The sequence below is a fragment of the Pseudonaja textilis genome, chromosome 4, assembly GCF_049901715.1.
Source record: "Pseudonaja textilis isolate UNSWEBS1 chromosome 4, rPseTex1.2, whole genome shotgun sequence".
NCBI lineage: Eukaryota > Metazoa > Chordata > Lepidosauria > Squamata > Elapidae > Pseudonaja > Pseudonaja textilis.
The window spans coordinates 37,324,808-37,396,896 of record NC_141993.1 but is presented as its reverse complement, the minus strand read 5'-3'; the positions used below and the strand labels follow the sequence as shown (position 1 = coordinate 37,396,896).

Genomic DNA, 72,089 nt, shown 5'->3' with positions numbered 1-72,089 from the left:
AAGTTGTGATTGGCCAATATATTATAGTAAATCTCATAGTAGCTCCCTCTGAAATAATCTATCTAGCTGATGAATCATTGATTGATTGATTGATTGATTGATTCATTCATTCATTCATTCACTATAGCCACCCATCTCAGCCAAGTGATTGTCTGATTGTTTATAATTAGATAATCCAAAAGAAGTAGATATTTCTTTTTTTAAAAAAAATCTGCACATCTTAAATCTATCAAAATTGAGAAACAGTTCTCTAAAATTTTAGATAACTTTCCATGTAGGATAACTTTTAGCTATTTTTAGCTATCTGCTCTATTTTGAATTAGCCAGGAAAACTGTAGCCCATGATTTGTACAAACATGAACTCCCAGAATTTCTACATATTATGGAGAAAAGCCCAAGCATGCATACTAATTTAATGTGTATAAATTCTTTTAAAGATGAAACACAGACCTGGTTATTTTGTAACAAAAAAAAACCCCTCTTTGTATACAAAGAACTGCCTTCTGAGTTGGTTTTGGATGCCTTTTAAACTGTTGGGAAGATTTCAAACAGGAAGGTTTCAACAGTCACCATCTATTCTACTCACATCCCAGTTTGTTACACTTGGTAGTTGCGCGAGGGACAACATAGCATGCTGAGTTGAGGTGATAAAATTCTACTTTTTAAGTTGGGCTTTATTGAGTAACATCAAGAGCGGATTGTATACACCAAAAGGGGGTATACGTTCATGTTTAGAATGCAATTAGGATGTGTTTATCATTTCATGTGACTAGCAGTGTGGCTGGTATTAATTATGCAGCCCTTCTTGCATTTCCATAGGCAAACCTCAACAATCATAGAAAAAAGGCATTGTCTACTTGTTAGTGAAATAATTAGAACAGAATTTGGCACGCCCAGTTCCCCAGGGATGGGATAGGGAGGGGAGAAAACTCATGGCTCACGCTCTGTCATAACTCCATGCCAACCAAATGCCAAAACACAGACAAATATACAAAATGTTCCATAGGGGGGAATTTGAAACCCTTTGTTGGAATGCTGCACATTAGCTGATTAACAGCAAAGTTCTGTGAAAACAGCATCTTTGTCCAAGCTGCAGGCTGTCTCTTTTTTTTTCTTTTTCTTTTTTGCTTTCTTTGAAAATGTTCAGGATCTTGTAAAATGAGCCACAACCGACCATTATGAGCAAGTGAAATTGACAGACATCTGGATCTCCCATAAGAAGGAATCCAGGCCCGCATTCTCAAGGTTATCCTATTTGGGAAGAAAATGCTTTGTTTTGACTGAGTTAGATTTACCCAAGTTGGATAACTTCTAGAATCGACAGGCAGGAACAGAAGATTTGCAGTTCAACACATTGGGAATGGAACACCAGATTGTGGAGAGAGGCTGATTGACGTTAGTCCTTGAGATTGAAATGGCACCTGCTGTTAAAAGTAGAATTAGAGAGCCTAAAATTTAAGTAGTCACAGTCCATATCAGAATCTTTTCTTCTCATAATTTTTTCCCGCCAAGTGGCTACCACTGATGACATCATCAATATTAAATTTCTAGGTGGTCATGTGATCAGGTGGTCATGTGATCCAGTGGGCATGACTAGGTGGTCATGTGACTGGATGGGTGTGGCCAACTCAACGTCACTTCTTTACCCTAATCGTTAGGGATACACCCTAGCAGGATCTGCAGGGCAGTCAGGCAGGCAGGCAAAATATGTGAGATAAACGTTTTTGTAGTTTACACTCAGTAAAACAGATACACAGTGCTAATTAAATAGTTTATTCCAGTAAGATTTATAGCATAGTCAAAACAGTCCATATATCATTCACTAGTTCAGTCCATCCAGGGATTATTCAGTTGCAAATTCCAGTGATGAAAAAGAGAGGTCAGTAAACTTACAAATGTCAGTCCGGTGATATATCTCCTCGCAGTAGAGAGATATGAAGAACTCAAAAACTTCCTCTCTTCCTTCAGCAACTCAGCAGTAGAGGGAAACACACAGCTAACAAACCATCAAGCCATTAATTGTCAGCGAATCGTCAGCAATCAATCAGGTTCTCTTGCTCCCTCTTATGGTGGTTTCACACCACACCCAAAATTACATGCTTTGCAGTTTTAAAGTGACACACACTTAAACATACAATCATAGTTTATATATATTATTTTACCCAAACTAAGTTAGGTAACCTATGTTATTCCTAACACTAATTACCCCAAAAAGATATATACCAAAAAGTTGTCTACCAAAAAGTTGTCTATTATTTTGTGCATTTAAGATTTCCATGAAAGACTGGGTGAAACCAGGCTTAATAGCAGTGACTGTGAGAGGGATCTTGGGGATTTAGTGGAGCTTCTGATGAGTTACATGATTCTTATTATTTGGGAATTAATCCACTCGGAGGCTATTGTCTATGTTATCTGATTTTCTCAATGGCTCTCCCTCGCAAGGGTTGAATGGATTGTTTATCTAGCTTGCAATATTTTTACAAGGTGTGAAATGCTCTTGGATGAATGCCTATTAAGCCTGTTAAGAGCTTTCCCTTGCTGCTTGTCTTCCTGTGGTTATAAGGATCTCTCTGAGTCCTGCAGAGTCTTAGCTAGGGGCTCTCCCAAGCCCTGTAAGCCCCCAGCAGTCCACCCCTGGCTGGATATAAAATTAATAAATAAATATCCCTATTGTCTCCTATTGTCAATTTTCTATGGACCTGTTAAGATGTTGGACTCCTGAAAATTCAGGAAGGGAAAATTCTTCAGCCCAAACCATTTCTCTTTTACATAGAAAAAGTAGGCAAATATTAATTTTGTGCATTGTGTCATTGTCAGTTATATAGCTAGAATTCCTATATGATTCCAGAAGCAAAGGAAGTGCTAAAGGTTGATTCCTTGCCCCCTCAGAGGAACTCAAACAATAATTTATCTCCAAATGCATATTAATCTCCCACTAATTGGGCAGAGAAGGTGCAGTACAATGGTTTGCTTTATGTCTGAATACAACTATCTCTGGATTAACCACTCCTCAAGCTAGAACAGAGGCATGCTTGTTCCAATGAGTATATGCACAACTGGGCATTTATTTTTAGTCATCTATTTCTCTGGAATATCCAGTTTTGACATTTCACATTGTACAGTATACACAAAAAAACTACAACAACAAGATAACAAGCTGTAAGGGAAATAACTATGTTTATGCAGCAATCAAACTTAGCTGGTTGGAGTCTGTGGTGGCAGGACAGGGAGAACGGAGGTGAAGAAGTCTGGTGCAGGCTTCGAACACATTTTCTGGCGTCAGGAGCGATCCCCCAGGGATACACGAACCCCGGAGAGGTCCGTGTCAACGTGGAGATCCTCGAGCTGCAGAGGGGGGAAGGCAACCCCCCGACAGTGAAGAGGGAAGCTCCCGAGCCCGGCGCAAAAGAGTAAGCTGTCATTCTATGGCGGCTTCCAATCCGGTCTGCCACTTGAGTGAATAAGCAAAGTAGTGACAGCCTGCGAGATCGAGTAACAGGAACAGAGAAACGGTTTATAACTTGGATTCTTTGAAGACTGAAGGGAGCAGAATGACAGAAGAATGATAGCACAAATTCTTCTCTCCTGGTTGTGATTAGCACCTCTCGGAAGTCGGGCGGAGAGCGGCCAGAAAAGCAGTTGGGAAAATGGAAAGATTATAATGGAGAGCGGAAAAGCCTAAGCACAAAAGGAAAACACAGTTTTACCCTGTGAAGGGGAAGCTCTGGGAAAAGAGGGAGATTGCTAAAAGCCGGAGATCGGAGGTCCGGAATTGGTGAGGGGCTTTATTTGACTTTTGGACCTTTCTTTCTGACTTTATTTGAGAAGAGGGAGGCGACGGAGGTGAAAGAATATTGACATTGATTGAGTCTTTTGAATCCTCAGATCTGAGCACAACATGACTATTACATCTACTTAATATTGTGGAAAAGACAAATTGAGCATTATATTGGACTTTGGAAGATTTGTATGTTGATTTAAAAGTTGGAAAGCAAAGAAAGAAGAAGCAGCAAGAGGAAGAAGGCAGAGGCGAACAGAAGGCTGGGAAAGATGGTTTTGGGACTGCAGATTAGTCAGCACATTACACCATCTGCTGATTGGAAGGCTGAAAAGAATCCTCTAGCTGGAAGATGGACCTTTAGTTCACCCAACTTGCTTTTTTTTATTACGTGGTACTACTTAAGTTTACTAAGTTGGCACTATTTTCTCTTTAAGATGACTTCCTTGCTGTTTGTTTGTTGATTTTCTGAAGCTGTGGTAATCTCTCTTCTACCTTTTCTCTTATTGTCTTGCCCCCTGCCTCCCTATTGTATCTTCTAAATACCTTACATAATTCTACTTACTTGGGGGGGAAGGAGGATATACTATTATTATAGAGTTAAGAGATTACTGTTGTAAGTATTAATAGCAAAAAGGGATAAACTTTGTTGATATAATCTATTTATAAATTATTTAGACTACTTAAGACATTTAAGATTAATGCCTTAAAGTGTTAATTGATGTACTATTGCTGACCAATTCTCTTATTACATAGACTAGAATATTGCTGCAGATATCTATTTATGATATAGGGGAAAAGACTGTGGAGTGAGATATTAAATTGAAATACGTGAATAGAATTTCAAATACAGGACCCAAATACTGAATGGTGATTTGGGATAATATATCTAAAATTGTGCATCAACAAAAACAAATACTTAGAGAGATGACATCCACAACAACTATGGCCTTAAAAACAGGAAGGAAGGCTATCCCGACCCTATCGACTACGTTGACATCCACCCCACCAACAACTCAAAAAACTATCGAGGAGTCTTTAACAGGGGAAAAGCAGCCTAATGTCCCCAACATTAATATACAAACTTCCATATTATCCTTGCAGGAAGCTATATCTAAAATGCAAGAAATGATGATTAAAAATCACAAGGAAACTAGAGCAGATATAAGCGAATTGAAAGATGAGATGGGGAAACTGAAGGCTGAAATGAAAGCGGATTTATCGAAGGTGGAGGGTAAGATAGGGTCTCTACAGCAGGCCATGGAGAGAAACGAAGTGAAAATAAAAGATATAGAGAGTAGAACAACACGCATGGAGGCTAACTTTGAAAGGATGGATGAGGAATTTAAAAATGTACTTAGAGAAACGGAAGACTCTCTGGTCCACCTCGAGATGGACAAAGCAATGGCGTATTTAAGGTTCCAGAATGTGGCGGAAGCAAAAAATGAAGAATTGGAACATTTGATGGCAGAAATATTGGCTGAATGGTTAGGAAAGGAAAAAGATGATCTAATTAAAGAGTTTGATGAGGTATATAGGGTTAGCACAAGCTACGCCAGGCGTAACAACTGTCCAAGAGAAATTCATATCCGCTTCTCTAGGAGGTGTCTGAGGGATTTAATTTTGAAAATGTCTAGGGAGGAAACAATATCATATAAAGGCAGAGAAATTAGGATTTTAAAACAAATTCCAAAGAAAGTGACGATGATAAGACAAGATTATAATTTTTTAGCTAATGATTTAAATAAAAAAGGAATCCAATTTAAATGGTTAATCCCAGAAGGGATGTTAATTACGTGGAAAGAGAGGAAAATCAAAATAGAATCGATAGAACAGGCCCAAGATTTTCATCAACAGCTCACAGATACGAATGGTCAATCCACTAAAGAAGAACCTAAAAGGAGACCACAGGAGGACCGATATCATCACAGAACCCAAAAGGAACGACTTTCTCTAATTTCAGGAAGTGATAACCCACAACCTGGAAGAGAAGAGCAAATCCCACAACAACAACAAAAGAACCGAATCATTACTAGGCAAAAATCTAAGCAGGCGTAGATAAATGGTGGAGGGGAAGAAGTTGCTCTCCATCAATATAAACGGATTAAATTCATTATCAAAAAGAAAAAGGATATTTTCAAAACTTATTCAACATAACGCAGATATAATATGTCTTCAAGAAACACATATTTCAAAAATGACGAAAGACATCTAATTTGTCCAAAATTAGGAAACTTTTTTACGGCACCGGCCGACAAACACAAGAAAAAGGAATTGCAATTTACGTAAAACAAGATGTAAAGGCAGAATTAATCTGGTCGGATCGAAGGAAGAACTCTGGTTATACAAGTTTGGATAAACCACATCACATTTTTACTTGTAGCAATCTATGCCCCAAATGATGACCAGGGAAATTTTTTAAACACCTTCACCAAAAAATAGTAGGCTTTGAAAAAAGAAACATTTGCTTGATTGGCGATTTTAACTCCATTGCAGATTACCAGAAAGACCATAGTAATATGGGAAAAAACAAGAAGGGGAAAAGGGAACTTTCCGCGGCATGTAAGGAAATGTTGAAAGAGTTAAATTTAAAAGATTTATGGAGGGAACGGAATCTTGAAGGAAAACAATTTACATACTATTCTAATCCACATAAGACTTGGACTAGAATAGATATGGCTTGGATGGATTTGGATTTGGCTAATGAAATAAAAGAAATTAAAATCCTACCGAATGAATGGGCTGACCATAACCCAATACAGCTAATTTGGAGAGATAGGAGACGAATAAAAAAAAGATGGACACTAAACAACCAAATTGTAAATGAAGAAGAGTATATTAATAAGCTGAAAGAGGAGCTAAACTATTTTCTAAAAGATAATAATAATGAAACAACTTCAAAACAGAACATTTGGGATACTATGAAAGCAATTATAAGAGGCACAACAATTTCCTATAATGCTATGAGAAACAAGAGAATATATGCCCGACAAAACGTATTACAACAACAAATCCAAGACTTAGAAATACAATTACAAAAAACCCCTAAGATCCAAGGACTACAAAACCAGTTAATATTAGGCAAACATAAGCTGAATTTAATTGAACAAGATAAAATAGAAGTTAGCTTGAGAAGGTCCAAACAAAATTACTTTGAACACGCCAATAAACCAGGAAGATGGCTATCTTATAAACTTAAAAAAGAAAAAGAAAAGAGACTGATACACCAATTAATAGATGAGAAAGGCATCCCACAACATGAGATTGAGAAGAAAAAAGATATTATATTAAACTATTTTCAAAGATTATATAAAAAAGAAGAAATCAATGAAGACAAAATAAGAACTTATTTGGAGAATACGAATGATAAAACAATAGGGGAAGGAGACAAAGAATTACTAAATAAGGATATTACATGGTCTGAGTTAAAATCCGCAATGGAAAATCAAAGTAATAATAAATCCCCAGGTCCAGATGGGATTCCAGTAGAATTGTATAAAGCCACAATAGATTTAGTAGGGCCTCTGATGCTGGAAGTGTTTAACGAAGTACTTTTGGCTGCCAAAATGCCAGACTCATGGAGGGGGGCATTGATTGCGTTAATTCCAAAGGAGGATGTAGATGTCAGATATATCAACAATTATAGACCAATCTCACTTTTAAACGCCGATTATAAATTATTTACCTCAATTATAGCGAATAGAGTAAAACAAGTTTTAAATTTATACATTCATGAAGACCAAAATGGTTTCCTTCCATTCCACCAAATTAAAAACAATTTAAGTACCATTATTGACGTCTTAGAATATTATGAAGCTCATCCAGAGAAACAATTTGCACTCATGTTTTTAGATGCGGAGAAAGCATTCGATAACTTACATTGGCACTTTTTAATACAAAAAATCTATAACATGAGTCTGGGCACTAAATTCGAGAACATTATCACAACAATTTACAATACCCAACAAGCTAATATACTAATTAATGGCGAACAAACAGGCCCATTAAGCATTGAAAAGGGCGTTAGACAGGGTTGCCCTCTCTCACCCCTCTTATTTATATTTGCTTTAGAATCACTGTTAACGCGGATAAGACAAAACTTTGAAATCCAAGGAGTTAGGGTCAAAGCAGAGGAATATAAACTACAGGCGTTTGCAGACGATATGGTTTTTTTCCTAGAGGAACCCATGGAAAAAGGACATAACCTAATAAAAGAACTAGAACAATATGGCTCAGTAGCAGGATTAAAGATTAACAGAAATAAGATGAAATTACTGACTAAAACTCTAACAGAGAACCAGAGGAAAGAATTAGAAAAAACCATGGGGATACAGGCAACAAAAAAGGTCAAATATTTAGGCATATGGTTAACACCACATAGTAAATCGCTCAAAGAGAATAATTATGATAAACTGTTACAGCAAATTAAGAAAGATCTAGAATCTTGGAATAAGTTGCAGCTTTCTCTACTGGGCAGGATTGCCACGATCAAAATGAACATCTTACCAAAACTCCTTTACTTATTCCAGACAATCCCAATTAAAGTACCAAAAAATTTTTTTGAAGATATAAATAAGGTAACTCTTAAATTTATTTGGCAAGGGAAAAAAGCTAGAATCAGTATTAAGGCCTTACAAGATGCAAAAAGTAGAGGTGGGCTAGCGCTCCCAAACTGGGAATTATATTATTGGGCAGCCAACTTATTATGGTTAAAAGACTGGGTCAATTTACGGAATAAAAGAATTTTAGTCTTGGAAGGGCACGACCTTCAGAGAGGATGGCACGCATTTCTATGGGATGTGGGGAAAACTAAACAGTCGTATTTTCATAGACATCTTATTAGAGATTCACTATTAACTAATTGGAAAAAAATATGCAAAAAACATTATTTAAAAATTCCGATTTGGCTCTCAACAATGGAGGCAATGGTTCATCCCAACAATTTGGATATAACAAAAATGACTAAATATAAAGATTTATTAGACCCTTTAGGAAAATTAAGAACTCGACAGGACTTACAGGAACAGGGATTTAAAATCGACCAGTGGTTATATATACAAATCCATAGCAGATACAAACAAGATATCAAAGAGTTTGGAATCTATAGCAAATTACAATATTTAGATAAAATTTTATTAGGATCAAATAAAAAGAATATCTCCAAATTTTATAAATATTTATTGGAGGTAGAATTAGAGCAAGAGATAGTGAAAGGGAACATGATAATGTGGAGTAGGAATATTGGAAGAAGCGTTACATTAACAGAATGGGAAAAGATCTGGAATAGAAACATTAAGATTACGAAATCCGCGGCGTACAAAGAAAATATGTATAAAATGTTATATAGATGGCGCTTACCCCCTTCGAGGTTAGCGAAAATGAACCCAAACTCTAGTCCAAAATGTTGGAAATGTATAAACATAGAAGGAACCTACTTTCATATGTGGTGGTCCTGTAAGGAAGCCCAGAAATAGTGGCAAAAAATTAGAAAATGGTTGGAGGAAATAACCAAAGAACAAATCAAATACAAACCAGAGTTCTTCCTGCTAGGGATCTCTGATAAACATTTATCTAAAAAGATGAAATATATAACAATTCAAATTTTAACTGCGGCCAGATTAGCATTTGCCCAGTGCTGGAAATCATCCTATATACCTACAGATCAAATGGTCATCCAGAAAATATGTGACTGTGCAGAAATGGACAATTTAACCATAGCACTTAAAAATAAAGAGTCTTCAGCATTTTATGATAATTGGAATGCGTGGTATAATTGGTTATCTCAGAGATAAACTGTTCAATGAACAATGGGTAATTTAAGCATAAATAGTGATAAGATGTGTATAATTAAAGTAAGGTAGGAGAATTGGATCTTGCAGACTGTCAAAAAGGATATCTGTCTGTTTTTAATGTATTTTCTTTTTTCTTCTGTTTCTTTGTTTTCTTCTTTCTTCTATACCTCTTTTTCTCCTTTTTCGGTTCGCAAGACCGAGCATGTTTTTTTTCCCCCTTTTTTCTCTTTCCTTTTTCTCCCCCTGTTGTAGATGTAATGTTGTTATGTTTTTAATTGTAAATTCAATAAAATTTATTCAAAAAAAAAAACTTAGCTAGTTCAAGCAATTCTATAATTCTGGGAAAGATGGCAGGATAGGATAAAAGGCAATTAGAGCAAAGTAATTCAATTACAGTTACAGCAGGGATGGGTGCTGTAATTATTTGGTTTTTCTGTTTTATTTATTACATTTTTATCCCACCTTTATTACTTAATCAACCAATGGAACAGCTTGCCCTTGGAAGTTGTGGGAGCGCCATCACTTGAGACTTTCAAGAAGAGATTGGACTGCCATTTGTCAGAAATGGTGTAGCATCTCCTGCTTGGATGGGGGGTTGGACTAGATGACCTACAAGGTCCCTTCCAACTCTGATTATCTGTTATCTGTTATAACCAGCTTTAGACAGCTCCCAATCAAAAGTTAAAGCATCTTGCAGAACTATATTAAAACTATAAAGCTAAACACATTAAACATTAAAAACAGATAATTAAACAGACACATATTTAATTTATTTATTAAATGTATGTTGGCTGCCCATTCTAGAAAACTCTAGATATTTTCCAATGTCCAAAAAATACTACTACTACTACTACAATCTAGCAAAATTCTGGGCTCATCGCTTTGGTGGCATTATCAGCTCATTGACCAAAAGTCTATGGCTCTTTGATTATTAAACAAAATAATAAAAAAAATTGCAAAAAGGGCTTCAAAAAGTCATGTTTGATGCCAAATGAACTATATAACACGTGTCAAATACAAGGCCTGTGGGAAATGGAAAATGTAAGGGGCCAGCCACGTCACTTTGTGTTATGGCCCTGTCAGAATCTGATTTGGAGGTGGAGGCCGAGCAGCTGTCAGGGAGTGGGAGTGTGGCTTCATTGGCTGTGGAAGAAACTGGGGAAGGGCAAAGTCTGGCTGGGCAGAGTAGGGAAGAGGTAGAGAAAGGGAGAGGCAGTTCGGAGGAGGACCCAGGCCCATCCCCCTCTTCATCCTAGGGCACGCAGAGAGGAATGGAGAAGGGACCAATGTGAGTTGTGTGGCTTATGGGGGAGGAAAGGACCCTGATTTCCTTCATTAGCTGCAGCTGGGAACACAGTGTTTAAAAAGGGAAGCAGCGCACAGCCAGTTGTTGGAAGCAAATCATGAATTATCTGGTTTCATCGAGGCTTATCTGTGTTCCTGGCATCTTCCCAACTGTGTGTTTGGCTGTGCTTTCAAGTCCAGAATTCCTTTTCCTGCCCTGTCAATTACTGCAGTATGGTTTGTTTGGGTTTTTAGTTACAGTTTGTATGTACTTTGTTTTCAAACTGAATTTCCTCCACTTAAAGCTCCTGGGAGAGTTTTTCTCCAGCCAAAGGTAACCTGTACATTGGGGCAAAGTTGGAGATAATAAAGGAACTTTTCTTGCTTATTTGACTGTGTTGCCTTTGTGCCATGCATCACATTTTGGCCCAGTCTACCCAATGCAAAGAGGAAACTTGCCAGCGGGAGAGTGGCATAAAGCTGGCCACACCCACCCAGTTGGACACATCCACCCAGTCAGCCATGCCTGTCCAGCCCCACAAGGTCAACCATAGTCCTGATGTGGCCCTCAATGAAATTGAGTTTGACACCCCTGAACTATAAGAACAATGCATATTCCCTCTCTTTTCCTGCCACTCAAAGCTAATTACTAACATACCACAGTTATGAAAGAAACAATCTAATCTACAAAACCAACTGTAACCATTGCAACCCATTCTACATGGGACAAACATCACATCAATTAAAAACCAGAAGCCACGAACACCGGTTGACAGTAAAAACACCACAATCCCAAATCCTTAATCTCTATCCACACTGACACCAAACATCACTAGTTTGACTGAAAGCAACACAAAAATAATCTTCCACGCAACCATCCACCAGACTCCCACATTCATCAAAGCCTGGCATTCCACAAGCAATTCCATCAATAACACATTGATCTACAACCAGCCTACAAACCCCTTAGAATCCAAATCAATCACACAGTCAACCAGAGAAGCACCGACTCTCAACCAACCCACGCAACCCCCTTCCCACCAGCAGTTCACCTCCCAATGATCCTGACCTGATGTAACCTCCCTATCATAAGTCCCATCCTAAGACTTTTTGATGACTCACACCTGATCCATCACAAGACCATTACTTGACATACCCATACCTGAAGCCCTTATAAACAGAAGAACACTGACATCCCCTAAACTCTACTGAAGATGTTACCTAGCCTGGTAACAAAATGTTTGGAAACCAACCCATAAGCTTGGAGAATGAACCTTCATTTTCAGTAATGGTATAAGTTAATCTTATGGTGATCATATTATTCTATATTATCTGGTTATACATCAGTGCTGGTATAATGCAACAACATGTATGCGGGATTTCAAATCACATTTGCCACATATTAGAAAGCAAATCCCACTCCCTTTTAGCCCTGATTATGTTATTTAGTTGGGTAATGAAGTGTTTACAAGAAAAAAAGAATCAAGCTCAGAGAGCAGCAAGAACACTGCAATTCAACCCTGAATCTTTTATTGACAATACATACTGTTTGATGGTGCAACATTTTTTAAATAACTGATAGAAAAAGAGGAAATTATCAAGTTCTGGAGAACAAATTGGAGCAATAAAAAAGTCAGCAGAAGTATTTGTCTTTGTAACAATCATCCCACAATACAATTTTCCTTATAAGGATTTTTACAGGCCATGACCCATTTAAATTTAACATTTTGTATATTTTAGCTGACAAGAAACTAGAGCAAGGTATAAAATAACAAAACTACATTTTGTCTATAATAAATGGTGCTTTTATTGGAAAGAAAGTACCGTTTCTTCTGCTAGCATTTATATATTTAGTATGAATGTATGTATAATTTTTGCATTAAACTTATGACTAGCCTTTAATTATTTCCCATCACTTTACTCAGTAAATCAGGTGACATTAGGTCAAAATGTTAAAAGTCTCTTCTATTATTCTTTCTGATATTTATATTTTTCAGAAGCTTCCATATTTCCGTGTAGAGTATGTTAATGTAAACCCATAGGACTGAATCCAAAGTTGAGCACATGGAAAATATCACCATTTAATTTTGGTTGATTCTATATTTCCACATCTAATTACCATTTGATCTGGACTGTGTATACAGCATGAAAGAGTGGTGAAGTTTTTCAGATGGTGAAGAGCCCACAGGAACTGGACGTAGAGAAGAAAAAAATATATATCCATGGTCTCTTGGCAAAACTTTGGATGCAATCTGTAATAATGAATATTGTGGGGTTTTTTTCAATGTGCAGATTGTCTAGTATAGCTTATGCTGACAGATTTTTGATATGATGCTGTGGATGTGATTCTAGATTTTACTACAGCTTTACAGAAGTTGTAGTAGAAAAATTCCAGTATGTCCAGACATGAAATATCAATGTTTTCTTATGTCAGGAAATATCTAGAATCTAGAAATCTAGAAATAAACCCACAGAAGATGAAATACAACTTTTACTTAGAGTGGCTATAATATAATCTTGACCAACTGATTTTTTTTTTTTTTGCTTTTCGATCCTTTTTATAACCATGTGAATGAGGGATGTCTCTGTCTGAAACATTTATGTCCTAGACTTAATCTATGTTTTCCTTCTTATTTTATTATTTATTTATTTTATTTATTTGATTTCTCAATCACTTACAAGGTAATAGATATAAGTATAAACATGAGTAAGAATACAGGAAGTAGGTAAGAATAAATGGGGACAATAGTACAGGAACAGTAGGCATGATGGTGCACTTATGCATGCTTCTTAGGAATGGGGTGAGGTCAAGAGTGGTTAGTTTGAGGTTAAAGGAGTGAGAGTTAGAGGATGTAACAACAGAGTCAGGTAGTGCATTCCAGGCATTGACCACTCTGTTGCTGAAGTCATACTTTCTGCAATCAAGTTTGAAGCGGTTTACATTGAGTTTGTATCTGTTGTGTGCTCTTGTATTGTTGTGATTGAAGCTGAAGTAGTCATTGACTGGTAGGACTTTGTAGCAGATAATTTTGTGTACTACGCTTAAGTCTAACCATAGGCAGCGTAGTTCAAAGTTGTCCAAGCCCAAAATCTCAAGCCTGGTGGTATAGGGTATTCTGTTGCGAGCAGAGGAGTATAGTACTCTTCTCGTGAAATACTTCTGGACTCGCTCAATTGTATTAATGTTTGATATGCAGTGCGGATTCCAGACTGATGAGCTGTATTCTTATCAGCCTCCACCCCCCCTCCTTTTTTTATATAAATAAATATTTTTTATACTTTGCAATTTTAAGATAAGTGGACTTCAACTGTCAAAACACTGGTCTATAAAGTCTCTCTGATACAAGGTAATAATCCAATGACAGAAATCTTCCAGTTTTTTAATCCACAGTAATGCTCCTTATCCACTTACCATCATTCCAGTTGCTAAATTGCAGTTGGTATCGAGGGAAAACACAATCCCAGGACAATAAATGGAAGGACCTCTAGATTCATTATATGCTGCCTTGATGGCCAGGTGATTTCGGATTATTCTTTTTTACAGCAAGATCTCCAAGTAAATTATAAAAGTTTCGGAGGTTATGAACTAGAGGAACTGAAAAGTCATTTCCCTCATTTCCTTATGATTGACTCATTTACTCCAATTGTTTTTACAATGGCTGTTTTTAAAATTTTGAGCCTTTAAAAAACTCATAAGATACAATTATTTCCTAAATTCGCAAATTATAGAAATGGCATTATGGCCCTGAAACTGATAATAGTCATGGTAAGAAAAATCAATTGGAAATTTTATTTTCCCTATGTATGATGAATAACAGTGTCACTTCTTTAAGTATTAATAAAAAGATGCCAAGTTCTTATAACTGAACTTCTAACTATCACCTTCAATGTCTATTAATCACATATGACCAATAGCCTGAACACTCAGTAAACCAAACATATTATATTTATGAAGCATGCAGGCTAAAAGTTTAACTCAACTACAACCAGATTATTTTTATGAACTATCAACCAATGACCATTAGACTTCCTAGTTTAAGTTCTATTGGAAACAGTGTGTGGTTGTTTACTATTTACCTTTTTCAGAATCCAGACTACAAGATTCAATATGTCTAACACAATGTCTTTTGTTAAATGGAATGTTATATAAACCAACCATTATAATGTGATCATTCAAAAGAATTGTATCTAGCCTAGTAGATCCATACTAATATGTAATGAAGAGAAGAGTTATGCAATTCCACTTCATCAATTCAATTAGCATAGAGTTTAATTAGAAGTTTGTTAAGAGGCTTATAAATCTGGTCCAGTCCGAGTGGGTGATTGAGGACATATTTAATTGTATAATATCTGCATAATCATACGTGGATTCAAACTTTCCCTACACGCAGTGCTTTTTTTTTCTTTCATTCCCATCCTCAGTTAGTCTCACTATTGATATTATAATCAAATCAAGGAAAAATGACATCAAGAGATAATTTGCATTCTCATCAAATGCAAACTTAAACTTCTTTTGCTATTCAAATAGGATTCTGTTACATTATGAGCATGATGGGAGCAGACCCATATTTAAATGAATAGATTCCTATTCTTTATTATGTATTAATGAAACTAAATTTCTTTGAATAAGTTAGTTGGTGTAATTTTTGAGGTTTATAGAATGATACAAATGGTTAAAGAGATTAGAAAAGATCATATCAAAAAGTCTCATTACTTGAAGATATTGGACTGCCATTTGACAGAAATGGTGTAGGGTCTCCCTCTTGGTGGGCAGGTTGGACGAGATGACCTACAAGATCCCTTCCAACTCTGATTATCTGTTATCTGTTAGAAATATTTATGCAGAACTGAAGGCCTGTTTTGCTTTAACTTTATGCATGTGATATAAGTTAAAACTGCAGGGTTTAGAATATGATATGTTTTTACTTCAATGCAAATAGACCTCAATTTGAGGATTTTATCAGAAAATATTAACTTTTGTCCAATGCTACTATATCCACATGTGGATAGACTACGTGCCTTTCTGTGCAAAAATGTCTTTCCTTAGATCAGCCTTCGCTAAGATCGATATACGATGGTGTGGGGGGAGAGTAAACCTTCATTCTACACTTTGCGATCATCAAATAAACCAAAAGTCATCAAAGTTGAAAAAGACTGAAAATTGAGGTAGAAAACTTTTTCCAGATTCAAGAAAACTTTGGAAATTGGAAGTCATCTGGCACCACAGCATTTATATCAACATCAGTGGTGTTCTGTTGGCAGATTCTAATCCATTTTGTCAATCCTATAATAAGAGATGCTATATAAATGGAGAAGCCATGATGAAAATTCCATGCACAAGAGATTCCCTTAAAGAGTATACACCAGTACATTAAGGTAACCTTTCTTTACTTCACTGTAAGTGAAGAGGGAAAGAAATACTGACATTTGTCCTAAATGCCTGCTTTTCTAGATTTGATTATGCAATTATGGTTAGAATTCTGCTTCATAACACATTAAGCAAATTTACATTTTTTGGAAACCATGGAGCTTAGAAGTGGTTTAGAAGAGAGTAAACAGACTAGGTTTTCACAAGGAATGGGAATTTCTAAGTAACAGGAGAGGAACCACATTCTGATGGAAACTCACTCCTCCAACATTTTTTATTATGAAGCCACATCAAATTAGGGCCAAAACACTAACAAATTTACAAACTGCTCTTCATTGAGAAACTTGAAACTCTTCGTTGTTATGTAGTGTGCTGTTTCAAAGAAAGAAACAGACATGACAAAAAGCCTCTTCTAAGCTGTTTGTCTCAATTTCTATACCACCTTTTGATGATTAATCACACATAAACTAGCTGATATGGTATCTGTATGTTCCAATAAATGTACAGGAAACAACAATAAAATGAACAGTGTGTGTGTTTCTATATGTGTTGTATATATGTATGGATGTCTTCATTTGTATGTATCAGTCATACAATCACAAATGAAGACATCCATAAACAGATACACATACACTACATAGAAAATAAAACATACTGGGTCTGAATTAAAAAATGAACTTGAGAAGAAAATATTCTTAAAAGTCCATTTGAACTTCTTTAGGAACTATTCCCTGCATTAGGAGCACCGCGGTTATTATTTTTCTTTCTCTTTTTCTCATTTTCTCACCCACTTCTGTGATTCTTTGCTAGTCTTTGGCTAATTTGAATACAGTGTGTGGTATGTTTTAGTGGACGTGCATAAGCGCACAAACGTGCCTACCGTCCCTGTCCTATTGTTTCTCTTTTTTTCTTATTTTTATCCATTTCATGTATTTATAATCATGTTTATATTTATACCTGTTATCTAATAATCATTTGACAAAATAAATAAATAAATGAAATGTTTTAGCTATTCTTCGCAGTAAGTCTCTTGATATGTCCTGATGTTCTTTGTAATAAGTCTTTTCATGTATCCTGAACTTAGAAGCAAACTACATGTTACACTCACTATGCACTATTACATGATATCTAAAATCTTGGACTTGAACCAGGGAAGGCCAAATTTAAATCTGTTCTCAGCTACAAAAACTCACTGGGGTGATTTTGGATCAGTCATGCTTATAGTGCTTACAAATTTGTGGCATATCCATATGTATGTCACCTTAACTTCTCCCCTCAAAAAAGCTTATTAAAACTTTCTTATTTATGATCAAAGATCAACATCGCTGTATGGTAAAAATAAATACAACATTAAATACTATAGGATAAAAATAGAGTAGTTAATAATATCATAATTAATACAATAGTTTTAGCCTTGGTTGGCTACACTTCTGTTGTTTCGTCCTGATTAGTAAGTCCTGAAAAAGCAGCTATAAAACATTGTCATCCTGGAGTACCTAGGTCTTCTTTGTAGCTGTGGAATGGCCTTTCACCTAAAGTCCATATAGTGTAAAAAAAAATCTGGCTCTTAGATCCATGTGGAGATGATCTGCTCCCTGATAGTATAATTTGATCTTTGATTATGATGAACGAGTTTCCTCCTCATGATGCACTGCATTTACATATTATTGCTATTTGGTGCTTGTTCTGTCTTTTTTATTCTTATGCTGTTATTTAAACTTGATGCATAACTTGCTTAGAGTTACTTCAAGGAATAAATGATTAAAAAATAAAGTTCAGAAAACTGGAACTAACAATTTTGGCATTACAGCCAGCTTCTCCTTGCAACAGTTATCAGTGGGCAGTACTCATCAGCCTTCTTGGGTATTCCAGGAAAGCATGACATTAGCAGGAAATAAATATTATCCTCACAGGCTGATCCAGTTGGACAGATAATGGCGGCTGTATTATACCAGAAGAGCCAATGGAAGAATGCAACATATGGAACTGAGAGTGTTGGTCATTTCAAACTAGAAAAGAGTTGGTCTTATAGAGAGATATTCTATGTTCCTACAGAACTCTAGATGTATCTAGGCTAGGGCTGTCAAACTCCTGGCTCGCAGGCTGGATGTGTAACGTGTTGGCCATGCCCACACCTGGTTTAGCAAAGGGGAAAACATACTGATACATCACATGATGCCACCATGATGATGTGAGTCTGACACCCCTGATGTAGACCATGAAATCTTATTAAAATCTGACCTTCTTGACAAATGTTTTAATTAGAAAAAAAATTCTGAAGAAAGACTTCTCTGAAGCACATAGGTCATTTAAAAATGTCTTTATTTTATTTATTATATTGTTATATTTTGGCTTTTCTTCCACACACATAACATTTCTTTTCTTGAAAATGAAATTTGGTGCATTAATATCCTAATCCAATGTCAAATCTATCCATGCAATTATTTCAGATATGGATACTCAGTTGTTGACAGTAAGGATACTCATTGAATGAAATAATTGGAAGGTACCTTGCAGATCATGTAGTTTAACTCCCTGCCCAGCATTCCCAAAATATGAACACCCCCCACCCCCAGATACTTGCAGTTGTAGAGTAAGGAAAATGTCTGATCTGTTAGTGATAAGGGAGAAAACATGCCTAAAACCCATAACAAGAATAAGACATGTGCTAAATGTTCAGGCAAAAACATCCATAATTCACATCAGTATAAAGGGGTGGGGAGGAGGTAAAGCATTGTCAGAGTCACTTACTATAGCCAATATTAATAAAAATAGTTTCAGCCTTTATGTGGAGCTGATTTCTTGATTTGGTGTATATCATAGATGTCAAACTCGCCACGTCACGTTGCTGTCACGTGACACATTGCATTGTTTTTTCCCTTTGTGGAGCTGGAGTGAGCGTGGCCTGCATATCAAACATTTAGTCTATGAGCTGCAGGTCTGATACCCCTGGTGTATATAATACCACTGACAGATGAGAACGAGCCCCCCACATTAGCTAACAAAATGGCCTGTTCAATTATTAAAAATTATGTTTAAAACTGTTAAGATTCTCCCTTGAAAATACACAAACACATAAAAGTATATCATGATATTTTTCTAAGGGCTTACTAATTGTTCTGTGATTATTTTTGTTCTAAATCTGTCTGCCATCATCCCATTATTTCTCTTTTTATTAGGGTTTTTAGTATTTTTAATTTGGTAAATAATATTCCCTTTTTTCTTGTACACCCTGACTCCTGTGCGAATTGGTCCTCTAGTGCCTGCCTTTTCCTTAACCTTTTAGGGATTGTTCTTCTTCATTTGGCCCCAGGCCTTTCCTTTGCTTTCCTAGATGTGTGCATACATGGGTGCCTTTCACCTCCTCCCCTTTGATATTGGCATAGCCCCCACATTTTTCTTTGTCTCTCTCTCATAGTACGCGATGATGCTGCAATAATCAGAGAACAGGTTGTTCTTTGATAGTTCAGCTTCACAAAAATACCAAACAGTAACATTCCTACATTTTAACTTAGCAATGTCAAAAATGATAGTAAGGGAAGAGAAGCTTCTGTACTGTAGATTTGGTGGTAGAAGATCAAAGGGACCATGTCTTATCCTGCCTATGCAGAAGCTAAAGGAGTGCCAGGGTCAAGACTGAATGAAGCAAAAGCCTCTATGGTTAAGTTTTTTTCATTTATTTAAAGGTTCATGTTGGATCACCTGAAAGATTATTAAACGAAAGAGCAGTAACTGCCAATTAGCAGTGAACAAAGTAGTTCAGCGGGAAATGGCTGGTAGTTCAGCAGGAAACAGCTGTACAGCTTAATGGGCAGCCACAGGAAGGAGCAGACCATTGTAGGTACTGCAGTCAATCAGAGTTCAAAGAAGAACAAGGTGCCCAAGATCATCTATTCTGAAGACCTTCAGATGGGTCAAGTCAGAAAACAGCCATTTAATTTGAAAGCTGAAAAAGATGGGTTTGGAGTACTTTTCATTGAGCTCAGAGTAGGAAGACAATGTATAGTTCCTCCTACACTCAGGAACTGATGAGCATCTTGTTCTAAATCTATCCCACTTTTGGCTGGGATTGAAATGTCATTGTCTATAAATTCACACAACTTCACAGATGTCACAGATAAATTTATGTTGATCACAAAATTCCTGGGTGTTCCATGGAAAGCAACTTACAAATTACCAAGAATATCTTAAATGAAACCAACAGTCTATGCTTTTTGAAGTGAAATAGTACAATTTTAGACTTTGTGTTACTCTGTACTCTCATTCAGTTGAAAACAAACACAGAAAAAGACAATGATATATGATTATTTTGTAACTAAGGTTAATGGTACTTTTTCAGCACTTTCACTACAAAGAAAGTTAATTAAAAATACAAAGCACTTTTTCTGCCTTCTTTTTCTCTCCAATACAATCAGACTTTCCCCCAAAAAATAATTAATAGATTCTGCCTACTTTTGTGCACACATTTGTGCCGCTTTAACACACTCATCCACCACTTCCATGGCCCAGTTCCAAATGGGCTGAAGACAGGCACTGGGCCGCAGAACAGGGGCTGGGGACCTCTGTTTTAACATTACTTTTACTGTCATCAATGAAAAGAATTCATTGATGTGATGATTTCAAAATTGCTCCATGTGCAATTAACTGTCTCAGTCTTTTTAAAAGGCCCAATCACTGCTTAAGCACAGTAGCTAGCCTATATAAGTGCTTTGATTTATTGTTCAAACTGGTAAAAATCTTTATTCAACACATTATCAACTCTACACTTGACCTATCAAATGGTACCTAATCTTCTACACTGTTAAGCAATAGTATGGAAATCCTGTTCATATTTCACATTGTTTTAAAAGGATCTAGATTGAAGCATCCAATCTTATGTACATCTGAAGATAAATGTTGTGGCAGTGTCCCAAACATCAGAGAAACAAAAAATGAAACCTTTTAGAAGAAATATTGATATGATTTTAGGGTATTGTTCAACTGTTTGGAATCTCCACCATATATCTGACATCAGTACAATTGTGCGGGTTCAGAAGTACTTCGCATAAAAAGTCTTGTACTCTTCTGTACACATTAGAATTCCTTATGCTACTAGACTCAAAATTCTTGCTTTCGATAACTTAGAACTGTGTCACTTGTGGTCAGACCTAAGTATTGCATTCAAAATTATACATAGTAATATTTTGCCTGTAAATGACTTTTTCTGTTTTAATTGCAATAATATGCACATGAACAATTGCTTTAAATTCAATTTAATTTGTTCTAAACTTGACTGTAAAAATATGATTTCTGTAATAGAGTTGTCAATTTGGTTTCAGAAAAAACTATCCTGCAATCTGCAACTCTTACACTGCAAAAACATATGGACTATACAACTCGATCAGGGCAAAGCAATAGACGCAATCTATATAGACTTCTGTAAAGCCTTTGATTCAGTGGTACACAACAAACTACTCATAAAACTAAAATCTTATGGTATCTCTGGACACCTGCATAACTGGATAGAAGCATTCCTGTCAAACAGACAACAAATGGACAAAATTGGGAGCATCCTATCAAATTCTGTAGCTGTCAACAGTGGTGTCTCCCAAGGCAGTGTTCTAAGCCCAACTCTCTTCATACTCTACATAAATGACCTCTGTGATCATATTAAGAGTATCGTCCTCTTCACTGATGATGTAAAGCTATTCAACACCACAGACAATACTGCTACCCTTCAAAAAGACCTTGACTATGTATCAGAATGGTCAAACAACTGGCAGTTTCAAATCTCAACAAACAAATGCTCTGTCTTACATATTGGCAAAAAAATATCAGAAAATAAAATACAGGCTGAATAGTCAAGACTTTGTTAATGATCCAAACTCTGTCAAGGACCTTGGAGTACTCTTATGATCTAAGTGCTAGAGCCCACTGTAACTACATAACCAAAAAGGCATTAAGAGTTGTTAACCTAATCCTATGTACGTTTTTCTCTGGTAATATCACACTACTAACTAGAGCATACAAAACATTTGCTAGACCAATACTCGAATACAGCTCATCAGTCTGAAACCCATATTATGTATTTGATATTAACACAGTAGAGAAAGTCCAGAAATATTTAACAAGAAGAGTTATCCACTCCTCTACTCATTGCAGAATACCTTATACCACCAGACTTGAAATTCTAGACCTAGAAAACCTAGAACTATGCTGCCTTCAGTCCGATCTAAGTATAGTGTATAAAATCATACATTACAATATCCTACCTATCAATGAATACTTCAGCTTCAACCATAACAATACAAGAGCAAACAATAGATGCAAACTCAAGATTAATTGCACCAAACTTGATTGCAGGAAATACGACTTCAGCAACAGAATGATCAATGTCTGGAACACTCTACCTTACTTTGTGGTTTTTTCCTCAAACCCCCAAAACTTTAACCTTAGACTGTCTACTATTGACCTCACTCCTTTCCTAAGAGGTCTGTAGCGGGTGTGCATAAGTGCACCAACGTGCCTACCATCCCTGTCCTATTGTTTCTTTTGTTTTTCTTATATGTATTCATGTATTCATAACTATGTTTTTACTTATACCTATTATCTTGCAAGCAATTGACAAACCAAATAAATAAATAATAAATAAATAAATAAGTCTGAAATGCTATACCTGATTCAGTTGTCTCAGCAACAAATTTTCAGTTTCAGTCACAAGTGGACTTCTTTGGTCCTTACTTCATACTTAAGTGGTCAGTAGAGGGCGTGTGCATAAGTGCACTAATGTGCTTATCGTCCTTGTCATTGTATTTTTATTCTCTTATTCTCATTCTCATTTTCATTTGACAAATTCTAATAAATATATTTCACCAGACTTTCTTCAGACAGTTGGATTTCTTCAGCACCAATGTATTTTTATAAGCTTATCTTTATTTTCACACAAAATATTGGGGGAGTGGGGTTAGTTAGAACAGAGAGTGAAATCTAACTCTTGATTTAGAACATCTTTGACAGTATAGCTAGGAGGGGTTCTATAGAATATACATATACCTGTATTTCAAACTACTTGGTCCAGCTGAACCCAATGAAACTATTGTAGGGGTAGACATAAGCCCAATTTCAGTATAAAGCAGAGAAAATGTTTTATGAGCATATTTTATGAGTATATTTTACAGGCTGTTTTTTTCTTTCTCTTTTGATCCATACTTGCTGTTTTGTGTCAGTGGCATTACATTATGGGATAGTCTCCATGGATAGTTAATCATTCTTCAGTACAGAAACTAAATGGGCATGTAATAGAAAACAATGGCTCTGTAAGTTTCAAAGAACACTGCATTTGTAATAAATATTTCTGAGTCGCTTCAGTAGCACAGAGTACATTCTAGTGTTCCTCCTACTGACCCATAACAATGACTTTGAAGCTCATGGACAATGGTAGCAATGAATCAAAAGTATTTGTATATTATCGTCATACTGGATCTAGTCATGCTGCCTTCTTCCCCTTCTGACATTAATGTGCATTACGCAGTTACTGTATAAATGGTAAGTATTCTGGTTTATTCTAATCCATTAGCATGTGTAGTGTTGCATTTTAAAGGTGGCAACAACAACAACAACAACAAATACTTAGGAGAACCATCTGTTGATATTGTTGTTATTCTATTTGAAGACAGCAATCCTTACTTCAGAACATCACAAAGATTTCCACAGGAAAAAACATTCTCCAGCTTAATTACTGGAATCTTCAAAGAACATTAAAAGTGCCCAACAAAAGCAGACACACCCTTTTGAAAAGACACAGACATCTCCTTAAAGTAAAAGCACATCATTAACTTGGAAGTACAAATTCTGAAATAAAAAAAAGAATAGACAAAAGGACAGGAGATACTTCCTTGAAAAAATATTACTAACGTGCACACATAGTCTTCTCTCTATAATTTCCACAGAGATCAATGATGAATACACTGGCCATGCACAGTAGTTTCACTGTTAAAGTAGACATAACTATTAAAAGTAGATCTACAATAATTTTCTGAAACTATCAATAGAAAAGTTTTCTGAGGAAGCTACTCCTCATATACTCTATCTCAGGGCTGTCAAACCCATGTCCAGTTTAGCGAGGGGAAAAAAATCCAGATATATCATATGATGTTGGCATAATGATGTGAGTTTGACACCCATGCTCTATCTGATCATTTTTGGACCTCTTTGACATATTAACTTTATATATCTTTGTGCAGAGAGTAAAGAATATCACTTTGTCATAAATTGTAGGAAATGAGCAGGCAGAACTGGGGGCATAGTAAAGAAATTTAGTGTTGAAATTCAAGTCAGCAGATTCATGTTGGGCACAAAGAATCAGGACTTTTCATAAGGTTTCAGCATAGAAAATTTATTTAAGCCTGGTCACAAGAATCTGGTCAATAAAGTTCAATGCTAAATTGGTACTAGATAAGGGTCAATGGAATTCTGGAGAAATTGGACTTGGAGCACCTATGGGAATGCAATAACTCTAAACTAATGGCATGCTAAACTCCACCACCACCACCCCAAGTCTGCCTGCTCTTCTCCTACAGCAAAACTTCACTTAAGTTCTAGGAAACAAGATAATATTTGGAAGATAATAGGCTAAAGCTTTTGAGTTACAAGAGATAGATAGATAGATAAGACTTTCAAGATGCTTTCTTAATGAAATATAGTTCTTGTCTTCCTGCAGAGATTTAATCCTCCTAAAGATGTAATCTACCTAGGCTAACATTTTGGCAGATGACCATGTATCAATATAATTATTTGTGGATATGTTTATAAGAGAAATTTAAGAAAAAATATTACTTTATCCATCATTCCAAAAGAATTATCTGAAGTTGGAACTCTCATTTTAAAAAAAACACAAAAAAACCTTACATGAATATTTTTTTCAAGTTAATTCCTTAAAATAGCCATAGAATTTTCTTGGATATGTTACAGAGATGGTTGAGTGTTGCCTTCTTCAAGTGAAACGTAGTCACTTTTTTCATTTGTATGGAAAACATTTATTTGTAAATCTTAATTTTAATTATGTAAACTTGAATTCTAAATATGTAATTAAGTTCAAGCTAATCATAAAATAAGCTTCATATTTGTTTGCAGTATCCCATTATCTTTAGCTTACATTAAGATCATTTGGGTTAGCCTTTAAATTAAATGTTAACAGTTACCCGGAAAGTTGTTTAACAGTTCAATTCCATATTATATAGCAACTAACCACTAACTTCTAAATAGAATAAAAGCATTTCTATGTGGGCTTCCAATATATATAAAGCATTTGGCAAGACGGTCATATACATATTTAATTTTGTATAAAAAGATTGTCACTCAATCTTAGCACTTTTGGTACAATTCTTTACAACCTAACCTCTTGCCATCACACAATATTTATTCTTTAAGCACTGGATTTTCAATTTATACCGCTAGAGATAGACTTTATCTTAATGTGCACTGATAATAACTTTATTGCACCATGGATTTCAAGGTTAGTTCCAGCCCAGGCCTTTAAAAAAATTAAATGAAATTCCAATCTTTTTTCTAAACTTCAAATTTTTGTATTTGGTTCCTATCCAGGTGGTACGCCTATCAGTGTTCCAAAAAATGCACCCAATGAAAGCAGAAATCTGAGGCTGGTAGGTTCCTCAAAGAACAAATTATTGGATACATCATATTGGCACAACTGGTAAAAACCGACTCTGAAAGTTCACACAGATTTCACCTAAATAAAAAGTGAAAATCCCCCTTGCCCCCAGGTCATCAGTCACATTGTCCAATAATGGGGCTGGCAGGTTGCTTAGTTACTCCACTCCCTCTTCTCAGCCACCTGTTGGAATGACCTTAGTTACCACAAGAAAACTTTTTATTTTGACGGCAAAACTGAGCTATCTAATTTTCCCCCACCCTTTCTCCCCCTCTGCCTTGTGGTAACCATGAAGTTTCAAAGATGGCCTCAGCCAGGTTCACTTCCGGGTTGACAATATAATGTAAGCAAAACTAGGAAATCACCACTGGCAGAACTGCTTTTCTATAGTTCATCTTTTCTATAGTTTTCTCTTGAAAAATCTAAGGGCATGTGAATAATGAATTATATATTACTTGTCATTAAAAATGCAAGAACATTGTTGTTTCATGGTGGCTATCCTGATATATCTGAAGAGCTATGATGAAGTCATCAGCATTCTTCCAGGGTCCTAGATAAAAAAAAAATGATTTAGACTAGAAGGATGTAGCTGGATATCACCCCCTGGGGTGGATTAGATGATTTCTAGAATCTCTTCACACACTTATATTTTAGGATTCTATGATTCCTTCCTATGGTCTCACCTGACACATGAAAGGCCCTGAAACATATACAACCAAGTTTTCATAGTTAATTTCAGACAAGCATTTCAAATGTTAAGTGCAATCTCAGACTCAGATAATCAGAGTTGGAAGAGACCGTGTAGGTCATCTAGTCCAACCACCTGTCCAAGCGGGAGACGCTACACCATTTCTGACAAATGGCAGTCCAATCTCTTCTTGAAAATCTCAAGTGATGATGCTCCCACAACTTCCGAGGGCAAGCTGTTCCATTGGTTGATTGTTCTTACTGTCTGAAAGTTTCTTCTTATTTTCAGGTTAAATCTTTCCTTGTTCAGTTTTCAGTTTCATAAGACAGATTCTAACATCTGTCTTTGATGGCCTTGGATAGCCTTCCTTAAGAAAGTATTCTTTCCCTTTACATTTTTTTTCAGAATGTTCATACTGTGTAATAATTCCAACAAATATAGTAAATTACTAAATTTAGAAATACTAGTGATGTAGGGCACACCATCTTGGACAACCCCTACACTTTTCATAGACCCAGTTGAATCCATGTTTTATCCCAGTTCACATACTACCTGGATCAATGCTCCATGAGCCCCACTATATTAAGACTGTGCTTAAGAAAATTGGTAGAAATGAATGGTCATTGGGATGGGATGAATCACAAAATTAAAGAGACCTAAGAAGTCATCAAGTCCAACTTCCTGTACACTGCAGGATTCATTTTCCCATAGTCAGTAAATGAAAGCTTTGGGCTACATTGGAGTAACTTATTTTCAAGACATGGAAAATAATTTTGAGAGAGTTACTTTCTCTCAGTTGTATGGGGATAAAATTGGCAAAAGTGATTGGAGTGACACTATAGCCTTTATTGGAGGTGATATTTTATACATGTTGTTATAAACTCTGTCTTCTCTATTACAATAATGTGTTTATATTTTTAATATTGTAGTGTTTTAAATGAAGCTAACCGCTTAAAATCTATCTGAAAAAGATCTGATTCCTTTGGTGAGTCTCCTCTACAATCTCACTCAGCCACTTCCATGAACCTGATTCTGGCCCCTCCTTGAACCAGAAAGTAGCATTAAAAAACCACAGCAGATAGATCCATCTTGGTTTGCCAACTTGTCTTTTTATTTATTTATATTTCAGTTTTCTTAACCGCTCATTTTCCTCAGAGATGTCTTTGACATTCTCAACAAAGTCTTTCAAATATGTTAAAAAGTACAGTTGCTATTAATTGCAGATAAGACTACAGCTAGATAGCAGTTTCCAGCTAGCATTAACATGGATTGTACTATCTGAGGGTTTCAGATACATATGAAAGAGAAGTTGAGAAAACTTACATTCCTAGAAGCTCCTTCAATTAAATCAACTGCTTGCTTCTCTATACCCCAATATATGCGAGTACAAGAAAACTGTAACATGAGACTTAGAAAGGTTAAGAAACTGTGAAACACTGAAAGAGCTAAATAACCATCAGTCCTGTTCTTTTCAAATGGTTCCACAGATTTATTGTTTGTGTATTTAATGTATCCAGTAGTGCATAAGCTCACACAGTCTTTGGTACTAGAAACAGATAAGTGAATGGATAGTTTATATTGCTAGCGACTCAGACTACCCTCCTACTGTTCAAAATTCAAGAAAAAACACTTTTCAGTAGAATTATGGCTTTGTATTCACGCAGTGACTATGCATTATAGATTTTATGTGTCAGCGAAGTCTACTGTGGAATCCCGTTGACTTCCTTGTAGTTAACAGTACTACCAGGCAGTGAAGTCCTGCCAAAGGATTCAACAGCTTTTTTCTTCTTTCAATAGTGAAATATCAAGAAGTATCCCAAGATGAAACCAATAAAAAGATTCCTAGTAAAGAAATGCAAAGTAAGAGAAGGCATTAAAAGTCTAGGCTAAGGGCAGAGAAACAATTCAATAATTCCTGACCCAGACCAAATAATTTTTTAGCAAACAATGTCAATTTACAAAATAATTCACTTTACAACTGCCATGATTTGCTTAACAGCCATGACAAAAAAAATTATAAAATCAGGCATGACTGGCTTAACATCACCTTGCTGGGCAATGATTATGGTCATAGGTCAAAGACTATCTGTACTGTATAGTTCAGCGATATGCTACTGTGTCTAATATTTGAAAGATGTGTGCATATTTCTTTATCAACATTCCTTCAGTAATTTAAAGATAAACAGGTCCAGTCTTGAGACTGTAATTCTTACCTCTTTGCTTATTTCTAAAATTGAGTAGTAAATTCAAAAGGATAAGCATTGTCAGAGGACATATATTTCTGAATCTGCATAAAAACTATAGAACTTTTGCGGGGAACTCTGAAGTATAGTTGGGGATTTCAATATTACAAGACTAGATTTGGCTTAGGATGTAACATAGAAAAGATTGTGTGATTTTGTTTTGGATGCACAGTGATAATTCCAGTGGGTTTGGACATAGATTTCACTAGATGGTGCTATTAAAAAGATTTTTCCCAAAGTGAAAAAACAGTTCTGGAAGATCTTTTTTCAAAAAAAAAAAAAAAAACAGAATTAGAATTTTTTTAAAAAAATATTTAAAAGAGTCTTTCATGTTTCTTCACATGGCAGTTAGAAGATATAGATATATTCATATATATATGAAGCCAAAGACCCAGAGTGTTTCAATTGTTATTTTCTTTGGGTTTTAATTAAAATATATCTACATTTTCTCATTCTTTCTACTATAGCACATTTTTCAAATCATTGTTGAAAGACTGCCCTTCCTTTATTCAGAAAGGTTTTCTATTTACTTAACCTTTTAGGGTATTACTTTAAATAATCTTTCAAAGACAAGTATTAAATCAGAAGAATATATTTTTTTTCACAATGGTCCGCCTAGTAATGTACTATGGTCCTTCTGTGCTCTTCCTATGGGCCATTCTACCTACACTTTAGGGAAAGAAATCATGGCAAATAGTTAAAGCTCTCATTCACAAACCATCTATCATTACAACAGGCCTTAAGGAGCCCATGGGACTATACTCCATGCCACGTGGTTATAGATGTCTATGTTGCTCTCACACTCCTCACCTTTTAATTAAAGTCTCTCTGTCAGAAAGAGAGAAATAAAAGGGGTCCTATTTGTCACAGGAAATTTTACAGCACTAACAAAGGGATTCCCAGTCACAAGCTGCCAAGAAAGAAACCCAATCTTGGTTACATTTTATTAAAGTAACTTTACCCTGTTGACATTCGCTTTTGTCCTTATAAAACTTCCCAAATGCCTGCAAGACTGAAGAAAGTAGAAAAGCTAAGCATGGAAATATCTGGGGAGATGGAATGCGGTTTGCCACTTTGCTATAAATGCAGCTTCAGGTCAGATTCTAATAAAGCTAATCCTAGTGACCAATACATTTAAACTAGCTGGAATGTGACAACTATAAGACATTAAAGCCACAATATGCATGACATCATCTAAATAAAAGCTGCTTCTAGTTATAACATAAAAGGCTGAACTTATCTCAGTGTGCTATCCAGATATGTTTACAGTCTACCTCCTGGCGTTTTATAGAATATTTTGAGGTACAAAATTGGTGTTAAATATATCAGCCAGGCTTTTCTCCTTTCCCTGAATGGAAAAAAACCACGGAAAATATTACGCTGCAGGCATAGTGACTGTAACTTAAATTTGCATTTATTCTTACTGATTTCAAAAGTAAATGTGTGCATGGCAGTACATGTAGTGTTTTTCCACATATATGCATGCCTGTGTATCTTTATGTCACGTTGAGGAACCAGTCTTGGAATCTTGTTTAATCTTAGTATAATTCCAGTCCAGAATCAGAATCCTTCAATCTCAGCAGAAAAACACAACAGCCCCAGAAAAGTCATGAAATATAATAAACCTCCTCACTTCAGACCTTCAGACTCAGCTTTCATGCTACATTTGGAATCACATTAATAAAAATATGAAGTACTCGGGTGCTCCATTGGAAACCTGAGTGGCTTTTAATTTAAAACAAGAACCCCCACAGTCTATGATGACAGAAAAGTCTTAAAATGGAATATGGTGAATTCCACATGAAACATACTGAAGTCATTTGCATTAAAAAACTAAAGTTCCAATCTCCAGATTATTTTGCAGGGCGTTGTTGAATACCATCTTTTTCCATCCTCCTTCTTGCCTTGTTTCAAAAATTTCCATTATTTTCTGTAAAGATGGTTAGCCTTTGAATTAACTGTCCTAATTCCTGAATGAATCTAAAGAGTTGTGCTTTTTAGTCTTGTCTTCAATAATTTCGGCAGCTTCAGGATAGGATTGTCTGTTCCATGTTTTTATATATACAAAGCTGGTTTGCTTTTCTGGATACTATGTAAATCAGCATGCCATTACCATTTCATTTTGGTACTTTATCATGTTTTTGTATTGACTCAAAACTTACCAGAAGTATATAAAATATTTATTTTAAAACACCCTAAAAATATATCTTTATAGTACAATATGCTTAAAAGGTTTACTTTTAGTGTCAAAGATATAAAATCAGTGCTTTGTAAAGCACTACGTTATTATTGACATATAAATCAGACAAAATAGACTAAGAAATACAGAACTGGTTCAAATTATTTGCCTTTCTGAACAAATATTACAAGAAGAATTTGAAAGCATTAGTTCTTACCCAAATACCAGGTATTCAGCAATTCACTTTTGAAAACAGAAGAAAATAGTCTAAATTCTAAAGCGCTTCAAAAGAGTTTCAGAAATGTTTGAAAGGTGTCAACCAGCTACAAAAAGCAATAATTTCAAACTGAAGATACATCCCAAAGATTAAAACCCCATAAATAAAATTAGACCTAGTCATATCAGTTTTTGTGGGTTAGTTGATTTGCTGAAAGACACAAGTCAATGCAACTCCAACTCAAGCTCTATCTAATCAGGAAATATTTCATAAGATAAACTAAGAAACCTGGGTCACAAATAATAGATGCCAAATAGATTTATCATCCAAGTTATCTTTTCAAAATTTAATATAGAATAACTATGATCTCACTCATGAGTTGCAATAATGAAAAATGTGTATTCTACAATTGGGAATACAAAGAGAATGAGATTGTGGTAAAAGAGTGAGTGTATGTGTGTGAGAGAGAAAGAGTGAGTGAGAGAGAGTAGAGGGAGGGGGAGCAAGAGAGGGAGAAAGAGGGGAAGAGACAGAGAGAGATGGATGTCAGCAGTAAGCTGTTTTTGAACCAATGCATAAAAAAAGAAGGAAAAAATATATATTTTTCCAAAATATATGAACTTTTGGTCTGTTATTCTGCTTAACTCTTTTCAAGGAGAAGCAAGGGAATACAACAGGGAGTGGCAAGAATTGTAGGGAAAAAGAATATATGAATCAATGAATGTTTGGTCTTCACTATTCAGTTTGGTCGCTTATTTGCTCCTTTTTGCTTGGCTAGATGCCACTAGGTTAGATTTAATTCTTGTGACCATAACAATCAATCATACTGTGGTGTCTCCATGGCATATATTCTGAATTTGTGTTGGGATACAAATCAAATAAACAAACAATATGTAGTTGGAAAAAAAGAAAAAGAACAAAAGCAAGCCATATTCTGCTTCATATTTTAGATCAAACTGTTGATACCTTAAAAAATTAATACATGCCTACACAAACACTTTGGGCATTTCAGTAACATTTATGAATTTCCTTGATGGATAGCAGGCTGCCTGTCATTAAGTTATTTGCTCTGTTTTAAGTGGTTCTGCACTTATTTCAACAGGCATCAAATGGTGGCTTATTACACATAACAATAACACATGTATTCCTTTTATATTGTATTTAATAATTTTTCTTTATTTCTACTTTATTTTATATTGTTATATAATCCCAGTATATTAGAAGAAAAACCAACAAAGCTGGAACAAATTTCAAAAACTGTGAATATTGTTCTCTGTCTGGATTTGTAACTTTCCACATAATAAAAGGAATTTTTAAAATGAGGAAAAAAATTGTAGTATATAAATATCAAAGGAAAAATTCTTGTATATTTCTCCAAATAAGCAACATTGCATGTTACTTTCCGACCCAATTCATTTTTGTTTTTCCATTCAGTGAATTAAATATTTAACAATTCATCTACAAATTTACATTATCCTTTTATATCACCTATTTCTTCCTGTGTCCGCTATTCATTTTAAAATTAAAAACATTTTAAACATCTGTACAATGAATAGGAATGAGAAAAGAAAGACTAATTTTATTTTCTGAGTTCTCATTTGTGGTAACAATTAAATTAAAACAAAGAATGGAGTATTAACTATTAAAAGTAAAAACAATTCACTAATGCAACAGAACTTTGCAATAAACTGCTTTTAAAAGTGAATAAAGTCCAGCATAGAAAAGTAAAATAAAAAAGAAACAAAGTATCTCTGCATCTATTATGTATTTTTGTTGCTCAGTATAAATATAAGGTTTTTAGCTCAGAATTAATAGCAGCATATAGTCAGTGTACATTTAAAAACAATTTCTGTGACCCAAACAGACTACAAAGCCAAGCTTTATTTCCAAGTGAAGTTTTATTTAGTGTCAAAAAGAGGCAATTGATTGTTTACTGCTTTGATTTTGTTATTAGGGTTTAAAGCTCTAGAGTAACATTGCTTCCAATTAAATGACAAAACTGTGCACAAAACAGGCCTCTCAACAAAAATTCTGGACTGTGCAGGCAATTTCTAAGAAGCAATTGAAACAGTTCATTTCAACCATGCTGCTTCTGTGTATGCTGTACAGGCAACACAAATCCTGTCCAGAAAAAGAAAAAAAGACTCAGCTACAGATAACTAAGTAGGGTTAATCTATATTTAGCCTTTATTGCTTGCTGATTATTTAAGTGATAGCAAAGCATGAAATAGATCCAATTACTGAACAGCCAACCTGCTTCCCAACTTCCTTTTCCAATACAGGATACCCTGGAATGAATGCAGGAATTGAATTATCTAGCAACAGAAGCTTCTGTCATTTGGGATGTCACGGTCTACCTGGTGTCGCATTTCCAAGAAATAAATGGAAGTGAACAATTATCCTTTCCAAACTGCTTCCCAAAATTTTTCCTTGCCATGAGAACCAGCCAAGGCCACTGATTTCCATCTATAGCACAGCCATTCTTAGTTAGGTATCTCCCAATGCAAAAATCTTCATTTTCAACCATCCAACTCTTGGCAGACAAAGGATATTTAGGGAAGAGGTGGTATTCAGCAGGTTCTGACCAGTTCTGGAGAACCAGTAGAGGAAATTTTGAGTAGTTCGGAGAACCGGCAAATACCATCTCTGACTGGCCCCGCCCCATCTATTCTCTGCCTCCCGAGTCCCAGCTGATTGGCTGGGTCTTCTTTTGTTGGCCTGCACAGGAGTATGGAGCTGGAAAGCAGGTTAATGGGGTGGGAATGGAGATTTTACAGTATCCTTCCCCTGCCATGCCCACCAAGCCATGCCCACAGAACCAGTGGTAAAAAATTTTTTGAATCCCACCATTGATTTGGCACAGGTAAGCTGAAACCCAGAACATCTTGCTCTATAGAGGAGATGGTACTATGGATAGCATAAGAAGGGAATTTTCAGCCCCAACCGGGTACTGGAGTATCTCGCTAATAAATCACTCTAGTCACAATTGGTATGGTGAAGTTTATTATAGCAATTCCAGTGCTGATAAGCAAAAATGGTATTTCCCGATTAAAGTCAGCGCTGAGAGTGTCTGCCTCTCAGTGTCTTTTATGCTGTGCTCTAATCCCTCCCAGCTAACAACCTAACATCCGCTGCTGCATTATCTACTCCCGTGCCTCCTCTCCATGCCTATTTGTCACCGCCTAATCTTTATTTACAGTCCTTTGTCTCCCCGTGCTATCTATCCCTTCTGTATCCTTACCTACCTCCCATTTCCTTCCCATCTATCTAAATCAGGATCATAACCCCAAATCCCCACATTGTGGTTTACATCAACATGCGTCCTGGAAATAAGCCTGATGACTGATTAGCATCCATGTGCTTCTCAGCTGTCTAGCAAGGCTAATGTCCATGTCATTACAATGAACATAGTTCCGGGCGGCTCCCATCTCAACAATTCAGCATAAATGACAGTCGTCCACACGTCTATCAGTCCCGCAGTCCCAGTGATATGTCGGGTTCTGAGTGAATGCCAGACGTGAATAATTTCCCAGAGCCCAACAGGAATGACGTTTGTGCACATGAAAAAGGTCTTCAAAGGAACAAGACTGCAGCCTGAAACTTTGTTTCCTTTTGCATTCAGCCTTTTAAAAAATACAAATTGTTACCATAATTCAAATAATGAACCAAACCCATCACAACTTTAAGAACTTCTTAAAAGTTATAATGAAGGTACAAAAGTAAAGAATAAAGAACCCAGAGTCTATTCTATTGTTAAGTTAAAGAAAGGAAAGGATAAATATTAAAACGTCAAGTGTCCCTTCAGATGAGTTGGATTCCTTCTGATTGAACATTCGTGTAATCTTCATCATGACAATGTGGAAGTGGTTTTCCACTGATCTTTGATCTTTGTTTTACTGCTCAGACTAGCACATAGGCCATGGATTTCTTGTCCCATACAGGTATTAAGAGTCAAGTGCCAGGTTGGTGTAATCTTTAAGGCATCAGACCAGAGAGAATGCCAATTCTAGTCCTGCCTTAAGTACAGATCTAATCATTAGTCAGCTCTAGAAAGAGACAATGGCAAACCACTTTGGAAATCCTATCAAGAAAACTGCATGGATTTTTTCAGGCAATCACCAGAAATTAACACTGGCTCGAAGGCAGCTCCCCACCCCCAAAAAGGAGATTATTCTCTCATCTAAGTATTAAGTGCAGCATAACCTACTTAGCTTTTCTGAATCCAGCCAAGGTTAATTACGCATCTCTGAAACAATGGAGTTTTATTTCCCTCAGGCTGAAATTCTGAAATAATATGGATTCCGTTTTTTGCATGTCTTTTTTTTCTGATCCAGTTTATTTGGGTTGGTCTGCTCATTCTTCACCTTGGAACAATCTAAAAAGATTAGAATAAGGAACCAGGCTTGCTTCCTTCAAGTCACTGTAAATGCTCCTTGGAGAAGAAGGCCTTGTCTGGGTTCAGAAATTAGGAAGCCAAAAATCATCCTGGCAGAGGACCATGGGAAACAATGTTAGAAATGCTGCCTGGGAAACTACATAAATATCTCTATAAAGCTTAGCTCAAAAGAAACCTTACCTTTCTCCTGTCAGCAACTTTCCATTGCTATTATATCGTTACATCTCATGTTGTAGCAGGATCTAATGTGTTTCCCTGATAATAAAACTGAGTCTTGTATTGATTTTTTGCTTCAAAATGCATTAGGGTTTACTTCCCAGTTAGGTCTTATTTTCACATTTTGGTACTAAATGCATCCATCTGGCTGACAATCAGGGGTGGGATTCTACCAGTTTGCACCTATTCACTAGAACTGGTTGTTAACATTCTAAGCAGTTTGGAGAACCAGTTGTTAGAAGAAATTACTGGCCTAATCCTGTAAGGAAGGCAGGAAGGAAACATTCTGGTGTTGCTTACAGAAACTGCCTCCCCATTAAACCTTATGACATTCTTGGTAGGACTAGACTTCCTGTCTTAGGAACGTCTCTGGAGTTTTTTCCCCTCCTTTGCTGGTACTTTGCTTGTGTGGAGTGACCATTCAAAGTTACAATGGCACTGAAAAAAGTGGCTTATGGCTGTTTTTCAACACTTACAACTGTTGCAGCATCCCCACAGTCATGAGAGGCCAGGTGAGGAGATGTGTGCCTCAATGTGAGTGATATTGAGTTGGCCAAGCCCAGCCAGTAACATCACCACCAAGCCATGTCCACCCAGTCATGACCACCAAGCCACGCCCACCAACTAAGCCATGCCCACAGAACTGGTTGTTTAAAATTTTGAATCCCATCCCTGCTGATGATCTTAATTGGGTCTTATTTTCAGAAAAATACAGTACCTCAGTCATAATTCATCTGTATGAAAAGTAGTTACTTTACACCATTTTTCAGCTAGGAAATTCTGGTGGAACACATTGTTTGCCCAATCACTAGTCAAAGAACAATCCAAAAATAGTGAAGAAAGAAGTTGAAGAGTACCAGTCAATTCCATAAAATTTTCTCGTTTCCCTTCATGCAGCTTCGGTGACTTTCAGTCAAGAGAACCCAGGATTCTCCCCAGATTACAACTGTGCATTTAGCTATAGCAATTTTTCTATTTCTCCTTTTTCACACTTTTCTGCTATTCAAATGATTCTCTTACAGTGAGCAGTGGGCACACTCCTTTCTGCTGTTTCATTCAGGTACGCCTTTTTTTAAAGCCATCATTGTATTTCTCATTCAGTTGGTTTTTATCCTGTCTCTCTCTTTCAACCAACCGGTTTTTACTGAGCTACTTTGGGTTTTCTCATTTAGCTTTTCTTAATAGTCTTTTCTTCTTGCAAAGCTCAGGATTTTCCCAAACGTGTTGATTTATCTGTTGAGGTGAATGAGACTGTTAAATTTACTATCAAAAACATGCATAGGAATAATTCTATTATGCTACAATTCTACTCTGGATTGTCCTGGATCTAACTGGTCCCTCTGTGTTGTCTTTAGCTTTCTACTATCAGGCTTTAGATAAAGTTTGTTTTTATTAACAATGGCTACCCTTTCAAAATAATTTGCTACCTTTGGCTTCTCATCCTGAGAAAGCTGGGAAATCAGCAGATCTTAAATCTTAATGCCAACAATTATATTCTAAGCATTGCAATTTGCATCCTTTACACAAACAACATGTTCTTTCTTTTAAAGATGTAGATAGAAATAGATTGTTTATGCTTATCTGTTCTTTACAAATAGGCCATGAAATGTTCAAAGCATAAAAAAGGAAATATGACTTTGCCTTTAGTTGTTTAGAATGAGCCCAACTGCCATGAAATCTGAAACTCTCCAAAGTACCTTACATGTGCAAGCTACTATCTTATTAGCTATTTCATGGTGAAAATAAAAAGTTGCCTTCAGACACATTGTTGTATTAAAGGCAGGTCATTTGGATAATCTGTAAACCCCATTTAGCAGAATACACAGGAAGGTCCCCAAAAGGAGCCTAATTTGCTTGCTACATTTGGAATGCAGTGAAGTGACTCCAATTAACTTCTGAAGAAAAAGGGAATGCCTTTAAGCAGGATCTGAACGCAGCAGCATCTGCAGGTGGAATAAAAAAAAACAAGATGTGGATTCTGGCATCTTTCTGTCCCTTTCTAGAGCATAAAATAGGTGAGCTTTGTTTAAGGATGGTGGACAGCTTTAGCTTTTCTTTACCTTTGTTGCTTTTCCCAGTGGGACTTTAAGGCAACCAAAGGAACATTGGACCAATTACAAAGGGAAAGCAATGATAGCATCTGAATGGAAGAAGTTGCGGCCAAGAGAATGAAGCAACTTTCAGGATAAAGTGTAATTTAGCAAGTGACTGGTTGGAAGACCAGGCATGGAGTCTAGCAATGCTAGAGCAGAAGAAATGAAAGAGAAAACAGAGCTCAGAAGCTTCTCTACTCCAGTATATCATATATGTTAAGTAGTAGGTTAAGGAATAAGTACATTTGTTAAGCTTTTGGTATAATAAAAGCCTCCAGAGAAACATAGAGAAGTAGCAATAGCATTTTTGTTAGTGGTCAATGCCGTTATCCAAAAGAACTTTGATTACAGTGCCCACATTGCCATCTTGGCCATTTCTCCAGTGGTGGGATTCAAAAATTTTTACTATTGGTTCAGTGGGCGTGGCTTGGTGTGCATGGCCTGGCTTGATGGGCATGGCTTGGTGGAACATGGAAGAGGAAGGAAACTGCAAAATCTCTATTCCCACTCCACTCCAAGGGAAAGGTACTGTAAAATCTTAATTCTCTCTCCTCTCCTGGGAGAAGGTTACTGCAAAATCCCATTCCCTCCCCACCCCACTAACCTGATTTCCAGCTCTGTTCTCCTGTACAGAGCAACAAAAGAAAACCCAGCTGATCAGCTGGGACTCAGGAGGCAGAGAAAGATGGAGGCGTGGTCAGTCAGAGGTGGTATTTGCCAGTGCTCCGAACTACTCAAAATTCTCACTATCAGTTCTCCAGAACTGTTCAGAAGCTGCTGAATACCACTTCTGGATTCCTCCCATAGATAAGATGACTGGATTTCAGGGCTGACATCTACAACTCACAAATAAGGAAGTATAAATGCCATTCAAGAGCAAAATATAATGATGATTAAACAAGTGGAGATAATAATATAAAATATGACAAGGTCTTACAAGGTCATTAAAAAATAAAACCTCTGTTCACTCATTGTATGAAGTCACTGTACAGCTTTTGCTCACACTTCATACAGCATGTATGAACACAGGTATAATATAATAACCCTGTAATTATAAGAATTAACTAGGTTAATGGGAATTATGTATTTGGGACCACTATAAAGATGTCACCTGACCTAGTAAATTTATCAATTTCTCCCACAGAAGTCCACTCTGGCCCATGGTTAAATGAAGTCTACTTGTGAGTCTAGACATTCCCACCTAAACCCAGTCAAAATTTAGCCATTATGTTTTTTTTCATTCAGTGTTTTCAAACTTATCAACTTCAAAATGTGTGAGCTTCAACTCTCATAATTTTCCAGTAAACCTGGGAATAGAAGTCAACACAAAGTTGTCTTAAGTTGAAGTCTTAAAGTTGTCAAGTTTGAAAAAGAAGAGACACAATGCACATCACTTGGTTTAATCAACCCCTTCTCTGAAGAGCACATAGACATGCTCTTGCCCATCAAGTGTCACCTAAATCAGCACATACACATTTCTACACAAGTACAAACTCCCCTATAAAAGAACCCAACTCTACCCTATTGCAGGCAGTAATCATTGTAGTCAGTAGCAGACAACAGACTCTTCGTCTGCTTGGCCAGTGGGAAAGAGGTGGTCCTGTTATGTCATGAAAACTTACCAATATTGAATAGATATAAGGGTTCATTAGCTACAAGTCATTTTAAGAGGATCAAGATTCTGTATTCCTAAAATGGTAGTTGTTGTAGAGCGATGGTAAGGAAGAGGCATGAGACCAGAGCGTACAACTAACAGGCTTTATTGCAATGAATAAAGGTTGTCGCGTCTGCTAGCTAACTCGCAGACCAGCGGGCGACAACGGGCTGGCTCTGCCCGACAGCCGGCTTATATAGCCGGCTGTCAAACGGAGCCAACCAATGGGAGCTGCTGGTGCTCCCGCTCAAACAGCGGACCTGGTTGGGAACTCCAACCAGTTCCACAGACATAACACTCCTTTCCCCCAGCTGGGAACATGCATAGTCTTGTAGATATGTGGGTTGTCTTCGCTGGCGACCAGAGCATCGCAAGTTGGGTGAACTGACGGCCGGTGTCAAGTCCTGGCTCTCGGGACGTGCCCCAGAGGTCGTTGGTGCGTGGGCTTGCCCTGGCGTGGTGTCCGGCGGTGCTGGCGAAACCTCCTGCTCTGGTTGATCCGACCGAGTCTCGAGGTCCTGCTGGTCAGCTGGGTCGCTCGGTGGCTGGATCGGTGACTCCGGTTGTAGACTCAGGTTCTCCATCCAGCCCTCTCGCTCGTCAGGGAAAACCAGGTTCCACAGGGGATCTGCATCAGGCGTGGGTGAGGCGCCGTTGGAGCTGGCAGGTTGGCACGGGTTGGTATCTGTCGCGCCCGTCCGTTGCCTTCTGAGTTGATCCACGTGTCTCCGCCACAAACGTCCATCCTCCAGGAGGACCCGGTAGGATCTGGGGCCGGTGACTGACACGATTTGTCCCGGCACCCACAACGGGTCCCCCGCGTAGTTCCTGGCGTATACCAGGTCTTGTGGGGCGAAGTCTCTGACCAGACTATCGGACCCTAGAGGGGTGTCTGGGCAATAGTGGGGGTGTAGCCTGTCTAGGGTGGTTCTGAGCCTAAGATGTCATCGAAGTAGGGAACCACTCCTGGGAGACCCTGGAGAATCCTCTCCATGAGTGACTGGAAAATGCCCTGGGCTACGCTGACCCCGAATTGGAGGCGCTTACATTTGAATCCCCCCCTGTGCGTGACTATTGTTTGTAACTCCGCTGTCTGCTCATCGACAGGGAACTGTTGGTATGCCTGGGACATGTCTAACTTAGCGAAAATGGTGCCGGGTTCGAAAGTGTGTAACAGATGCTGAATAACGGGCACAGGGTAAGCGCTGACCTGCAGATAGCGGTTGAGCGTGGTTTTGTAATCCGCGCAGATTCTCAAACTGCCATCTTTCTTGAGTGGGGTGACTATGGGGGTCTCCCATTTAGCGAAATCAGTGGGTTCTAGCACCCCTTGCTTAAGTAGTTTGTCTAGTTCTGCGTCCAATTTCGGACGGATGGCAAAAGGCACCCTCCGGGGTTTTAAACGAAGAGGGATTGCCTGGGGGTCTACTGAAAATGATATGGGGGTGCCCGAATAGCAACCCAGCTCATTGCTAAATACGTCGGAAAAATCTGAAAATAGTGTATCTACATCAGAAGTTGAGACAGCATGGATCCCGGTTACACTAAGGCCGAGAGAAGGAAACCAATCAAGTCCCAATAGACTAGGGAGGGTACCATTAACAACCACTAGGGGCAGATGGCCTTTAAAGGTTCAGAATTGAACAAGGAACTTGCCTTTCCCGAGGACAGGAATGTTCTTGCCCTGGTAGTCTCGTAGCGTCAGGTGGCATCTTTGTAGCTGTTTCCTTGACAGCCTGGGCTGGATCCTCTTCAGGGTATCCCAGGAGATGATTGAGAGCGCGGATCCCGTGTCCATCTCCATCCTGCAGGGTTTACCTTCTAGGAAAACAGAAATTTTAATTTTATCAGGGGTTAGGGAAGTATGGTTAGCGTGGTAGCAGGTATAGCAGTCTACCACTTGCCTTTGGGAGTTAGAAGGTGGTGGAGGTCTTTGAGGTAAGGATTGCCCTGCTTGGCAGACTCTAGCGATGTGACCCTTCTTTTGGCAGTTCAGGCAGATGGCGTTTCTGAACCTGCAGGATGCCCTAGGGTGGGAGCCTCCACAGGTTAGGCACATGGGAGGTTGTTTGGGGGTGAAGTTGCTTCTTTGCCCCACTTCTACCTGTGAAGGCTTCTGATGATTTAGGCGGTTAATGTCAGACGTGTCTGTGGGGTCATCTTCGCTGATTACCTCTTCAGAATGGACAGTGTGCGTGCTGGGTTTAGATTGATTTCCCTGAATTTCAGCTGCTGACTGGGCCGAGAGCTCAGTAGCCAGGGCTTCCTCCATGGCTAAGGCTAGAGTCAAGTCTTTTTTCGCCAGTAAACGCCTTTGGAGTCTCAGATCTCTTACCCCACAGACGATCTGATCCAGCAGCATGTCCTCCAAATATTCTTTGAATCCGCACTGCAAAGCGGCTGTTCTCAGGGCGGCCATGTATTCGTTGATCGACTCCCCCTCTGCTTGCTTCCTGACTCTGAAGGCATACCTCCTGGCTATTTGGGACGGTTTGGGCGAATAGTGATTTGAAAGTATTTCCTGTAGCTCATCCCATGGGACGCTTCTGATGGCGTGGGGCGCGACAAATGCTGTGGCTGTGTCGAAGATGGTGGCTCCGCAGTAACTCAGGAAATAGGACTTCTTCCTATGCTCCGCAGCGTCGGCTAGACCGATGGCGTCAAGAAAATGGCTGAATCGATTTTTGTAGGAGTCCCATGTTTCCTCGTTTGGTTTGAATGGAGGGAATGCTGTATTCGTGCTCATCGTGGAAAGGGAAACTGGTTCGTCTGCTTCAAATCGCTATTTGAATTTGCGCTCTTAAAAGAACGCGGCTGCGGTTGTCTCTCTGGGCTGCTTAGCTCTTTTTGAAAATCGCGCTCTTGGTGAGCATGGGCGGCCTCGGCTGCTGTGCCTGTGGCTCGTTTCAGCGAATCAGCTCAAACAGTATCAGTTTGAATTTCGCGCTCTTTGCGAGCGCGGGGCGGCTGCGGCTACAGCGCCCTTGGTTTCTCTCTCTGTGGCTTACAGCTCTCTGAAATAACGCGTCTGGTTAGCCTTCGACCATCCCATCCTCGTCGCCAGTGTTGTTGAGCGATGGTAAGGAAGAGGCATGAGACCAGAGCGTACAACTAACAGGCTTTATTGCAATGAATAAAGGGTTGTCGCGTCTGCTAGCTAACTCGCAGACCAGCGGGCGATAATGGGCTGGCTCTGCCCGACAGCCGGCTTATATAGCCGGCTGTCAAATGGAGCCAACCAATGGGAGCTGCTGGTGCTCCCGCTCAAACAGCGGACCTGGTTGGGAACTCCAACCAGTTCCACAGACATAACAGTAGTGTCTGTGGTTCCATACAGGTAAATAAATATAAATAATTCAGGGTTAAACTTGTTGTATGAAAAGCCAAAGTATTTCATTCCAGGAAGCATGACTCACAGGAAGAACTGGTCACACTTCCTGGAATGACTTGGGAGAGCACTGTATTGTCATACGTGCAAATATATATATATACAGGTTTCCCTTCTTTGTTCCTCTTAGAAACATCCGTTTGGGTGTCATTCTTCAAGTTTTTCCTATTCCTTAACAGATGCAATTATCCTAAGCAACATAATTACTTCTGGATCCTCATCAAACACATAATATATGTTAATAATTCTGTGCTTATTTAGAAATAACTCCACGGAACTTACCCTGAAGTAAGTATGTACAAGATTTCAACCAAAATCATTTTGAATCACTGTAATTTCATAGAAAGGTTCTTCCCACATCCATTAGGCCTATGCAAACACATTCTTGTAATATTAGAATTCCTAGGTTTGTGGTTTAGCTTTCAGCTTGTGCATTGCTCCAAAATTGCTTGATTTTTTTTTAACATTACAGTGTTGTTGAAAGATTTGTGGAACAGGATCATGTTATTCAAAGCCTGTTTGAACAAACCCTTTTTATTACTCTACTACCTTATTGTTAAGAACCAAGTAATTTTCTTTTTTTAAAAAATGCTTGTGTATGTAAGATTCAGTGCCTTTGGTAGACTTGCACAGTCTTGTCAGTTCATTTCATGCTGGATGAGAGAAACTACTGCATATGCTACAATATTGATTTGTGGTTTTCCTTAACAGCTATACTTAAATTCTACACTTATTGGCATATTTGATTCTGTATCAGTGGAATAATTGTTTTCCTCTCAATTTTAGAGGCTTAGAGAGCTGAAGTTGCAAGTTCCTGGAGTTAATTCATAATCTCCTAATTCACTTTATCATTGCTGGTACTGCTGTTAAACAATACATTTTTAAAAAAGATTAAGGGGGCTCAATAGATGAGCAATACATCTTAACTGCTGCTCTTTTGGACAAGCAAACCATAAATTTCCACTACTATCAAGTATATCCTGGAGTATCCTCAATGTATTGCATATATCCCCAGCTTGCTGGGATATGGACAGGAGGGCCAGAGAGACTAACATGTACAGAATAGTGTGAGGAATTTGGGATTAAGTTGGGCTTTAGTGGCACTTGTTATTGACCAAAATATGCCCAAATTCACTTGTACCATCCTTAACAACTGTATATGGCACAGAAATAAGAAACAAAAAGCAAAGGAATATCAAGTACACCTTTGCATGTGCTTCATTGACTACACACAAGCCTTCAATGGTGCTGACCGTAGCAAGTTCTGAAACTGCTGGAAAAATCACCACACCACATCCAGCTCATTAGTCATTGCATTCTTATCAGTCAGCTACTGTAAGAATGCAATATGGAAACATAAAAAGGTTCAGAACTGAAAAAGGCACTTGACAAGGTTGTGTTCTGTCACATACTATTCAACATGTATACAGAAATAGTCATAAGAAATGCACATTTGGAGGTATCTACTATTGGGGCAGTGGTGCAATTCAACTGGTATTAACAACTGGTTTGGTGAATGCATGCTTTGCGTGCTCTATGTTTAAAAAAGCCAATTTTCAACTGAAACCTTCTACTGCAGCCCAGGTGACTGAAACAGCTGAGGTACAGAAAACTGGTCTGCTGCATGAATCAGCCGTGCTAAAAAAACAAGGAAATAAAGCACAGCAAAGAGCAGGGGAAGGTGGCAAAGCCAAACATTCAATGGAACTACTGGTTCTCCCGAACCAGTCCAAGCCAGTAGAATCCCACCGCTGCATTGGGGTTAAAATCGGTGGTAGGAATATCAACAACCTCCAATATGCATATGATACAACATTACTCACAGAAAGTAAGAAGGCTCTGGAGTGGTTAATCCTGAGAGGCAAACTTGGACTGCACTTTAACATCAAGAAAACAAAGATAATGACAACTGCCAAGAACACACAGGTTAGAGTGGAGGTCAACAATGAGACCATCAAAACAGTAAAGAAATTCATCTTCCCGGGCTCTAAAATCAACCAAAATGGTGAATGTTGTTGTGAGATCAGAAGGCACTTGGAAGAACTGAATGAATAACATCTGGAAGAGTAAAGACAGCAGAAATCATATGATGAAAGGGTTTAGTGATAGAACAAGTGCTAGGGTTGTCCAGCTTCATGTGCTAGATGAAGTCTCTGAATGATTTCCAATGCTTCTTCCCATATTTCTTTCAACCTGGGCAAAATTACCCTTATGAATTAAGTTTTCTCTTGACTTATTGGCTTTTTCCAGCTTGCTTGCTTACTTGCTTGCTTGCTTGTTTGTTTATCTATCTCCTTCTCTTTCATTCTTTCTCAGCTTCTCTATATATTCTCTTAACAGTAGCCAAGTAGAAATTTATAGGAAAACTACAAATATAGGACCTTGTATTCTGCAAAAGTTGGCACTAGAGGCACACTGCCTTAATACTAGAGCTGGTATCCAGTCATCCTGACTAGATATTCGTCAGACATTTGAAAATAATCAAAATAATCTGTAATCTTTATCCAAGCTAATAGCTACCCTTCTTTCAAAGGTAATACATTCTGTCTTTTTAATATATTATAAATGAAGGAATATTACTAGAAATACAACTTTTTGTATATCCTGAATTATTGTATATATTTTCCCATTCCTTCTTACTTCTGGTGAAGCAAAAATTCCCAGAGGTTATAAACTTTTCTCATCAGACCTTTGTCAGCATAATAGATTCGAGTGGTCTTTCTATAAAATAACTGTTGCTTCATAAGAGTATTCTATAGAAACATATTCAGAAAGAGACAGGTGATTACACTTTTACTTCATACAATTTTTCCTAACTGTCAGAAATAGTTAAATTGATTCTGTGTTACTTTCCCACCAAAATGAAATCAACACTTTTCTTTAAAAGTTGTACACATACTGTATAGTTATTTCTCTGAATCCAAAAAAGGTCATGGAGTATGTCCTAATGGTTTTGGACTACAACTCCCCAAAGTCCTTGCTGCATCCTATGCTGGTTGATGAGTATTGAAATGTTAAACTGGTTGCATATTTATTATTATTTTTGCTTTTGGTGTAGCAGCCCTCATCCAGCCACTGTACTGGATCCTTGTTAACTGTGCCAAATGAAATGGAGAACATCATTTTTTTTTAACCTTCTAAATTAACTTTGCTTTTCAACATATATGTTAAATTACACTTCAGGAAGCTTATTTCAGCTTTTTAGATGAATATTTATAAGGATTTCTACAGGGTATAAAACCCATTTATCAGATATAATATTGAGGTACCCTGTATAGCTTGGGGATAATGCCACCTTTGTAATATACTAGTAAGCTCAAGGGTTTAATTTCTATATTGCATTGGATAAAGTATTTTCTTTTTTATTAGTCAATTAACTGATTAAAGATACAGACCAAACATTCAATCTATCTTTATGGAATGCATAGTATTTAATTTCATTAGCATGATCCCTCCATTTGGAGAGAGAGGCAGTTAACAAAACCTTTTTCACATCAATTTCTGCATGAAAAATACACTAGTTTTTGCTAGAGATACCATATATTTGAAGAAATTACTCCTGGTGAAAGGAATTTTGATTTCTGCTGCCCTTCTTGCTGGCCAAGGATTAATCTACATAACATATTTCCATTTCTTTTACCTGGATATAGTTTAGTATTTATTTGAAACAGAAGTAATTCTTTTCAACAAACTAGGAACCACTGAGATAGTGAAGGCCTCCGGGAATTCTTGATTTTCAGATTCTAATGTGTCTCTCTTTCCTGATTTGACATGTTATTTCTGCAGTGTTAAAATCTCAATGACTTAATCATGTAGACTTTTATAGATAAGGGAAATAGAAGCCATAGAAAATCAGTTGCAATGCATAGAAGTTGATGGTTTTTTTAAAAAAAAATGAGCTTGTTGCCTTAGCCATTAGATAAACTGCTACCCAAATCTCATGTGTCCTAAATTTCTATAACACAAACCAGGTTGCCTAGTAAAATAGGGTTTAACCCAGTGCCCCTCATTTCTTAATGGCCCCTTAGGGAACAACAAATTGAAGCTACATAATTTTGAGCAAGGGAGTTCTATGGCATTGCAAACATGTTGGAAAATTCACTTGGGACTAAAAAGACTGGATGGAACTGAATGACTGCTATTTTGCCAAATTACATTTCTGTTATTTACCTGGCTTTCAGATTAAAGTAACCAAGCAGATTTTTTTTAAAAAGAGGCACAACATGCAAAATGATTTTCATCCTCTTATTCCTTTAAAAAAATAGAATGATGCTCATTATGATAATGAGTAATAAAACTAATCCTTTTGTTCAGCCACTAGATGTATGCTTTAAAAATAAATAAATTCAGAAAACAGATTTTTGAGGAATATTAACATTTTATTTGCTGAATTAAGTTTTTATATATTCAACCTTGAAGTAGGATTTAAGCTTTTATACACTTTTGGAGGGGTAGTAACTGCTGTTCTTCTTGCTTCCACTTCTTCATTTATAAGTCAAAATCTTATTCTCTCTCAGCATTGTGTACCTTAAGCTTTAGCTTTGTGCTCTTTGAACTATGCCAAAACAAGTGTTTCATAATACAATACCTTTTAAAAATGTGAAGTTATTCTTTTTGTTTACTTTAATATGCTGTTAAGAAGGAACAAGAGCTGACCTTCTAGCCACAAGGAAGTAGTTCTTCTTCCTGTAATCTTAATACAATAAAAGGAACAATGTGTGACTATTTTCCACATGCATTAGATGCAAATCATTATAATTTCAAACAATAAACTACTTCAAACAATAAACTACCTCTATGTTTTGAGGTTGCCTATTAAATTAGTCACTAGAGGCAACTTAGTTTGTTTCCCTCTGTAGCACTGGGGAATCTAATAGCTTAGGTCCTGGCAATTGGGAACATGTAGATGATTATATCCTGGTACGTACTTAAGGTTAAAGTCCAAAAACCAGTAAAAAAACTGTTTTCTATTCATATTTAGCTAGAAACACTCAAACAGAGGTGGACCACCCACAGACTGACACTTAAAAGACTGCGAAGTGTTGAATTTGCTGAAAGTCAGTTATGGAAATCAAGTTGTCAACAATCTGTTCAAAACTAAAAATACACACGTTATATATGTACCTAACTGATATTAAAAAAAAACTAACCAGTGATCAAGACAGAGAAATATGGTCAGTGCAACTTAGTTCTGTGTATCCTTTTCTTCATCCTATTTCAAAACTTCCCCTCAGAGCAGCATACACTACTCTTCTACTAGGGAGGTTTCAAACCCCTAAATAAGAAGCAAAAATTGGATTTGAAGAATATTTGTTATGCATGTACAATTCTGTGCAAAAGTGTAGGCTGTTGGGCAAAAATGCTGTAAATTAAGAATATTGTCAGAAATAGAAGGGTTAATAATTCATCTTATCAATTAATAGTCCATTGAAATGGAAAGTAAATGAACAGAAGAGAAATTTAAACTAAATCAATATTTGGTGTGACCACCCTTTGCAGAGTTTTTGAAGGAACTTGGCAAGGTTCCTTCAAGGTTGTTCCAAACATCTTGGAAAATTAACCACAGATTTTTAGTGGATGTAGGTGCCTCAAATCCTTCTGTCTCTTCTTTTAATACCAAACGGTCTTGATGATGTTAATATTAGGGCTCTGTGGAGGACCAAACTATCACTTCCAGGACTTCTTGTTCTTCTTTATGCTGAAGATATTTCTTAATGACATTGGCTGTATGTTTGGGGATGTTGTGCTGCTGCAGAATACCTTTGGGGACAATCACACACTTCCCTGATGGTAAGACAAGATGGGTAAGTCTCTGCCTGTATTTCTCAGCATTGAGGACACCAATGATCCTGACCAGATCTGACCATTTGCAGAAATGCAGCCCCAAATTTGCAAGGAACCTCCACTATGCTTCACTGTTGCCTGCAGACACTCATTATTGTACCTTTCTCCATCCCTGCAGCAAACAAACTGCCTCCTGCTATAACCAAATATTTCAAATTTTGACTCGTCAGTCCAGAGCACCTGCTGTCATTTCTCTGCACCCAAATTCCTATGTTTTCATGCATATTTGTATCATTTAGTCTTGTTTTCATGTCAGAGGTATGGCTTTTTGGTTATAATTCTTTCATGAAGACCATTTCTGGCCAGACTTTTCTGGACAGTAGATCAGTGTTCTTGGTTTCTGCAGTTTGTGCTCATGGCACTGCTGGACATCTTCCAGTGTTGAAGGGAAGTAGGCACGATGTGTCATTCATCTGCTACAAGTTTCCTCTGTTGATCACTGCATCAACCATATTGCTCATTTTTGTTTTTATTTTGCTTCTTCAAAAGAGCTTGACCAGCATATCTTGAAACCTCAATCTGCTTTGAAATCTTTGCCTGGTTGAGACCTCATTGATGCAGTATAACTATCCTATTGTTCCTGTTCTCAATTCTTCCTGTTCTCAGTGACCTGTGATGTGAAATTGTCTTCTACAACCTTACCTAGCAGAGCTATTTCCCACACAATTGTTTCTGTTTCAGTTAATGATTGTGTTTCAACCTATATATGAAATTGACAATCATTAGCACCTCTTTGGTATAATTAATTAATGATACACCTGACTCTGATCCTACAAAATCTCTGACTTTGTGCATTAATTAATTATAACAATTATAATTATATAAGAATTAATGCAGTTTTGAAGGCAAAGGATGGTTACAACTAATATTGATTTTATTTGGAATTCTCTTCTGTTCATTTACATTCCATTTTGTTAATTGATGAAAATAAATTATTAACACCTCTATTTTTGAAAATGTTCTTAATTTACAGCATTTTTGCACAACTGCTTATTCCTTTTGTACAAACTGCACAACTGCTTAACACTTTTAACACTTTTACATACAACACAAAAGAGAGTGTTGTACAATACATAATATAAAGTACAGACTAAGTGCCCCTTGGCATCAGGTTACATCTTGAAACATGGAGGTGAAAATAGGGAGATTTCCTTGACTTTACAAGTCTATGCCATAATTTGAAAGAGGCACCCAAACCAGAATGAGTTATGCTAAATTTATCCCAACCAGAACTTTCCTGAATCATCAGGAGTTTAGAGGTAGATCAAAAATAAACAAACATGGAACCAGAGAGAAAATAAAACACATGCAGACTTCCAAATTATATTTTTTAAAAAATGTTTCAAAAAAAAATGATGGCAGAAGAAAATCATCCTAATATTATATTTTCCTGTCATTTTGTGGAAAGATTGAATGAAAATATGGTGCAGGAAAAAAGACTGTCCTCTTCAAGTATATACAATAATGTTAACCTTCTTTATGACTGCTTAGCAGGAAAACTGAAAGCAGTCTATTACTCAAATCACAGATTTCCTACAAACCTTTAGATAGACATTTGCTATCAAAAGGTTTGAATAGATTCAATAGGTGTACAGGCGCACAGTGGTTTAAACATGAGATATCTACCTTCAGGCACTTCATTTTTATTTTTATTTTGTTCTTAATGATTTGTAGTGCTCTAGTGTGAATCCGATTTCCTCTTATATTTCTCCTTCCTGTTCTGGAAAATGTATGTCCATTTATAGCATATGTCACCACTTCTCATTTTATAAACAACTAGGGAGTGAATTTTTCAGAGGAAGATAAACGCAAGGCAATTTCAGAATTGTGTGATTCTACAACTGAAACTCTTGGGAGAGAATTTGTTTTGCCTTAGATTGAGACATTGGCAAATGCTCCATGAGTTCTGTTCCTTAGCTACTTTTTCCTTCAAGGACCCATAGATTTTGTGAAAGTAGCATTCAAAACTTCAGGGCTTTGGGAGATAGGTTCCATGGATATGATATGGGATATCCAAAGAATATTGTGAATATACTGCAACCCCTATTGAGATTCATTTGCTTATATTAGAGTAACTTTAAAGTAAACTAGGCAGAGAAATCCTCCTGCATTAATTTGATACAAGACAACTTGTTTTAGAGTGTCTTTCAAATGAGACACTATTTTCAGAAAATTGTTAAATGTGGACAGTGGTTTATTTGAGTTATGATATACTCAAGTGTATATGTGTATCTGGGAAAGTCTTTCCCACATACATATATAGAGCCATGGTGGTGCAATGGTTAGAATGCAATATGATAGTCTAACTCTGCCAACTGCCAGCAATTCAATCCTGGCGGGTTCAAGATTGATTCATGCTTCAATCCTTCAAAAGATTCAGATTGTTGGAGGAAATATGCTGACCTTGTAAACCACTTAGAGATGACTGTAAAGCACCATGAAGTGGTATATAAATCTAAGTGCTATGGCTATTCTTATAGTTGTCTATGGATTTGGTCTATAGATTCCTTTGCTTGTCAAGCTTCCTTCTGAAATTTTCCCTTGGAAAATTTCAATCAGCACTTTACTCTTAGCCATTACTTGAGAAACTGTTGAAGAATTCTTCCTTCTCCCGGAGAACTTTAAACAAAATATTCACCCAATTTGTATCCCACAAATTTTTGAAGAGAGTTTAAAAATAATTATTATTGTTATTATTTATTTATTTAAATTTATTGCAGCTGCCCACTCCTAATACTCTGGATGGCTTACAAATATGAAAAGACATTTGAACCCTTATTTAATTTATATATAATTCTAGCAGTTTTGGTTTAAAAAAAATCCTGTAAGGTAAGTTGTATTTAGTTATTTACTATCTATTTCTAGATTTCTATTTTAATTTATTTTAGTTTGGCCTCAAAATAAAATAATAACTTCACAAATAAGTTATTATTCTCATGCTTTAAAAATACAATCACTCTAAATCCAATTTTATGCAACTTCCCTTTTAGAAAAAGCAGAATGCCATAATGTCAGGATAGAAATGAAATCTATGGAACCACAAGCAGGAAGATTTTTCTACACTAAAAGCTATATTGCCCTTTGGGTAGTGAGTTAGTTGAGGTTACTCATAAAAAGAAAATACTCAAGACAAAATTGAATTTAACCAAACACAATCTTTAAATTTAACTGAATTATATATGATTACTCTTCATGATTTTTCAACTTTGCTGTTTTAGGCAGAAATTTTGGGGGTGGTGCTGGGAGCTGCCCCCAAATATTTTGTTCATTTCTGTATTCAGGTTGGTGGTGCATTGCTTCTACTAAAACAAATGGCAAAGAAAGCAGGCAAAAACAGACAAGAGTTGACATTTTCAAAAATATTCCTGGTGCTTCCTTGGTTGGGCTCGTCCAGTTTCTTCCAAGAAAAGGTTGTACCAGTTGTACCATAGAAATAATAGATAGTTTGGCTCTAAATCTAGATTTTACCACTCTTCTACATTTAAACTGAAGCTTTTTGTCCAATTTTCACCAATTCTGGAGAAATGAAGGAGAGCTGTCTTTCTTTTGTTGGCTTGAAAACATTTTTCCATGCGATCTGGTTCTAATAAATCAAAATCCCTAATTATGTGCACCAATATAAATGCCAGCAAATGCAAGCACAGTCTGAGATGTTTCTGAAAGCTCAGAAAATAATGGGAGGATTCTTAGACATAAACAACCAAAAGATAGGAGAGGAATTCATTAATAGCTTAATTTATAAATGGCATTGTAGCATAGGCTGCAAAAAGCTTGCCAACAGTATACAAGTGTTCAAGATTCTATAGTACTCTTTTCCTCACAACAATATCCCTGTGAGGTGAGTTGGGCTGACAAAGTGATTGGCCCAAATCATCTAAAGGAATAAAGGAATAAAGACTAGGAGAAGGCAACTAATTTTGCTTCCTTTCACCCCAAAATAGCAAGGAAATGTAATTATCTGGTTTCTCTGTCATAGCCCCCCTCTCTAACAGCAGTCCACCAGAACACTTCTCGTTAAAAGTGTTCCCACTTTTGGGTTTCATCTCACACCTGGCATTTTGTTTTGTTTTATATGTTTTAATATAGCATTATATTTTATAAGCCAGTGATCTCCAACCTTTTGGGCACCAAGGACCAATGAAGAGAGGTTCTTCCATGGACAGGAGGGGATGTGGTTTTGCATGCTGGATGGGGCTTCACTATTTTGTGTAGCCTGGTTTCTGTTATCCTGAAGACAAGTGCTGATCCAGGGACCAGGGGTTGGGGACACCTGCTGTAAGCCATGTTCAGGCTGTATTAATTTCAATAGATCCTTAGAAAGGACTCGATAGGTGCACAAAATGCAAATGCAGGTTAAACATCTAGGTGACTGTGCAACCAACAATAATAAGTCTAAATGTCGAAACAGAAAGGTACGCACTATATTTTCAGGATAGGATACCATCTTCAAACCTTGGGCCAAGCCGCAATGGGATAATGTTTAATGTAATGGGAAATGGAACTATGAGTTTATGTATGGCATGACTTAAAGTTCTATTAAAATGATGTTGTTGTGCTTAAATCTGGAAGGCTAATTGTATATGTCCGGCTTTAGAAAATTGATGGCAACCATCTCAGGGATTAGATGACAGAAAACTATTAGAAAACAGAGGGTGCAGGGTAGGATTCTACCAGTTCGCATCTATTCTCTAGAACTGGTTGTTAACATTCTAAGCAGTTTGGAGAAGCGGTTGTTAGAAGAAATTACTGGCCTAATCCTGTAAGGAAGACAGGAAGGAAACATTCTGGTGTTGCTTACAGAAACTTCCTCTCCATTAACCCTTTTTACATTCTTGGCAGGACTAGACTTCCTGTCTCAGGAACGCCTCTGGAATTGTTCCCCCCTCCTTTGCTGGTACTTTGCTTGTATGGAGTGACCATTCAAAGTTACAATGGCACTGAAAAAAGTGACTTATGACCATTTTTCACACTTACGACTGTTGCAGCATCCCCACAGTCATGACAGGCCAGGTGAGATGTGTGCCTCGATGTGAGTGATATTGAGTTGGCCACACCCAGCCTATAACATGACCACCAAGCCATGTCCACCCAGTCACATGACCACCAAGCCATGCCCACCACCTAAGCCATGCTCACAGAACCGGTTGTTAAAAAATTTGAATCACACCCCTGGGTATGTGTCATGGGCCCAACCTGAGGCAGGTATCATTCCCACTAAATTTGGCCCTAAAAGAATACTCTATCCTAAAATAATAAGTTTGGAAAATAAATATTGTTTTTGCATATGAATGGGATCAATGGTGGAAGAGCAACACTGCAGGAAGAAATCTTAGAGCCACTTTACCTTTACCTTTTTTTTAAACATATATAATATTGCAGATGATGGTTCTTTGCATATAGTACTTTGGACTATAATAGTACAGCTCATTGTTTTAGCTACACAGCTAAACTACATTAATAGATTTGGGCTATTATAAATTATACAGCATTGAAATTTTATCCAAAAGGTAGGTATATAAAAAAATAAATAAAAAGAGCAATCTTAAGACTACTCCAGCTTCTCTGAATTCCTGTGCTGATTCATCTAGATCTAATTACTGAGCAGGAAACCATTTCTAAAATAAAATATTTTTCATTAAAATAGGATTATAGAAAGGATAAAATTGAACAGTTAATGCTAAAAATACATTTAAAGCTTTGTGTTATGATTTCATGGTGGCTTTTGAATGATATATAAGGTTAGATATGACACTGTACAGCTTTATAATATCCATCTGGCAATTATTTGTCCCGAAAGTACCCATTCCCCTCTCCTTATAGAGAGACATAAAAAGGAATAATAAAACTAAAATTAATAGGGAGGTGGCTGCTGTTAATTAGCTCACATATCTGTTATGCATACTTCCTAGCCATTCTCCAAGAAGGAGCTTAGCTTTGCTTTTTAAAATATTTTTAAAATTATACAAATATAAATAGCATCCCCGTTTAGTATATTTTCACAGCTATTAAACCTTAGGAGCCTGAAATTTTCAATAGTCTTTCATTTGAAAGCCTGATTTTATTTATTTATTTTTATCCCACCTTTATTCTTCTTCTAAATAACTCGAGGTGACAAATACACCTAGTATTCCTTCCTCCTCTAATTTTCTCCACAATGACAGACCTGTGAGCTGGGTTGAGCTGAGAGAGAATGACTGGCCCAAGATCACACACCTGGCTTTCACACGTAAGTGAATCTAGCACTCACAATCGCCTGGTTTTCCATGTTCAGATCTTAACTAGGTTACAATTTTAACCAGATCATTGAGTTTCTGTTTCACAGGTTACAGAAATTCAACTTTTCCAATCTTATAAATCTTAGATGCCCTGCAAATATATTGAATTTCAGTCCCAGTTTGTCAATAACTCTGGTAGCAGAAGATATTGGGTTCACAGTCAAATACCTGTAGGAGATAACAATTTGGAAAGGCTGGTTTTCTTTGTCATTCAGTGGCATTGATGTTATTAATACATTTTCCCCTTAAAAGTTGGCATCTTAATCTAACAAAACTGCCCTGTTCTTGAAGCCCATGTCTCTGATTCTCCCCAACCAGCCATATTGTTGAATTGGGTAGGAAAGATATTATCTCTCAACTTAATAGCCTGTTAACAATGACATGCAAATTTCAAGGGACAGAGAATAAAACCTGGCCAGAATACAATGTACTCCTAGACAAACCAATCAAGATGTATTAGAAAGTCAACATTTTACAAAGCACATTTTGTTTTAGAATTCACATAGACTGATGAATTGCATATAATGTATGTTCTTCTGTAAATATAGTTGAAAGGGTTGAAAGAAAAATAATGCCTTTGATTTCTAAAATCAAAACTGAACATCTTTTGAGTGCTGAATTAGTAGTGCTGAATTTAGTCACATAATTTCGCATCCCATTGGATTGCTTGATACTATTATACTTTAGGTCATTTTGCCCTGGATAGCTGCCATGTATACAGTTGGTTTTTTTCTTCTGTATTTCAACTTTGATAATACTCATGATTCTTAAATTCATTACACATTGTGCTTTTCCTAAAATTTCCCTGGCTGAAGTAGATATTGCTTCTCTGCATAAAATAGCAAGTCTTCCAACTAAATTTTCTCTGAGAATGAACAACTGCAAGTAGTAAAGACAATCGAAAAATAATGAAAGAATATGTCCCCAGGAATCTAGCCTGCCCAAAATAAAATCAAGTCTGAATACCTTGTTAACTAACATTTTCATATGAATGTAAATGTCTTATAAGTAAGTTTGTTAGCTAACTAGAAATACATACATACATACATACATACATACATACATACATACATATATATATATATGAATCTGAGAGAATCTGTGACTTTCATATGTTGCTGAACTACAATAACAAGCCAGTACTTAAAAAGTTGTAAACTCTACCTAGTGGAATACAGGTATTCCTCAATTTACGAGCACAATTGAGATTAAACAAGACATTTGTTAAGTGAATTTTGCTCTATTTTATTACCTTTCTTACCACAGTTGTTAAAGGAATCACTGCAGTTGTTAAATTAGTAACACAGATGTTAAGTGAACCTGGCTTCCCCATTGACTTTGCTTGTCAGAAGATCACATGATCCCAAGACAGCGCAACGTCATAAATGCATGACAGTTGCTAAGCACCTGAATTTTGATTATATGACCATGGGAATGCTACAACAGTCATGTGAAAAATGGTCATAAGTTCAGAACCGTGGTACCTTTCAACCTAGTTGATACCTGAATGGTTTTAAGTTGATATACCTCTATATAGATAAACTGGAAGAAATGATGCAAAATCAGTTAAAGCTAGAGAAGAAAAAAAATTAATTCTGAAAGGAGAAGACACAAGAAAGAAACTCAAAATAACCCTGCCCTAGTCTGTTTGGTATAAAACAGAACAGAGTGAAATTCTGGCAGGCTTTCAATATTCTGTGATTATACCATACAGCAGTAAAATAGTCTTTCTGCTCTGTCTGTTTCTGACACAATGGTTCAGTAACTTCTGGATGGCCACAGATTTTCCTTTTCCTGTGCTAAAAGCTTTAATCTATCCCTCAATTGAAAGCAAAAAGGTAGAATTGACCCATAAGATCGGTTGAATGTAATAGCCAAGGTTAACTGGCTTTACTATTGAACTTCATGTAACTGGGGGGAAAGTCATTCAAAAGTTTTTATACTTTCTTTTCCATTCCTGCTTCCAAAAGACTGCGGTGGATATAAAAGAGGGGATCATGCTGCGAAGTAATGTGTTTCTCTTATATAAATGCTACAGAAGGGTTGCTGAGTATATGAAGTGGAAAGCTGGAGGTTTTCAGAAGTTCTCTGGGTCTGTCCCCAAATCTTGCTTTGGGCTGGTGGCTGAATAATTTTCACTCTCATCTATATTCCAGGCACATCTCACTTGGACTCCTCCTTTTCTCAGTTTGGTGCCTGAGACAGATAAGAATTCTTTGCTGCATTTCTGATAATTAAAAGTAAATAATGGACATAATTACAATGAAGGTATCTCCTGGCTGAATAGCCCAAACTTGTGTGGTTAAAGGTTTTTGCCCATTTTCACAGAGGTGGTATTCAGCAGGTTCTGACCAGTTCTGGAGAACCAGTAGCAGAAATTTTGAGTAGTTCAGAGAAGCAGCAAACACCACCTCTGACTGGCCCCACCCTCATCTATTCTCTGCCTCCCGAGTCCCAGCTGATTGGCTGGGTCTTCCTTTGTTGCCCTGCACAGGAGAATGGAGCTGGAAAGCAGCTTAGTGGGGTGGGGAGGGAATGGGGATTTTATAGTAACCTTCCCCAGGAGTGGGGAAGGAATGAGAATTTTGCAGTTAACTTCCCCTGGAATGGGGAGGAAATAGAGATTTTACACTATTCTTCCCCTGGAGTGGGGTGGGAATGGAGTTTTTGCAGTCTCCTTCCCCTGCCACGCCCACCAAGCTACAGCCACCAAGCCATGGCACACCCACCAAACCATGCCCACAGAACCGGTAGTAAAAAAAAAATGCATCCCACCACTGCACTTTCATTCTTTGGAGATAGATCAATCTCACCAGATATAAACAAAATCAAAATTAGAAATGATCAAGAAAAAAAAGAAAAAAGAAAATGTAAAAACATCTTTTGAATGTGAAATATCCAAAAGGCAAAAGAAAATGCAATAACGTGAGTACAGTAAATCACATAATGTATTTTGGCTGGTACAAAAAGACTTGGTCATAAACAGAAACAAGGTAGAAAGTTCCAAATTTATTTCACAGATTAGGAGATTTCTCTGATGATAAACGTTTTCTTGAAAAAAAATTAGAATAGGGAGCTGAAATTTAAGCATCTACTTCTTTAAATTATGCAATAGCTCAGGCACATACACAGAAGTATAAATCAAGAGCATAACAAAAGATTTTTACTTTTCTACTGAAATAGCATTTTTCAAAGCACTTCTACTTCATTTACCTGGAACTTTTCCAAGTTCCTGTTTAATTAGAGGCCATTTAGGAGATGGTGAAGTCACATTTTTGTTCAGATTTCTCTTTGGGCTTCTTTCCAATTCATTTAACCTTTGTTTCCTACAAAACCAAGTGTATTTATTACTTATTTATTCAGTTTCTATATCTGCCTATCTCAAACCAAGTTATTCAATATTTTCTATCTATAGCATGGAAATTTAACTCAGTATGTTACCAAGAGCTATATCCTCACTTGCTAAAGCAGCCTGTTCTGAATATCAAAGTTGGTAAGGAGGCATTAATTATAATGAAACAATGGAACAACCTATGCTTCAAAATATTCCATAAAGTACCCATTAATACAAACTAACATCTCTTACATCATAGATATTTGTTATTAAGGGCTGGTAGATCATTGTAACAATGTTCTGTTATAATTTGACAACACAGAAATCTTACATAATTTGAATATATATATATATATATATATATATTGTTTTCTGAGGTTCTCGTGGGTATTTGTATGTGGATCTTTGGTTATTCGGGTTTTCTCCTGCGTAAAATTGGAAGTATCTAGGCAACGTTTCGATGAAGTCTCATTCATCATCTTCAGGCTTGTGTCTTCGGCTCTGTGCTTCTCAGAGTGATGTGAGCTTGCAGCTGCTTCTTCCTTTTAACTGCTAGTGGGGGTGTGACTTGATTGGGTGGGGGCTTGGCTGTGTTCTGATTGGCTGGGGGTGTGTTCTCATTGGTTGGGGGTTTGGCTGTGTTCTGATTGGCTGGTGGTGTGTTCTGTTCAGGTGGGAGCTTGGTTGTGCTCAGGTTAGTCTTAGTTGCTGGGGGATTTGAGCTGGTAAGCTGTGATCCTGCTGTTTGGCTTTGCGTTCATGGTTGTGCCGCATCTTCATGGTGGGCATCAGTTCGCTTCAAGTATGGGTTGGAGGGGTTTGAAGTGGGTAGTGATGTAGAAGCCGCACCGCAGCTGCATGATGCGGCACGATCACGAACGTGAAGCCAAACAGCAGAATGCAAATAATTATTCAGATTTTTTATCAATATCAATTGATTTTCCCTCTTCTACTTTTATTTTTCCTTTTAGTAAACTCAAAAAACAATACTTTTGTTTTCAATAGTATTGAAAACAATCAGCAAATTCCAGAAAGCCTCATGCCAAAATCCATTCTTTAAGTATGTGCTTTAAGGACCTGATTTTCAAACATGGCAATTTTAAGATGTGTGGAGTTCAGCTCCCAGAATTCCCCAGCCTAAAGTTCACATATCTTTGTCAGTGTTCCAATGAATGACATCTTAAATTTGCCAAGTTTGAAAAAAACTGACTTTAAAGCATTGAAAATACTGATGCCAATGTAGTGAAACACAAAAAAAGGACCTTCCCAATGTGTAGTTATATAAAAAGGTCTTCTGGGCATGCAGGTCCAAAGTTCAAATTGGCTAAGACCAAGCAAAACTCTAAAGGGATGGGGATTAATTAGGTTGTTTTCATACCCAGGCAACTTTTCAGTGAGTAATTTGCCAAGCTTTTTCTGTATTCTCTTTTGTCACATTACTTTGGTTGTCTGCTTTCTCCATTACTGGACAAATCAAGCCTGTGTCTTTGATGGCTTACTTTGCTGAAGGTTTAAAAGGAATTACAGACTGAAGGAGGGCTGAGCTCCATTTGAAATCCACAGAGAAAAGACGCCAAATGTTTATATAACCACAGAGTCTTAAACAAATTTGTAGTTCAGCCATAGTACAATCATTGCTTATACAAACAGTGTTATTATTTTGTCAGATAAACCGCCCCTCTAATAGTGTACTTAATCTGTTCACATTACATGCTCTGAGACAATTAGAGTCTGTTCTTCTGTCAGTCCCCAGAATAATGTATAGTTGAATGGTTAATTATTCCTACTCTAGTCAGAGAGTCTTCAAAAATAAGGCACAGTCTTAATAGAAGCCATTTCCTCCTTATTATATTACCAAAGGTCAGGAAAATGGAGCAATGCTGGCCAAATTCCAGGATAGGGGGTACATTTTGACTATGTACACCGAATGAGACAAGACATGATGGCAATAACAATAAATCAGAACTACTTCAACAGATCTTACTTTTCTGGGAATGGGGCTTATTTCCTGGTACATGTACTCAGGATAATATTAATACCAAATAACACACTGCCTATATACTTGAAGGCCTCATTTAATATTATTTTCTGACTTATCTCTCAAAGGTTTTATTATCCCAATCTTACAGATGGGAGCACAGAAATATCCATACAGATGTGTCAGAGCAATTCCCAATGCATGTCCCTGACTTACATAATATATAGTGTAAGCCACATACTGCATATCAATTGCTTCAGATGCCTCTAGTTCTGTTCAATTGATAATTTGATAATTTTTTTTTATAGGAAATTGACTTATGATTCCAGATATAAATGTTGTCCCTACATTTCATTAAGCAAATTGTTTAAATTTAAGGGCAAATAAGATGAATGAACGCCAAAAGAACTGAAAGATGAAGAAAAATTACTGAGAAAAATGTCACGGCTATCAATACGCTTAGGTGAACTCTGAAGGAGTACAGAAGTTCTGTTTTATCCTATTCAAATCTTCACTTGAATGTGTCAGACTCCCACTGGGGAGATAATGGAACACATACTAGACTTGCCCCTCTCTCTTTTTGACCTCCCCACCTTCACTGAAGAGGTCTGAGGGAGAGTATTTACTTGACAATAGGCAGTTTTTGCACAATATGGAATCTGGCATTATTAGAATCTTAGAGCTCAAGCCCTATTCTCTGCCCAGTTTGAAGTCTTCCATGCATTCAGAAGAATGTCCCAACAAGGTTTTTATAAAGGCAGGAAAAGGGGGAGATGAAAACAGACTAATGAAAATGATGTATGATTAGCAGTCTCCATGAAATGTTAACTATTCATTGGAAAAAGAACAATGGTAAAATAAGAAGCGGGAGTGAATGAGTTTGTTAAACCACTTATATTTTGCTTATCTTGGAAACGTAGAAGCTGGCTGGCCAGCGGGCTGAAACTTTGGGCATGAATACTCCTGTAAGACAATAAACACACTGTATACTACAACATGCTGTAGTTCTGTATTAAACTACTATACTACAAAAATACGTTTCATTACAAATTTAACACATGAGGAATTATGCTCTTCCTTCCTTCCTTCCAATGAATATGCAGACTTATGCCTTTAACAATGTCTGATTTAATTAGGGTGGGCCCTGCCCTGCCCCAGGCAAGTATAACTTATATTAAGCTGGCCAAGTTAAAGGAAATCCTTATTTCTTCAGTGAAAATGCAGGAGTACAGGATATCTCCAAAACTGACTTTTGAGTTACATAAAGCATATGCCGTTCCCACAAATGAATGTTTAAAAAAACAGATGTCAAATCTATACAAGGGAATTCTTAGTCAAATGTAATTCAATCATAGCCAATTTATCAAATATTGAACGAGAGGCTTATACAGTCACAAGTATTTTGCTTAGAACACTTCTCTATGTGCCTTTTAAAAAAAAGTGTTTCTGAATCATCCAGAATTTTGCTTCCTTGGAGTTGCTTGGCATCAAATACTCCCTTCCTTTGCTGATCTGATTAGGTCAAATTACACGCTTCTTACTGCCCCTACAAGAAAATGCAGTTATCCTACAATTAAATGTAAGATGGTTAAAATTCTAAGATCTGCCTTCCCATAAAAGTCTTACTTTTTTTTCCCCTTCCCCTTTTAAATTGCTATTTTTTTAGGCTCCTTTCCAGCAACTAGGTCCCTGTAACAAGTCAAGACAGTGAACCTACCTTCCAGTTAGAATTGCTCTCTGGCCATTTTTAGCATTTTTGACAGCTTGCTGAATGTACAATATTGGCCCTTGTAAGGAGACTGAATGGGAAATGGCTGTGATGTCATTCAAATTTATATAATACTAGCATTAATAAGCGAAGTTTTGATGCAGCCAGTAGCAAGCGATACCGCAACTAGATTATGATTTAGTGAGCATAGATCATAGGCAAGTTGCAAAAAAAAAAAAGGCAAAGAAATTGAAAATTTTAGTTGAAAGTTGAACCTCTTTATTATCCTGAAGCTAGAAAAAGTAAAGGACTAGACTTTGGGGGAAAAGATCTCTTTGTTCCATATGATTAGATTTAATGTATTCAGTTATCAGTTACAGGAAGAACAGCTCATAGGGAACTGCTTTTAGTGTCAGATAATATTCCAGAACTGGTGTTTTTTGTGGAATGTATAGCATGTCTATATGTCAGAATTACTGCTTTTGTCTTGAAGGAAGAAGATCAAGATAGAAGTGCAACAAGATACACATAAAAAAAACAGGGCTTTGATCATATTGTCACACTTGCCATCTTGGTCTTTCTCCACCCACCTGCCCTCATTACATACCCTGAAGTGCACAGTCCAGCTAATGTGGAATATGTCTGTTGGAATTTATGACATTTTTTTCATTAGCATTAGCTCTCCCTGGTATTAAATATCAGCAGATGCAAAGCAAAATCTCATTAAAATTCAAACTGGTTCACTTTCTCAAAACTATATGACTATCTATAGGGTACCACTGCAGAGTTTTCATTAAAAGTTATATAAAAGGGGAGGAAAGTTAAAAAATAAGTTTGAAATTAGATTGCGTAAATAAAATTGCAAATAAGATTGCTATATAGACTTTGCTGATGTTTTGAGACTTCGGATGAAGCCTTCTAAACTTAATTCAGTATCAATGTTTTAATCACGTGTTATTTCCAGAGTACATGGAAAGTAACAGAACATCAAGTTTGAAGAGAATTATAAAGGATGTGTCATATCGCAGATTTTAAACATCATACTACAAACCTATAGCCAAATTTTAAGTTGATACAAACCTACACAAATTATCACATCCCTATATGTTACTTCCCCTAGGCTCTGGTGGTCTCCTTTTCTAATACAATTCTAATTTTCACCCCATTTTTCCTTGTCCTTCCTATTCAGATCATACATCCCATTTCAAAATCCTAACCACATTTCTCTGAATCTATTTTTCTCCCTCTTCCCTCATTGTCAAGCAAAACACAATCTCAATACAGTATAAAATATAAGAAGGGATAATGTTCTGTAATTTTTCCATCCTTTAATCTTTACACATGCATTTCAATCTGATGTTTTTTCCAAACCAAAGAATATTTGATACAGCAGTGTGGTCTTGTGGTGAAGAAAACATTGGTGCTGTTGTTGATTGTTCCAGAAAATAGTAAGTTATTGTGACAATTCTCAGTTGGATACTATATCTCCTTGCTATGAAGCTAAGCAGACCGATTTAGACATATTCAGTGGGTGAATATCTTCCTTTTGAACCATTCTCTCTCTCACTATCTCTATCTCTCTATGTATCTATCATCTATCTATATATCATCTATCTCTCTAATATGTGTGTGTATGTATGTATATATATGTGTGTGTGTGTGTGTGTGTGTTTTCTTAAGTTTTCGTGGGTACTTACATGTATGGTATTCAGCTTTGTTCGGGTATTTTCCTATGTCATTATAGTTGTGCTTTTAAAGTTGTAGCAACGTTTTGGCAGAATCTCATCTCCCATCATCATACAGAAGCCTGATGATGGCAGATGAGATTCTGCCGAAACGTTGCTACAATTTTAAAAGCACAACTATAATGACGTGGGAAAATACCCGAACAAAGCTGAATACCATATACACACAAACACACACACACACACACACACACACACACACACACACTCACACACACACATAATGCTGATGGTTTTATACACACACACACACACACACACACACACGAATACAGAGAAAAACTATCAGCTTTCCCATCTTCCTAAGTACACATTTTCACTAGAGGTGATCTAAAGAAAGTTGATCACATTTAAGTAATGTGAACATTACCCCTAACTAACATGACTAATTAACTTCATAGTATCTTTTTTAATAAAGTTTTTATTTTTTACAACAAACATACAAATGAAACATAAAACCATAAAACCATTGCTCACAAGTTGTATAAATTCTCACCTTAACAATCTAATATGTGCTTATGTAATATTAATTATTAATCATTCATTTGACTAAACTATTTTTCCATCATTCTATATGAGATATTCAAAATTTCATTATTATTTAATCTTATACATTCATGCAATGGTTATATACAGTATTTTATATTGTATTCTATATCAATCTATTAATTTTTTTATTGTAAAGCTTCCTAATCTATTTCTTTACCATGTCTTTTTATCTAACTATTGATAAAATAAATCCCATATCATATAAAATTGTTTGTCTTCTTGTTCTCTGATTTCAAATGTCAATTTATCATTTCGGCACAGTCCATGATTTTCTTAATAATTTCTTCCTGCGTAGGTATTTTTTCATTTTTCCAATTCTTAGCAAATACAATTCTAGCCGCTGTTAAAACATTTACAATCAAATATTTCAATTCTTTACTGTATATTTCTGGTATAATTCCCAATAAGAATATCTCAGGCTTAAAGTCTATGTGTTGTTTTATCATTTTTTCCAACCATGTGTGGATTATAGTCCAGTATCTTTTTCCATCTGAGGATATCCACTGCATATGGTAATATGAACCAGGTATCCTATGATATTTCCAACGTTTATCCGATTTATTCTTGAATATTCTCGCAATTCTCGTCGGGGGTGCCACCTGTAAAACATCTTATACAAATTTTCCTTATATGCAGTTGACATTGTCATTTTATAATTTTGAGACCACAGTTTTTGCCATTTATCTAGGTCAATCCCATATCCAAATTTTTCCCCCACACAATCATTGTTTCTTTAACTTGTTCTTCCTCTAATTGAAAATAGCATGGTCCCAGGTTATTGCTTCTTCATACAGACACAAAACTCAATTTCATGCTCATTTTTATATTCTATTCCATATCTTATTACCATTTTATATTTTCTACATAGTTTTTCCCCTCTTCAAAATCTTCTTTGGGAACAATGTTGTTAAGTTTAAATTCCAGGCTACCTTATTTGTTGCTTTTGCTGTTTGACCCGGTCAACCAAAATTTTCTCTTCTTATCTTCCTCCTGCACATTCTTTTCCGGTCAAGTTCTTCTTTGTGGTGGCCATTTCTGACCACCGCTAAAACCGCCTTCAGGAAAGGGAGTAATGGCCAGCTGGGGAGGAGAGATGTGGCTCTCCTCAACCCTGCTGGCAGTCTCCCCCCTCTTCATCACCTCTATGGGGTGGCTTAGCCCCAAAACGAGCCAGCTCGGGGCGCTCCAGCGGTGAGCAAGGATTGAAGCCTCGGAGAGACAAGGTTTTGGTCTGTCACCGAAGAAGCTCAAACTGGAAGTTCAAGTTTTTTAGTTACTTTTTCACCAGTACCTGTCAAAATTTTATATAAGTTGGTCAACTTATCATAGATGCCATCTGTTTTAATATATTTATCAAATCTAGATTGTATTTGCAAATATGAAAACCAATTCATTTTTACACCTTGTTCTTCCAATGCTTGCATAGATTTAAGTTCACCCTTTTCATTCAATATCTCACCATATTTAACTGTTTGTTCCTTTTTATAGATTATTGGATAAGAAAAAGCTTCAGTAGTAGATAACCATAGTGGAATATTTAGATAATATTGCTTTTTCATCTTCTCCCAGTTTAAAAACAATGCTTCTTGAATATAATGTCTTCTAAAATACCTGTGTTTTAGTTCCCTTATACCAGAGGAAAGCATCCCACCCTAACAGTAAGTCATGTCCTTCTAAATTCAAAAGTCTAGTATTCCTTAGTGATATCCACTCCTTTACCCACATCAAACTCGTCGCCTGGTAATATAATTCCCAATTGGGCAAAGCAAATCCTCCTCCTATAGTATTTTAAGGACAGAATATTTGGATTGGGTATTCTTTAATAATGTCATACTTGGACCCATGTTGTACAATGTTTCCTTATTCTGTTCATATTTCATTGCTCAAAGTAAATAACTACAATTTTATTGCAATAACTATTTGTGACCCAATACTCATTAACTATGAACCAGAACTATTATTTTAATGTGATTTACTCCCAAATAATAGGACAAACCTATTTATATATGCAAAGAACTCTGGGATGGTAATTAAAACATGGAGTGATACTTTTTGATGGAGTATTTTTGTGAGTTTCAAGAAATTAATACCTGCCTTTGCAGATCTAAGTTTCTTTGGCAGCCCTTGCTGTCACCTACTGATCTATTTCTCCTTCACTTTTTCAAACACTGAAAGGTAAATAAGATCTACAAGAGGTCCTGCAAAGGTAGGAATTGCGAAGATTGTTAGATTTGGACACTTTCTTCAGCTGGCTACTGGAAGTGTTTTATGACATTTTGTATTATGTCATAAAATGCGTAATTATAATTATGTCACAAAATATTTTATAAAATTTGCTAAATTTCAATTCTACAGGAGTCGTGGGTCCCAGATTTTAGACACAGACACATTTGAAATACCTTGACTTAAAGGTTTTTCCCTATGATGATGAGTTTTAGTAGTATATATATATTGCATTCTTTTCATTCCCTGCCATGCTGTCCTGAGATATCCCAGAATATGGATACCAAACTATGGTATCCAACTTCAATTCAGTTCTCATATCAAAAATAGATTTCATTTCTGTGCTTATCATTTTTAAACATGTGGATATATGAAGAAAGCCAGTCCTTGGAGAAGTGGGAATGAGTTAGCAAGATAGAAACATATCAGTTACATTGCCATAGCAGTTTTGATAACAGAACTGAAAGCATACTGAAAACCGAGAACTCCAAGGTTGTCTTGATTGGAACGCATTCCTTCTCCAATATGTTTCTATCTTGCAAACATGTTCCACTCCTCCAAGAAACTGTTTTCTTCACAGAGAGAAGGGGACTTCTTTTGACATTAAGGAGAAGTCAGGGGTGAGGCAGGGGTGAAGCATTATCCTATTATGGGGAAAAGCAAGAATTCTTCCATGTATTGCTCAGTCTCAATCCTGTTTTCCATCCTTAACCACACTTGCTATTTACTTTTTTAAAAAAAAACAGTGATTTTTTTTTTTTGTTAAATTTGTCTTGTTGTATAGTATATCATTCCTTCACTGAATCATTTAGAAAAAGCAATGGAGGAAGGCTATTGAGTATGGCCAACATGCATGCATGAAAGAGGAAGCATCAGGGATGTCTTTTTTTTTTGCATTCTTTCATCTAGATTGTTTCTTAAAGTGATTGTTTTTATATGTATTAATGCCAAGTTGTTTTCGTTCTTCTAAATATACTTTAAAATGGATGTTGTAACTTAACCGTTGCTTTGCATTACAAGTGCAATGTCTGCAAAACATCTACTGGGTTTTTTTTCCTATTATTGTTATTATTTTCTGTGTTTCGGCACCAGTGTGTCTGTGCTGAATGTTGTATCTGTTTGCCAGATTTGAAAATGACTTAAAGTGATTCGTTTATTTTGCATTGCGTCTGCAAAAAATTAATTGGCCTTATGGAACTGCTGAAGAAAATGTGCATATGTGTGTGTGTGTGTGTGTGTGTGTGTATGTATGTGTATATGTATGTATGTGTGTATACATATGTATATGTATGTATATGTATATGTATGTGTGTGTGTGTGTGTGTGTGTGTGTGTGTGTGTATTTTCTTAAGTTTTCGCGGGTACTTACATGTATGGTATTCAGCTTTGTTCAGGTATTTTCCCACATCATTATAGTTGTGCTTTTAAAGTTGTAGCAACATTTTGGCAGAATCTCATCTGCTATCATCAGGCTTCTGTGTTGTGTTCTGTATTGTGTTCATCATCAGAAGCCTGATGATGGCAGATGAGACTCTGCCGAAACGTTACTACAACTTTAAAAGCACAACTATAATGACGTGGGAAAATACCCGAACAAAGCTGAATACCATACATGTAAGTATGTAAGTACCCGTGAAAATTTAAGATATATATATATATATATATATATATATATGTATGTATATGTATATGTATATGTATATGTATATGTATATGTATATATGGGATTCAGCTTTGTTCGGGTATTTTCCCACGTCATTGTAGTTGTGCTTTTAAAGTGGGAAAATACCCGAACAAAGCTGAATGCCATACATGTAAGTACCTGCGAAAACTTAAGAAAACAAATATATATATATTTGTTTTCATAGATTTCATAGATTTCATAGATATATGCATACATATGTATTGTACATAACCATCAAGTATTTTCTTTTTGGTATAAGCTTATTTATTTATGTGGAATAAAAAAAGACAAAAGAAGCTATGGTAAGCCAAAGAAATAAAAGGGTTGCAATAATAGAAAGTGGGGACCTAACTGACAGCATCATTACCAATTATAGTTTTCCATGTCTTTCTAACCATATAAGATCTTACTTCTATTACCTCCAGAGGTAGGATTGTACCACTTCGAACCAGTTTGGTCAAACTGGTAACTCTGGTGATCATTTGGCCCTGCCTTTTTCCTGTGCTTTATTTCCTTGTTTTTGAGCATAGGTGATTCGTGCGGCAAAGCAGTTTGCTGCACATCAGCTGTTTTACTAATTGGGGCTGCAGAAGAAGTTTAGTGTTACAGTTAAAAATGGTCTTTTCTAAATGCTGTGCACAAAGCATGTGGTCACTGAACTGGTTGTTACACCGGTTGAATCGCACCACTGACTACCTCCATAGATCACTTCATAGATTGCCATTTGTTGCTTAATCCTCTTATCTCTATGTCTGAGAATCTCATTAATTCCATCAATTGACCATTTTCTCAATTATCCCATTCTTCTCAATCCAATCACTCTCATATAACTGTTTTGCAGGTTGATCCTCATTCATTCATTCATTCAATCTGTAAAGCCAACCATATCAACACATTTCTTTCATACTGGTTACTTCATTTTTTGTATTCAATCCACATTTTTTTTTATCAACCATTTATTCTTGACCCTAACACATATACGGAGTATTAACATTTAATATTTCAGTGCAAGTTTTTGCATCCTTTCAGTTAGAATTTTGCCAACACCTTCTTGAACACAAATCTGTAATTTTTCATTCAGTATTGCTCTCTGCTCTTTTGCATAGGGCAATAATAACAATTATCTTTCAGTGACAGACATAGATTCAGTCTTCATAGATGTTAAACCTACTCCATTATAAAAACACACATACATGCAATATTAATATTTTTCCAGTTGCAGCATTTATAGTCAGCTCTGTTTTTCAGCATTTATTTACTTAATATTTTTCTAAACCAGCATAATCCCCCCCCCCAAAAAAAAAACACCACTGTGATTGTGGGAAGTTATACAAAGCAATACAAACATAAAAACCAAAATATAAATAATAGAAAACCTAATTATAAACCTGAAATAAGATTCCGAATGAATTCCCGTAACACATGACATAATACAAACACTGGAGCTGAAAACATGCTGAAGCAAAAGCACATTAATTTGTTTCTAAAAGAGTGACAACTTTAAGGTTTTACGTATCTTTGAGGAAAGAGAAGATCTGCCACCTAATCCACAGCCATGTTCTTCTCTCAGTTGTATCCTTAGAGGCTCTCTCTAAATGGCGAAATTGGATGGGTAGCTACATTCTGTACAGCACTGATTGATATAGTGTAATGTTGCACTGTTATACAAGGTATATAACTTTTCATATTTTTTATTTGGATGTTAACGTTTGCAGTATTTCAATTCCACTCTTTCACAAATCATTATAATATCACAGAGGTCTCTAAAATACTGCTAGCACTCTTGTGCTTCCATTTTCTTTCCAAATATTTTTATTTTTAATTCCATTCAGTCTGCTGGAGGCACATTCTTTAGTCTTTTCTCCCTACCATCAAAACATCTTTAAAAAAACCATTAAAATCACTCCACATTTTCTTGTCCTTTTTAATGTTAACTAATCCTTGATATTTTTACTTCATTCTTCACAGTTATTTTCCTCTCTGTAAATATTATACAATATCTTTCAGTCTCATTCTTTGCAGAAATAATTTCTCTTACATATATTTTCCACATCCACAGCCATTTTATTGTTCTACCAAGAACAATTTTTCATATTCCCCATTAGCAAAATTCTTCACAGTTCCATGACACTCTTTTCCCCCCGATCCAAGCAGTTTACACATTTACTTTCTATTCCATCCATTAAAGATCAATCTGCCTTCTAATATTTTTCTTATATAACATTCCATATTCAGAACCTGTACAATGCTTATATATTTTATTAATTGTTTCAGTCTTTCATTATAAACAATAAAATCAATAATCTTCCTAAATTTATAATGTATTTAAAACAAAGCATTTGGTAAACAGATATTCACCAATCATAATTGTCATTTATTCTTGGGTCTTCAAATGGTCCATGCATACACACGTTTGCACTTTCTCATCTTGTTTTCACCCATTTGTTCATGTCACCTAATGGAACTCCACCCCGACCCCACCCCAGACACATACAAACTACATGCCTTTAGAATGTTGCACTTTTTCGTTATCGCCATTAACTGGAGTTTAACATGGAACCGTCACCAACTAAGAATTGCTACTTCATAAGCACCCCTAATACTGAAATGATGCAATTCATTCATTTGACATAATTCAACTTATAGCTTCATTCTCTACATGTATTCATAAACAACGCCCCTCAAAATTACAACCAACAAGTTATTTTCATGCTTATAACAAGAGTTTGATAATTTCTTGTTAGATTTTAATAAATTTAACCAAAGTTTAATATATTCTATATGTATTTAATTTTAATTTTGAAAGAAAAAGCAGCTTGTTGGGCTGGATGGGAAATTTATTAGTGTTAAGTATGACTGCTGGGAATCAGGAAATACCTAACATACTAGGAAATTAAAAAAGAAAAAAAAACCACTAGATGGTAATAGCAAACTAATACCATTCTTTCACCAAGAAATATATATATATATATATATTTTCGTAGATTTTCACGGGTACAGGTATGTAGGTCTAGGTGTGTTTGGGTCTTTTCCCATGTAAGGTTAAGAGTATCTTAGCAATGTTTCGGCGAGGTCCCACTCGCCATCCTCAGGCTGGTGCTTTCGGCTTCGTGCCAGTGCAAGCAGTGTGTGATTGGAGCTGCCGCCTCTCTATAAATACTGGGGGGGGCGGGTTGCTGGGCTGGTTGGCTGCACTGCTGCCTCTTGATTAGTTGATGGAGTTGATGTTGGTATAATGGGCTGTGTGATGGCCTTGTGAGTTTTGTTGTGGAGATATCCTAGATCTTGTGCTGTAATCTCCTGGGTTGTTTGTTTTGTAGTGATCCTCTGAGGCTAATGGAAAAGAGATCAAAACACAAACGACCCGGGAGATTACAACACAGGACCCAGGATACCACATCAAAAGAACTTGCAAGCCCATCAAACAACCCATTACCCAAGCCTTTAAAACACGAGAGGCTAATGGAAAAAAGATCACTACAAAACAAAACGACCCAGGAGATTACAGCACAAGATCCAGGATATCTCCACAACAAAACTCACAAGGCCATCACACAACCCATTATACCAACATCAACTCCATCAACCAATCAAGAGGCAGCAGCGCAGCCAACCAGCCCAGCACACCAGTCCCCACGACCAGTATTTATAGAGAGACGGCAGCTCCAATCACACACTGCTTGAACTCGCATGAAGCCGAAAGCACCAGCCTGAGGATGGTGAGTGGGACCTCGCCGAAACGTCGCCAAGATATTCTTAATCTTACACGGGAAAAGACCCAAACACACCTAGACCTACCTACCT

The 72,089-nt window shown here is 36.7% G+C and overlaps 1 protein-coding gene across 1 annotated transcript; it reads right to left on the bottom strand.

Moving 5' to 3' along the window:
* Nucleotides 1-34,562: 34,562 nt before the first annotated feature.
* Nucleotides 34,563-42,303, bottom strand: LOC148125796 (uncharacterized). The gene is made up of 2 exons (XM_087932518.1): nt 41,795-42,303; nt 34,563-34,821 (listed from the first exon to the last, which is right to left on the bottom strand). The coding sequence occupies exons 1-2, from the start codon at nt 42,301-42,303 to the stop codon at nt 34,563-34,565; spliced, it is 768 nt and encodes a 255-aa protein (XP_087788644.1).
* Nucleotides 42,304-72,089: the final 29,786 nt, after the last annotated feature.

Excerpts from the sequence above, each read along its gene's own strand:
- LOC148125796 (XM_087932518.1), bottom strand. The coding sequence starts at position 42,303 with ATGAGCACGAATACAGCATTCCCTCCATTCAAACCAAACGAGGAAACA. Across the intron at positions 34,822-41,794 it reads GCTACTGAGCTCTCGGCCCA|GCTGAATGCAAAAGGAAACA; the intron begins GTCAGCAGCTGA and ends ATTTTTTAAAAG.